The sequence below is a fragment of the Gymnodraco acuticeps genome, unplaced genomic scaffold (assembly GCF_902827175.1).
Source record: "Gymnodraco acuticeps unplaced genomic scaffold, fGymAcu1.1, whole genome shotgun sequence".
Classification (NCBI taxonomy): domain Eukaryota; kingdom Metazoa; phylum Chordata; class Actinopteri; order Perciformes; family Bathydraconidae; genus Gymnodraco; species Gymnodraco acuticeps.
Window position 1 is genome coordinate 5034 of NW_022990224.1, and position 72089 is coordinate 77122.

At 41.3% G+C, this 72089-nt stretch overlaps 4 protein-coding genes across 9 annotated transcripts; all 4 read right to left on the reverse strand.

Annotated features, from left to right (window-relative positions):
* Positions 1-11599: 11599 nt before the first annotated feature.
* Positions 11600-30516, reverse strand: slc6a13 (solute carrier family 6 member 13). Of its 2 annotated transcripts, none has more exons than XM_034218733.1 (15): positions 30383-30516; positions 26014-26223; positions 25317-25451; positions 21286-21426; positions 20419-20500; positions 19914-20046; positions 19392-19526; positions 16449-16552; positions 16109-16233; positions 15734-15846; positions 15354-15491; positions 14551-14653; positions 14117-14217; positions 13680-13850; positions 11600-12816 (listed from the first exon to the last, which is right to left on the reverse strand). In XM_034218733.1, the coding sequence occupies exons 1-15, from the start codon at positions 30387-30389 to the stop codon at positions 12652-12654; spliced, it is 1863 nt and encodes a 620-aa protein (XP_034074624.1). In that variant the 5' UTR covers positions 30390-30516; the 3' UTR covers positions 11600-12651. The 2 variants fall into 2 exon arrangements, with proteins under 2 accessions (XP_034074624.1, XP_034074625.1); XM_034218734.1 differs by having other exon boundaries at positions 26014-26213; positions 30382-30476.
* Positions 30517-33685: 3169 nt separating this feature from the next.
* LOC117547848 (aldo-keto reductase family 1 member D1-like) lies at positions 33686-48765 on the reverse strand. Of its 5 annotated transcripts, XM_034218730.1 has the most exons (12): positions 48702-48765; positions 48318-48404; positions 41287-41353; positions 38836-38962; positions 38464-38631; positions 38262-38378; positions 37617-37694; positions 37286-37408; positions 36019-36128; positions 35580-35745; positions 35355-35437; positions 33686-35250 (listed from the first exon to the last, which is right to left on the reverse strand). In XM_034218730.1, the coding sequence occupies exons 4-12, from the start codon at positions 38926-38928 to the stop codon at positions 35151-35153; spliced, it is 1038 nt and encodes a 345-aa protein (XP_034074621.1). In that variant the 5' UTR covers positions 38929-38962; positions 41287-41353; positions 48318-48404; positions 48702-48765; the 3' UTR covers positions 33686-35150. The 5 variants fall into 5 exon arrangements, with proteins under 5 accessions (XP_034074621.1, XP_034074620.1, XP_034074622.1 ...); XM_034218729.1 differs by lacking the exons at positions 48318-48404; positions 48702-48765 and adding an exon at positions 41571-42702; XM_034218731.1 differs by lacking the exons at positions 41287-41353; positions 48318-48404; positions 48702-48765 and adding an exon at positions 41026-41086 and having other exon boundaries at positions 36019-36101; positions 38836-38965.
* Positions 40995-48175, reverse strand: LOC117547847. The gene is made up of 2 exons (XM_034218727.1): positions 46112-48175; positions 40995-41350 (listed from the first exon to the last, which is right to left on the reverse strand). Exon 1 carries the CDS (start codon positions 48131-48133, stop codon positions 46769-46771), a length of 1365 nt encoding a protein of 454 aa, XP_034074618.1. The 5' UTR covers positions 48134-48175; the 3' UTR covers positions 40995-41350; positions 46112-46768.
* A 15494-nt stretch (positions 48766-64259) lies between the features above and the next one.
* On the reverse strand, positions 64260-67339 carry LOC117547806. Its single transcript, XM_034218639.1, has 2 exons — positions 65076-67339; positions 64260-64932 (listed from the first exon to the last, which is right to left on the reverse strand). The coding sequence occupies exon 1, from the start codon at positions 67105-67107 to the stop codon at positions 66160-66162; it is 948 nt and encodes a 315-aa protein (XP_034074530.1). The 5' UTR covers positions 67108-67339; the 3' UTR covers positions 64260-64932; positions 65076-66159.
* Positions 67340-72089: the final 4750 nt, after the last annotated feature.

Below are 72089 nucleotides of genomic sequence, written 5' to 3' on the forward strand. Positions count from 1 at the left end.
CAAGCTGTCACATTTCACTGTGAGCCACATGCGTCTGACAGCACCCGACTCACACTCAGCGAGAGGAGAGCTGGATGCTTGGTTTTTTGCACCTCGACGAAAGCAATCAGAACACAACAAACAGCAATTCCTTGGCGGGTTTCACTGACTGCTTCTCAATGAAAGAAAGTCTTAAAGTGTGAGATGCTACAATGTAGAAAAATGTATGGGGACTCTTCTTGACTCCTCTTAACCCAGATAAAGCCCCGGCTGTGGCACAATGTCTCTGTGGGACATGGATTGGGAAATAGGGGGAGGAACTGGAATGAAGAAGGCCTGGGAAATGAGGACAGACATTTCTCATTTCCAAACAAACAGGTCAAGAATTCATTTACAATGTCAAAGCAGCTAAATTAATGAAAAGTGGTAAGAGCTGAAAATGTGAAATAAACTACAAATATTTAAAATAATAATAGGATTACATTTGTGTGCTATAACAGGCACACGAACGATTAGCTTGTTTGTGGAACACCCGAGCAAATAAAACCATGACGGCTTTAAATTGGAAAAGGTTGTTTCAATCACAACTCTCTGAAGCAGTGAGCTCAGGTTGAGAACATCAAAGCTGCTCCCTGAGGGGAAGATGTTGATGGTAGCCGTGAGTGGTGATAAATCAATATTAAAGGAGATGCTTCATAAAGCCCCTCTGGGCAAGGGCCAGCAAGCAGCTGAGAGACCAGATGTGTGCAGTGACAAAAGCACCTTGATAAACTGTGTCTCTTTCTTATTGTAATCTTTAAACAAGGTGATACGTGAGGGGAAACAAACTAAACAAGTGTAGCTTGATATGTTGACCCGTTGAGCTGGCTAGCAAACATTTCCATGGCCTCAAAGCCCCCTACAGCGCAGCATTTCTTCGTAAGATCTGTGTGACCAGACCACTGTTGCGTAACATGAAAGCTAACAGTGAGTTCACTATACCTGGGAGTTACAGGGAAATAAGGTGAAGACGTGGTGAGATGGTGTGAGTTGAATCAACATAGGCAAACACAGTGTGTGCATATCAATGACAAGCAATTGATAGAAAAGATAGGATTTTCTCATTGCATTTACATTTTAATTTGAATCAAGGGGCATCTTGCACACTTGTATAACGTATGCTTTTTATATACAGTATATTTTCTTTACTAACAGGTTGATCTGTTACATTCAATTATATTCTATATATTTAAAAGTTGTGTATTCTATAGATATTCTGTAGCTATATATTATTATTCTGTTGAAATGTATATATTTACTGTTTATTTAATTATATTTGTAACTCATGTGCGATGCCTTACAACACGTTTTCTTATTTAGGAGCAACAAAATATATCTAATAGCATCTCTGTGTCCACACTCTTATAAAATGCTACGTGGAGACAGTGGCGGTTCTAGACCAATTTGACTGGGGGGGCCACTGGGGGGCCAGTTATTTTCTGAGGGGGGGCACAATAAATGCAGGACGAAAAAGAGAACTAGACAGTATGAAGTAATTGCGCATAAGAAAACAATTCAATACAGTTATTGGTATTTGTTTCAGTACACTTATTTATTTCAGATAGATAGTTAGCTTCAGCTTAACAGTGCAATGTTTACACTAACACCATATTTATATAAAAATAAAGGCAATGAACAGTTACATCTCTACTTTACATAAGGGTGTCTGCACAATCTCACATTACAGCAACAAAATCCTGCGGTTTTTGGCAAACCGAGTACCAGAAAATACACATTTAAAAAAAAACAAAAAACTTTTCATTGTTAGGGGGGCCACAGGGGGGTCAGAGGTCAGTGTTAGGGGGGCACTGGCCCCCCCTAGAACCGCCCCTGCGTGGAGAGTGAATGGATGTTTTGTTTATCCAGTATTGTATGACACCAGCCTCTGAATTATTTGTTGATCTTTTAGTCATGTTGTTAACGGTGAAAAAGGCATTCAATAACAGATGTAAGTTAACGTTGACCTGTGGACCGCTGAAGGCCAGGGTTGTGTTCTTTAAGGCAAGTTGAAGTCATGAACGGTTGACTGTTGTCGAATCTGACAGTAAACTGTAGAAAGCCCTCACATTGCACCTCCTTGTACTATTCGGTTCTTAAACTAAGCCATGATGTCACAGTGCTACACAAGGAAGCCAGTCAGCAGCCGTAAACAGTAATTCAATCCAAGGAATATAAAAAACAAAACGCAGCTTGAAATCGCCTTTGGCTGTGTCAATACTGGCCAGCTTGTTGTGAAGCCAATTTAAGATGAGATCTTAGACTGACTATTTACGCCTAACAGTAGTCTCCAGTGACACATTTAAAAAACAAAACAATTTGCTGAAAATATAAAACCTACTGTGTGTCTACTGCAGTGCTGTCTTAGTATTCAAATAAAACCAGGTGGTCCTGACTTGGGGTATTTATCTGGCAAAGCTAAATGTTTTGGTTTTAGTCTGAGGGTATACATTCCTGTTTGTGAGCATATACTTTCAGGGTAATGTGCACTTGACTTAACTTCTTAAGTCATCCCTTTACAACAGGTTTGCATGGAAATGGAAATGTGTAAGGTGGTCAAAACATTGGAATATGAGTAACATATGGTATTTAGGATAATTGAAAGACCCTGATGCCAATGCGTGGAAATATATGTGTGTAATTTGGATTATTTGACACTTTAACAAGATAATATATGGTGGATATAATCTGTAATAACTGAACAGTAATGTGCCTACTGCAATATAGGAGAATGACAAACGTAACTATCTTTTACCACCATTTTATTTATATTCTGTTTCTTTTTGTCCTATGTTATTGTTTAATTGTTTGAACATATATTCATGTTGCATTGTTGAAGGAGCCTGGGATAATCCATTGCCATAACTACACTGTTGCTAACTAATATAACACACCTTTAATCTTGAATCTATAACTCCTAAAAGTTCAGATATTCAACAACCTTCACGGTAGGAATAATTCATATTAGGCCTAACGAAAATAAGTGAAACGTGTCAACTTAAACACCTGTATGTCCCTTTAAATTGGACGCCTGGTTGACAGGAAGGCCCAGCAGCTGACTCTTTTCATTTCCCCACCACAGTATGAGGATAACCCAGTGTCCACGTCCTGAAGAGGCCCAGTGTTTGGTGGGGAAACGTGCTCAAACATGCATTATAGCAAACACAAAATCATATACACACACGAGACAAGCTGCTAAACAGTAAGGTAGCGGCTCAGTGAAGCTAACTAGCCTCACCTCTTTGACTGGGGGGAATTTCTTCTTGCACTCCATGGACAGAGAGCGCAGGTCCGTCTGCATGTTCTCCAGCAATTTCTTCACCGCTTCGGGGCTGCTGGTCGACATCTTTGACGGCGTCTTCGACAAATATAATCAGGAAACTTCAAAGGGTAATGAATGCAGGAGAGCAGTCGCCCCCCTACCCATCCACAGCGGGAGTATAATCCGTCGCTACTTTATTCTGCTGCCTTGGAAAATAAAATAAAGACCATTGACTTAGTATCCTCAGCTTTACGCGCCTGTGCGCACGAGAGCAGCGATGACACCGGCATATGTTCCTGCTCTTCAAAGCCCGGTGACATTAGGTTCGGTACGTAGCATTGTCTTCCTCTTTATCTCCGTTTAAGGGTGCTCATTAATCGAGGATATTGGGCGAATTGAGCAGTCTGCCATCAGCGGCCGACAGCTCCACTTTCCTTCCCACAATGCTCCGGTGGACAGTGACACGTCACTTGGACTTCCGTAAACAGTGAGCGATTCAGAATAATGGCGACAGCGACCCCTGCTGGGGAACCATGATACAGACAGACAAGCCACGTCTGGGCACTTTTACAGATTATTTAGCAAGCAATTTAGACATAAATGCAAATATCTAAAGGTTAAGCACCCCTCCTCTGGATGGAAGAACGAACAATAGTTTGAATTATGAAAGCCTCAGTCAGATTTTTTTACCAAGTGTTATTATTGCTATTGGTGCATGAAAAACAAGATTTGAACTTTTTTTTTTTAATCTATTTTTTTCAAAGAGATGTTTATATGTCCACTCAGGTGGACAGTATGCGTTCAGGGTTTGAACTGAAGAGATGTACATTTTGAAAAAATGATAAATAAAGATGTGCAAATTTAAAATTACATTATAATAACATAAGTATATTGATTTACGGCCCAAATAGATATTGCAGATGAAGTATTTTCAAGAATAACCAGGGCCAGGGGCCAATTTGAGGCCCCACGCACAGTTATTTGATGAGTGGAGCCTCGCAGCAGCGAAACCGTGCCGCGCCACCCTAATTGCGCCACATAAGCACATAGGTGCGCCTCAGATGAGGCCTCCCTCCGCAAGGTGTGGCCCCCTCCACAAGGTGAGGCCCCACACAGTCTGCATGATCTGCCTGTAGGGAGGGACGGCCCTGGGAACAACAGCAGCAGTACCAGTATGAATTGTAGTTGAAATATAGCCAGTGATGCATGACGTCCACTGTAGTGGACAGGTGGTTAATCATGATTTCCTGCAAACATAACATCAATACTTTGATAATTTATTAATTATATAATTCCTTAGTTGTTACTTGATGTCACCACCTTTTTTATACCTGCAGGGGACGCTTTCCATAAAAGGATTGGCAGGATATAGATGGGTGACTTGGTCCATGTGGCTTTCTGTCGTCCATCTTGGTTTAGAGACATGTATTATGCACTTACGCTGACTTGGTACTGAGTGGCAGTGTATGGGATGATGCAATAGGGTGTAGTGGCTGATGGTGCAACTATGCAACAAAAAATAATGCATATACAAGAAAACACCTTTTGAATAGCTGTCCACTGTAGTGACCTCTATGCATGAAAGGGTTAATATTGATTAGTGCACAATAGAAATAAAATAATTGAGAGAAGAAAAAGAGATATGTTATCTATCAAAACCCAGTTAGATTAACATTCATTGGATTGCACACTTTGTTTGTGTGGATATGTAGCAAATTAACATTTTAAATAGTTGATGCAGTTTGGCAGCTGAATTAACAGGTAATCAGGTCAGTGACAAACTACCAGCTGAAACCCATGAAGGTAATTTAGGAAGAAGGTACCAGGCCTATATAAGTATCGGATAGAAGGAGGTTCAACCTTACCGAACGCAAGATGTCTGATGCCATTTCGTGCATTACTGCAGTAGGCCTACATAATGCAGGAGCAGTCGGGCACGCTTACAACAGGCTATTAGTTTAATAGAGGTAAGCATCACACTATAGTCTGGTGCAGTATGAATGGTTTCACCAACAACAGCAATTTAATGTAAGATCAATGAATTGTCGGAGTTAAAGCTATAGGTGCGGAAGCTAACAGGTATCTTTATTTTGCAGATGGATGTCGATCCCATCCAAGCCATTTTAAACCCTTGTGAGTCCTTGCTGTGTTCTTTGATGGCCAGAAGGACCTCATGCAGCAGGACTACTGGGACGCCAGTCACTGGAGGCCCTGCTGAGGATCTTGCCATCAAATAACACAAGGCTGGTCACGTGAGGTCAATATTTTAATTATCATGTATTGGTTGGCACACGGCTTGTCGTAGTGTGGTGTCCCGGGCCTTTGATGTCCCCAAGTCTACCGTCTGCAGAGATTGCAGCCCTTCGCCAGGAGGCCATCATCACCCTAAAGAACCACTGCAAGGGAGGGTGCAGAGCCGCTTCAACCAGCATCATGCCAGGGCTCGCTCCATCATAGAGCGGGCCTTTGTCATGATGAAAACTAGGTTGAGATTGCTGTTCTTCAAGGCTCTGGAGGTCCACCACACCTTTGTCCCCTCACTCACCACCGCCTGTGTAGTCCTGCACAATATCTGCCTCAGAGCGGGGGACATCCTGGAGCCTGCAGAGGATGTTGGGGACATTGGTGTGGCTCCACCACATCCGGTGAGGGACCAGCGAGACTGACTGGCAGGGCTGCTCTCAGCTCCACGTGTGCACCCAGTTGAACTTCAAGACCATGAGGACACGAAGGCCTTGGGCACCACACTGTGTTAAAAGCTGTGTGCCTTCATTCGTGGTTTATTGTGTTGTGACAACATGTTAACAAATAAATGAAAACTGGTTTGACAAACAAAGTGTATGAAAATGGAACGATAAAAACGTTGCAAAAACTTAGAAACAAAATCATTTATTTATAAATTGAATAAATAAATCTAACAGCTTTGTGCCGTTAGCCTGAGTGGCCTCAAAACGTTCCTGCCCGTGTTCTTCTTGGCAGGCGGGGGACTGGGAGAGGTGGACGGCTCTTCATCAAGTGTAGTGGTGCTGCTACTTGTGCCAGGATCCTCCTCTTCCTCAATTGCCTGGCCACAAGGAGTGGCCCCAGCTCCACTGGATGAAGAGCCAATTCCACTGGGGGCCACGTCAGCCGTAGGCTCATTTTCCCTGACCCATGAGTCCATCAGGACTGGAGGCTCCATGGAGGGCCGACTCCCGAAGGCCTCATGCATCAGGGGAAACCACGACCATGTGGCTGCCGTGGCCTCCCCCTCCTCTGTCCCCGTCCCTGTAGGGAGGGTTTTCAGCTCCTGGGGAGAACAAGGAATGTATCAGTCAGATGAAGACACAATAGAAATAGCTGCATTGTATGTATCTAGAAATACAATATCTCACCTTATATTGTCTTTTGAGGTTGTCCCACTTGTTTGAGAGTTGGGTGGAACTGAGCAACTCCTCCAACCCCATCTTCTGCAGAACCTCTCTGTGGAGTAAACAATATGTAAACTTAAAGCATCCCGGCATGCAAAGTGTGATTACTCCTGACAATATGCTTCATGCATAATAATTCCATGACACACTCAGGTTCATTCACAGTAGTGGTTACATTGATTATCATACCATGCAGCAAAACTATTGTCAAAAAACTGTAGCTCACCCCCAGGCCTTCTTGGCAGTGTATCTCTTTCCTGTGTATGTGCTCATTCTCATTCCTGTGTTTAACGAGGGCTCTGGTTTGGGCCTCCGTCCCTGTTTAAGGAGAAATATTTTATATACATCAGCAAAAGGAAACCTTAAGCCATTAACATTTCACTCACATAATGCCGCATAGAAATGACAGCTTCATTGTTGAATTGAATATTGAATTATTTATTACAAATAGATTGTGACTGCCAAATGAATGATGGTACCTTAGTTACGTCTTTATGTGGTGGGGCTCAATCTCCGCGGCGGTCGCCACCATGTCCCGATTGCCGGCCGGCGAACCAACGGACCTGAAGGAGTCCCGTCCCGACAGGCTAGCTTGGCGCGCTAGCCGTCGGCGGAGGCTCTTGATGGTGAAGCGGGCACAATGCCCGCACGAACCAGGGGTATCGATAGCTTCCTGGGCGTGTTCCAGCCCAAGGCAGGACGAGCAGACCTGGTGTGAGTCCGTGCCCGAGATCTTAAACCCGCAGCCGCAGAGCCGAGCCTCCGACTCCTCTGGTGTGAGGGAGAGAAGGGTCCATCCTCGTTTGCTGGGGTGTCGGCGCGGAGGGACAAGCTAGTAACAGTTATGTTACCGGAAGAAAAAAATCCAACCTTATCGTTATTCCGAAAGGAAAAATCGACGGGGTAGATTTTTCTTTAAAAAAGATTAACTGGTGTGTTAATAACTTTCTTATCTCCGTCTCCTCTGGTGTGAGGGAGAGAAGAGTCCGTCCCCGCTCGCCGTGGTGTCGGCGCGGAGGGATAAACTAGCAACAGGTATGTTACTGTTTGAAGAAAATCAAACCTTACCGTTATTTCGAAAGAAAAACAGCGGGGTAGATTACAATATTAACTGGTGTGTTAATATTTGTTCAATTCTTCTGCAAAGCAAAAAAAGTAACCGGCAAGCGCCCGTCGACCGAATGTTAGCTTGGGTTCAGTCTGTGGACCGTTAAGCTAGCCCGGCTACTGATATTCGAGATGTGCTCTGAAGCGAGAAGAGGTGTTTGAATGACGCTGCGCAAGCTACTTAAAGGGTGGGTGGATTCCCTGACGCAGACGTCAAGATCACCAGCCAATCAGGATTGGCGTAATGAGATTGATGCTTCTGTTTGCATACGCGTTGAGGCCACAGTCTATGGTTGAGGCGCATCCCATCGAACGGAGTGTTATGAATGAGAACACGTGGTTTCTAACCGAACTATGTCCGATAAATAACGAATGCTATGTGTGTACTAGTAGGCCTATACGCACGTTGCAAATCTTGCCTTTAGTTGGGCATTTCACATGAACATTGTTGAGAAAATATAAAGCGTTCAATAACAGAAATATGAGTTGTGGGTTAAATAAATGTGAACAGATGTTGCATTATCGTAACGGTATCGTTGTAGGCATACCAATAACATTAAGTAAGGCACTTACACGTGTGTTGTTTTTCTTCCGCCGTGTCTTTCAAATGTGCCAGCTGCAGGCTCGAGGCAGGGATTTTAAACCGAGTGAAATCAAAGAATTCATGCCTCAGCTGTGGCTGAATGGAAATGACAAATGAAAATGTAAAACGATAAAAGCGATGATGAAAATGTTTCCAATACATGAATAAAATGATTTTTGTCCACTTTTTTGTTCAGATATATCACATGTTTGTAATTAAATGATACATTAATTGAAACAAAACACTGATTATACTAAGGAATGACTCCCGTGAGGTTCATGCGTTTTCTTCACTCCACTGGTAAACTGCTCTCATGTCAAGAAGCATCAGATCAGTGTATGCGCTGCGACGTCCAATCAGTGAGCGATACACAGGTTTCTCATTTCTCTTATCTCGACTCCTCGGTCCGCCGGTAGTGACCCGAGAACAGCTGTGAGGTCCGTGCAGAAAGCAGAGCAGTGTGTATAATATATCACTCCGTATAACAGGCCTACATTACTCTCTTTATTTGTATGCTTAGTTTAGTAGATATCTACAAACAAAGAGTCGATATTTTTCTAAAACCATTTAGTGCTTCACATAATAAAATACACATGGCTGTAGCCTGATATATATTATATGCTGTAGGCGTGTGTGGTACAGACTGTGTGTGTGTGTGTGTGTGTGTGTGTGTGTGTGTGTGTGTGTGTGTGTGTGTGTGTGTGTGTGTGTGTGTGTGTGTGTGTGTTCCTTCCTGATTCTTTTTATGGCGCGGTTCGGATGTCTGTCCTTTTTTACTGCAGCGTTTTCAGAAAAAGACAAGTTGTGGTCATTCTTCTTGTTTGTAATCTAAAAACAGCCAAGAAACAATTCAATATAACAGTATTCAACTTTTCGGAGCTGCTCATCCCACAAGAGGCCCTCCCACGTTGCCTTTTGTTTTTGAGGCTGCTGTATTGTTGTCATCTTGCTGAAGAAATCTTGTCCTCAGGGAGTTGCAGCACAAATATCCACACCTCCTTAAATCCTTTTGTATTGTGGTGAAAGGGAAAACATCAAACAGCACCGAGATTTGCATAGCTTTTCATACCATGTTTACTTTCTAAATAGTTTACTTTCTTGAAGGAAATATGTATTAATTAGTCCTTAATATACTTCCTAATTATCAAAATGTGTAACTTAAACTTAATAGAGTTTAATGTTGATGAAAGTCTGGTAATATCTTGTAGTTGCTGCGGCTTTTGAATCTTAAATTCAATAGTGCACAAAGTCATTAACTTTTAATATTTTAGTTTAGCAACAGTCTTGCCTGTTATTACATCAAATAATTGATTCTCAGAAGCACGGTGTTTCACTCCAGAATTCGGCTTATAATACTTCACTAAATGTTAAATTGAGAGATACATTCTGTTTTATCGCCACTACTGAAACTTGTCAGAAGATTAAAAGAGAATACCCCGAGCAATTCACAATCTTTCCAGAGATTTCCACACCTTGAGATGTGAAAACACGACAGCTCAAAGCTGACTTCCCAGCACCACTGGATATAAATAACCTCTTTAAACGCAACAGATTTGTTTTGTCTTGGAAAACATTTGTCCTACTTTATTCAAGAACCCTGCTAATGACACACAGCCTGCCGATGAATATATGACTAACAAGTTTACATCAACATTTCAAATGAAAATACTCATTTAGAAACAAAAAGCAAGTCCAGACATACATCATTGTGTGTACAGCATAGTTTTGTCTATACATTTTGTGTTATACATGTCTACCATAATCATTGAAAGTATGTCATTATGGAACATACATTACACTAAGATGGCAAAACTCACAATACTTAAAATCCTTTTTTTAATGGAATAAAGGCTCTAAGAAACATTAGACTTTTAAATGTTGTTCAATCACCACAACTGCCTAAAGTGAAAATATATATCTATTTTATACATGGTGCAAATTAGTAATGCGTTTAATGCAGGGGTGGGGAACTTCCGGCCCCCGGGCCGTATACGGCCCGCGAGACCATTTGGTACGGCCCTCGAGGTAATTTATAAACACACGCAAAAAAGAAAAAAATGAAAGAAATCTAGACCGCAACAAAATTAAACAAGCGAGTGCCTGTTTTTCCTGGCCACGGTCAGGGTCCTTGAACACAACACGAGCCTAACGTGTCATCACGTGGTATGTGTCTCGTCTGACAGGGGTGTAGTTCTGACGGAGAGCACCAGAACGCGGCTCCGGCACTTCCAAAAATTACAGTAGCCTACCCATAAGGAGCCGTACACATGCCGCAGTTTTTGCGTGTCTGTGTCTTTAGTTGTAAGCCCAGTGGCGATCTGTTCATGACTGTCATTCTGATCATACAGTCAATAACTTTGTTGTTATTAGCATCTGGTTAGCTAGCTATGCTAACGAATATAAGAAGCTTTTTCTCCAACCAGTTCTCCAACTAAAGGCACATCTTTATATGATCATTATTATAAAAAAAATAAGATAATAAAGTAAACAGGTATAAAATACTATATGACAATAAAAAGTTGTTATTAATAAACAAGAATACAGTTTGAAAGGGGAGTGATTTGTAAAATGTCCATAAAGAAAAAGTAAATCTGCTTTCAGTTCTGTGTCATATGGGTGTTGAGAGATGTATCCATAGATCTCCTAATGTTGCTCTCAAAGTGCACCAGATTGATGCTTTTAACTTCAACATTTAAAACAAATCTTCCCGGGGGAGCATGCCCCCCGGACCCCCCTAGAGGAGGTTAGGTCCCCCCCACTTAAATCATGTCCACATGGATAGGAAACTAAATACATTTGCACACATCTTGTGTCCATATCTTTCTGTTTTGGTGTTCATGCCACAACCGTGCACGTGCATGCATCATCATGGTAATATATCTAGATTAAGAGGTTGCTTTTTCTTTGCACAGCATGAAAGAAAGGCCAAATGAATGGGCTGTGATTTTAGTTTTTTTAAGCAGAGGTCAATAATTTGTACGGCCCTTGGAGGATGTTGAAACATTTTAAATGGCCCTTGAGAGGAAAAAGGTTCCCCACCCCTGGTTTAATGTGTTGTGCATTAAATCAAAAGTTTGTAAAACAATACATTTTCTTAAACAAGAGTATCAACGGTATCCTAAAACCCCCTAATACTTTAAAATATTACCTGATAGCAAGTGAGGATTTAAGATCATGCATGAATTGAATATCAAACTCCATGTCCCAAAAAATACATACATATATTGAAATGTATATTTTAATTAAAGTGTTTTATATTCATTCATAAAAAATCATTTATCATAGTATATAAAAGTTATATATGTAAAAGTAGTCCCTATTGGCAACACATGATCATATACTCATTCCAATATCTAAAAAAACACATGCAGAGGTTCATTGCTATCCAGCAGGAAAAGAGAAGACAAGAGAGATTTTGGAATACAACCCTCCTCTCAGCGTGCTTTGTTCATATTATTAGCAGCACAGCTGTCAACTCCAGGCACTTCACATTTTAAGTTCAAACAATTCAATGCATTAGAGATAAGGCAAAAGTGACTAAATTAAAATGTCAAAAATCTGAATATTGAAAAAAAGCATGTAACATTCATGCAAATCTGCATTGTTCTGCACCAGAAATATAAACATATTGAACAGCAAAAATTAGTTGAATTCTACTAAATATACATTTCAAATCCTTGCTTTCTCAAGCATTGGTTATTATTAGTATGATTTTGTTTTTTAATTAAAATATGTAACATCCTGAGATGATAACAATCTTTTTATAGAGTAAAAACAGAGCTGTCAGCGTTATTTAATCTATGGATGAAACACACTTGCACTCTACATGCAGAAGTTCATTCAAACACACAGCTTTTATTCGTGTGACACCTCCGCAACAGATAGCTGGTATAATCAATAAAGTAACTGGAATGTCAAACAAGCTAAACATAAAAAAGGCTTCCTCAGAAAGCAAACACAATCAATGTAAATTCTTAGCCACTGTGAAACAACAATGGCTGCCATTTTCAAGTGTAAATATGACTCTGCTACTGGCAACAAGATGGTACCCAAATAATTGTTACTCTTTAAGTAAGAACGCTGACGCCGTCATGCTGTTAACAAAGGAGAAAAGCTCCAGCAGCAGATCAGCAGTAACAGGTCAGGTGACTCTTAAAGTCTGCGCTGTGTCTGGTGAGGTATTGAAGGGAAGTTGGGATGGGGCCAGACAGAGTGTCAAGGCTAAGGAATGACCTTTGACCCCATTCAAGGTTCTGAAACCAAACCTCATGTCTCTAGCAGTTCGACTCCTTTTCATCAACGGGGAAGTATCCTTCCTTGGTGGGAGGTGATTTCTGATGGAGGCTGTCGCCGTCCGCTGCGAAGATGGCCAGCAGCCTCGCCTGCTCCTGCTTCGACTTCGGTAAGTCGATGGAAGGAGTTGTCAAGAAAACGAGGCGCTGTGAACAGAAGATGTATAAAATGTAGGAAAACTTACTTTATGTCAGTGATGCGTTTGAAAAAAACAACGAATATTCATTTTAAAACCACATATTAACTGCAATATATAGTAACCAACATCAATCATTCTCATTAAACTGTTATTATTTACAATATCGAAGAGATTATTCAAGATCAGTTATGCAATACATGGAAGCATACACACTTTTAACCAGGAGCATTATGGCACTTTGGCAAAGTCCCTGATCACTAGACTAATAACTGTTGCTTAAAAAACAAACAGTTCATGACTCTAATTGACTTGTATTTATCAAAAGGGAAACTGGCTCCAAGCACAATATTGACACAGTATAACCTTTATAAAGTTGTTCAGGTTAATGGGAGCAAACAGTTACATATTTGCTTATCCAGGAAGTACCAATCTTTGTCCTTCCAACAAAAGTGCGATATTCCCCCTGCGTTGATCTCTGTTAGGGTCTCCACCAGCAGGGAGACATGTCTTTAGCTCCTATACAGTAGGTTACAGTATGTTCAGCTTTGTGCTGGGCTGGTCGTGTTTACAGTGAAAAAAAGAGAGCAGTGAGACTGAACCCGACCGTAAAGCTATGAAAGCAAATCAATAAGCTACGATGATGAAATGCTCCTTGGAAGAGCTGCAGTATTGGGTGATCATCTCTGTGGATTTGATACTAAGAGCAACCCATTTTACAAACACATAATCATGTGATCCATTACCAATACAGAAACTAAATTATGCGAGCAGCTTTAACACAATCCCAATTATCTGTAATCCTATTTTTCGTTTCTGTTTACTCTTTTTTTTTATTTGCACCAAGGAAATGGAGTTTTTAGAAAAACGTACCTCTCTCAGGGTTCCAGGGGTTTTGTACAGTTTCACTGCAATCCACACGGGAATACACAGCATGGAGGATAGAGCCAGGACCCAGCCTATCCCATTGCCCCACCATGGGTATACGTATTCATTGTTGTACTTCAGAGGTGAGTACTTGATCAAGGCGAAAGCAAAGGTTCCCTGAACACAGAAAGAGAGAGATTTCACGCTTCTGTATGGATGCACGTTGATACAACACTACTGATATTTAAAATACTACTAAATAAATACAAAATCACTGATAATATCCATTAATCTTAACTTCAATGCCTTTTCTGATAGCTTTATCAAATCATTTGGGATATTTTGCTAATTCAAATGGTATTTTCCACGATGGCCAGCAGAGGCTGCTCATGCTTTAAGAGAGAAGTGTGAAAGCATGCATATTGAAAATGAATGAGACCCACAAAGCAAGTTGCAGGGGTGAAATAAAGCCAGCAGTATTTAATGACAGGGCTGGGCCGGTAACCAATCATGTCCTCAATGTTGTCGTAGAAACGGTCAGCACCTGTGATCAGGGAGAGATAAAGCAAACGCATACAATTACATCAATATCAAACAATCATCTGCAGCAGAAAGGTCATAAGACAATACATTTCATGACTGTTTAATAAAGAAGTCTACTTAATTGGGATTCTTATTATCCCCCAAATAAACCAGCTAACAAAAGATAACATGTGAAATACTCTCAGGCTCCAATGTGAGGAAAAAAGTAGATTGGTGGTGATTGGCTGAATGTACTGAACTGTTTACCGGGATGAATAGAGCCTTGTGAGAATAAAGCCTTTGTCTTTCAAATTCCCCTTTATGCATTCCCAAATAGCCTGCCTAACACTCTCACCATAAATCCAAGCAATGCAAACAGTCTCGAATATAGCCACGAAGAGCAGGCACATCCCACTGGCTGCGTAGTAGTCAAAGAGCTGGAAGATGTACATGCCACCCTGTGGAGACAGACATGGGTTAATAACCAAGTATACAAGAAAAACTGAGACTCTTTATACTATGCAGGCCAATCATCCATTTTGTACTTGAAGACATTTCTGCAAAGCATAAATTGGCAGTTCTATTGTTATGATGAAAATACTGAAACAATACACACTTATAGTAACACTTGGTTTGACAGGAGGAAAGGCTCTGCTTTAAAAGTGAGGGTTTAAAGGAAATTGCAATAAGTAGAAATAGGCAGTTTCGTTTTTAAAATGAATTTGGTTTGTTTTATGAATTGCAAAGACAAGAAAGTCTTTACCTAAGTGTAAACAAAAGGCCCTAAGATGCCACCAGTGCAACCGAGTCAGCATTTATTATCTTATAGCATTTATTTTTTTATGTATCTTTACTATGATTGCCCAATATTACTTTGAAAAATACAGATTGTGGTGCAACTGCCCTCGGCCTAACTGCACTGGAGGCTCCCCACTGTTCTGCTTATTATCCCTAAATACAACCCGGGAGAGGAAGAATGAAGTGAAGCGTCATGCAGAAACACTAAATGTCTGAATGCTTATTCTGAAATCCGGTTTGAAATAAATTGGTTTTGCACACAAACTAGGGGTTTCTACCTTCTCTTGTCTCCTTGTGGCAAGATTACAAGCTTAATGTGTAATCTTGTTATGTTAAAATAATAACACTAAAGTCCCAAACCTCTGTCAGCATGATGAGCCCAAGGAGGAAGGACACCACAGCCACTGCCAGGATGAAGAGCTCCCTGCGGTTCTTACGCCGGAAGGTGGAGGGATACATGTCCACCATGGCTGTCACCAGGCTCTCCACACACACAAACTGATCAGGAAAGACACAAGAAGTAGATATTTGTATATGAGTCTATATATGTTTGTTTTTACATGTGTGTTGCTGACTTACCCAACACATGTAGAAGAAAACAACATTTAAAGAGATCTGTGCAAATTGGCCTTTATAAATATTCAATGCTGTTTTGCAAGAATTATGTTTACAATAGAAATAGTGAAATGTAGCAATCTCTGTTATCTCTGTTGTGTGTGAGGAGCATATGTCGGACTCACTTGACTGTCCAGTCCCAGAAAGACAATCATAATGAAGAAGCAGCAGGCCCACAGAGGAGGATAAGGCATCATGGACACAGCACGAGGATAGGCTATGAAGGCCAAACCTGGACCTGAGTTAGACAGATTTGAAATGTAAAAGATGAGATTTAAATAACTATAATTGGTCATACATGCTCAATGGAATGCTATGAAAGTATATCATCAATATCACTAAACCATAGAGGCCATTGACAGGCTGAGGAAAATGAATTATGACTCATATCTTTTAAAAATAATTTAGGCACAGTAAATCAGTAGAACAATAAGTCTCAGACAGTCTGTAGGATATCATACATAACAGTAGTACCTAATACGGTACAAATAATAACCAACCAGATTCAGCAACTTCTGAGATTGGCACGTTCTGCTCATAGGACATAAAGCCCAGGATGGAGAAGATGGCAAACCCTGCTATAAAACTGGTGCCACTGTTCAGGAAACAGAGGGACAGGCAATCCCTGCACATAACACACAGAGGGACATGTTATGATTAGAAACTGCATGTGGTGAAGGGTTAAGAATGGTACCAAAATTGTACCAATCATATTGTCAACTGTGCAATAATGGCAGTATAAGGATGAAAAACAGGTTACATTTCACTGTGATGACAGAATAGAGAAGTATTGTTGGGCAGTTGATAGAATTGTTAGTGCATTATGATTTCAGTCCTTACCTGTAGCAGTTGTTGTTGTATTTGTTGTAGCTTCCCAGGGCAGTGAGACAACCCAGGCAGATGGCATACGAGAAGAAGATCTGAGTTCCAGCATCCATCCATACCTAATGACAGAAGAGAAACAAGATAAATGAAACGGTGAAAAAAGGGGAAGTATCCACACTTTATGACAATTCAATGCCTGGCAAAACCCTTAAAAAACATTTAACGTTTTAGTTTTGTGGCTTTGTTGACTTTGAAATGTCCCTTAGATAACATTTAATGCTGAAAGTATAAGAGCCAACTTGTAAATGTTTATTTTTAAAAAACACTGTACATGTATTCAGACTGACTGTATTCATGTCTCTGTTACCAAACCAGCTTTCTTATAAATGAGTTGTCACGGCTTTATGAGCTCAGACAAACAGAATAATAAGGAATGGAGAAAAAATGACAGGGCGATTTTTATTAGCAATATAAAGGAGAAAAGATTCAAAACAACGACTACATAAAGTGTTATCTCAGACAGCCTCCATGTACTTGTCATATTTTAAGAGTTATCTCCAATCATACCTTCTCATCTTGTAGAAAACTCACAAAGCATCTATCAAATGTCAAAACTCTTTACCCACATCCACACAGCACCGTTTTTATCCATCTCCGTCGCCCCGAGGCATAAAGTGAAGCACTTTCCACCCTCTTTTAACACTTACTCTCACTTCAAAATTCAAATGAGGTTTTTCTTTATGCTTGCAATTCTGGCAGAGTGCTCCCGGGGCACTGGGGCATGTTTTAGATAGTTAGCAGCCAGAACTGAAGATCCGATTGACTGGTGGTCCAACCAACAACACAAGCTCTGGACACAACACGACACAAAGGCAGGTAGTCCCAAAGCACAAACTGCACCAGCCTAGATTGTCTTGGCCTGCACACACAGAACTTGTATTCATCCCCGAGTCCTGAGAGGGACTTAAGAGGGCCCCTCTTTTAAATGTTCGCACTGGTTGCAATCTCGCGGCAAGGAAAGAAGAAATTGTAAAGTCCCTGTTAGCAGCCCATTTCTAAATCCTTTCTCTTTCCCTCAGCAGTGATAAGTCCTTGGCAATCTGCTGGACACATTATTAAATGACATTGTCCGCTCTAGACAAATTGGCGGCGGTGTTGTTTGTTAACCTGCTTAAAGTAAGCTTGGTTTGTGTTCAGTGCGAGAGCAGTAAGTAAGACGTCCGAGATTCACACATCCTGTGTCAATAAACCTGCAATATCTGATTTTGTTCCCCCTGGGAAGAAGCTTCGAAACAAGCTATGAACCCAACACTAATGTTGTTTGGACAATTTAGGTTGATATTGCAATCCTGATAGCAGAGCGTAATCTTTAGGGAGTGTGGGATGACGAGTTAGTTTGTCTTTCTCTGAAACATTTTAGTAACTCAAGTTCGTAAAAATGCGATGTCTAGAATTGATATGTAGAGCTGTTTTTCTCAAGGCAATACTCTAACGGCCCGTCCACACACAGGCATGAAATTAACTTGAATGGGGTGACGTAGAAGATTTTGAATCTTCGCCGAACTGCATTGTGGGGAGCGGAGCATGGCTTTGCAAGCATCGTGAGCATCAAAAGTTGAGCAATGTTCAACTTTTGATGCTCCCGATGCTTTCGAAGCTGGCATCAGCCAATCAAATCCCGTTTATGCAAATCCCGCCAGTACAAGCGCTAGCCAATCAAACCGCGTGCAAGCTGGGAGAGCCAGACCGCAGTTCATTTCCTCATATTCCAAACGAGAAATTACGGTAGCAAATCACCCGGTTCTTTACGACCAGAACTATTTACCGGGATACAAACCTGAGGAACAAGGCATGGAGGGAGGTGGCAGAGACAGTGGGTGAAACTGGTAGGTTTTCGCCTGTTTGGGGAGTTTATATCCAGTTTACTTCGTTTTAACATTGCTATTGCTTTGTATGTCGGGGGCGGGAGATTCATGTGATTGGTTGTTGGTCGCAAAAAATCGCCAAGCTTCAGACACGCCCAGCATCAAGATATTTCAAGATTTTTTTCATGCCTGTGTGTGGATGGGCCGTAACAGTTTTTACCAATTTTAAGATTAGGGCATACACTTATTTCGGAAAGCATTGAAATGCTGATTTACGATACGATACGATACGATATACTTTATTGTCCCCGTAAGGAAATTCGTTCTGGGCTCCGTCCAGCAGTTCCGCATACATGTACATAATATACAAACATAGTGGACATTTAAGAGACATACACATATCATCAATCATACACCGTTTGAACAAACACAATACACGCAGACGCACATACTGACAATGGCGACCTATTGCACAACCCTCATGGCCAACATTTAAAAAAAGTACATTTCATTACATTTGACTTCGACTACATTTCATTTCCTGTCAATGTTAAGAAGTTTGACGGACATTGGTAGGAATGAGTGCTTATAGCGGTTCAGCCTGCTCTTGGGAACCCTGAATCTTCTACCAGAAGGTAGGAGCTGGAATTCTGGGTGGAGTATGTGGGTGGGATCAGACGCTATTTTGTTTGCCTGTCTGATAATGGACTGCTCATATATGTTTTGGAGAGATGGGTGTTTTTTAACCCCCATAATTTTCATAGCCGTCTGTACCAGGCGAGCGATCTGTGACTTTGACTGCACTGTCAAGTTACCGTACCAGGCAGTGATACCATACCTAATGATGCTCTCCAACACTGCATGATAAAACAGTAACATGAACTTCTGGTCGACTCCGAAAGCCCGGAGTCGACGCAGAAAGTACAATCGCTGTTGAAGTCTAGAGCACAGACCTTGAACATGCGCCTTCCAGCTGAGTGTATTATCTAGATGGACACCAAGGTACTTATAGGAGATCATCGTCTTTTTCAGTCAGATCTGCATGTGTTAGAGTGAACGTTCATTTATGTATGTCTGAAATGACATTCCCTACCTGTGGGTCAGACAGACGTTCCAGGTCGGGGTAGAGGTAGTAGGAGATTCCTATGGAAGCTCCTGGCAGCGTGACCCCTCTGATCAGCAGGACCACCAGCATGGCATAAGGGAAAGTGGCTGTGAAGTAAACCACCTGCCGGGACATAGCAACATGTTTTATTCAGACATGCCTACAAGACGTATACAAAACGACATTCTTCCTTCTCAGATAATGTTTTATGCTAAATGTAAATGATGTTTACAAGTGACAATGTTTAAAAAGTGTTTGCACAAGTTGAAGCTTTACTATTTATGTTTGGTATGTTGGATTTTTAGTTGTTAAGGGTGTGTCTTAAACTGATAACTCTAGCTGCCCAATTGGTGCATTATTAATTCCTTCTGCAACTTTAATCAACCCAACACTTCCTGCATAAAAAGCTGATTTAAATAAGGATCCTACCATGGAATAAGCTATTGTCTACTAATACTCTCTTTTTCCTATGTGAATATTTAGCTATTATATATGGATGAGAGGTTTTACCTTGCCAGTAGACTTGACTCCCTTCCAGATGCAGAAGTAGCAGATGACCCACGCTACGGCCAGACAGATAACCAGGTCCCCATTCAGAGAGCCAATATCATGAATACCTGAGGAAATTCTCAGCACCCTTCGCCTGTCACACACACACACACACACACACACACCACACACACACACACACACACACACACACACACACACACACACACACACACACACACACACACACACACACACACACACACACACACACACACACACACACACACACACACACACACACTAAGTATTTTCCTCTTGTCCTAGAAATTAGCAATTCAAAAGACCTTGTAGTAAAAATTACAATACTTTGGAACCAGTTGTTATTGTTGTATCTAGTCTAACAGTCATACATTTAAAAAACAGGATGTAATTCAAGAATAAATTGCTAAAGTTAAATACTTGTGAACTCCTTGGCACCATAAGGCCATTTGAGGACAAGACCAACAAAAAAAGAGGCACTTACTCCCAGAACTCAATGACAGGAGAGGTGGTGTTCTCATGGTGATTGATGGAGCCATTCCCCCTCTGAAATTCCATACAAGAATCTTGAATGAAAAGAAAGACAGAAAGACATTCAATGCTGTGAAGAAATCCAAGCTTGTCTGTTTCCAAGTTACACACAGGCAACCGAAACAATGCCACCTCAGAGGCGAAGGAGCGAAATGGTGCAAGAACAGTAACTCCATATAAGATGAAATTAAACTATGCATTAATTGAATGGTGAAGGGGAACGCCAGGGGAAAAGGTTTTAGGTAGTTTAGAAACAAACACCACTAAAAATGTATAGCCATATTGACGTGCTGTAATTTATCGACTGTGTTTACAATCTTAGCTTGAGGTGTTATCATGCTAACATATGCTAGCTTGCACTACAAAAAGTAAAGCTGGATTTGATGGAATAGCCAATCGCTTTTAAGGTAGTACAGTATTTGTTCATAATCCAACGTATTGGGCAAATACAAAATTTGACCTGAAATATTGCACTAGATGAAAAGTCAGGAAATCATCAAAGTTATTACAATTAATCCTGAAAGGGAATTAAAGGTCCTCCTGACAATCCATCCAATAACATTTAAAAACATCAACTTTTTGATGGCTCAAGAGCAAAAGACAAGGAATTAGTATTCATTATTTTAATGTCATGGCAATCCATTGTTGTTAAGATATAGTCTGTTAGTTAGTCTATGTGTTGGAAAGACAGATCACCGATCCATCACATATGGTTAGAATATGTATTCAACCCTCCATAAAGCATGCACAGATGGAGACACCTGATTAATGTGTGTGTCACAGTATGTCTAGCAGGAGCAGGTGTTTTCCTGTGGCTCACCTGTGTTCCAGGTGTTGTTGCAGGAGGCCCAGGGCAGATCCCAGGTGAAGGAATTGGACAGGTAAAAGAGGGCCCAGGCTAACACCACAATGTAGTAGATGTTAAGCAGGCCAACAATCACCTGGGTGGCATAACCCACACCTGGAACAAACAAAGCATCAAGTTTATGAATCAACTTTTCAAGTAAACTGAAAAAAGATGTTCAGCGATTACAGCATTTAGTCAAGCAAAATAACACACTTTTACAAGAAGTCTAACATACAACCAACCTGAACCAGGCCTGAATATGATAAATAAATGGCTGTGTGGGACATTCATTTATATAAAATAAGTAAACAATATTTGTATATGTAGTTTAGATGTCCAATACCGCTTTCTGGCATGCAATTGGTGAACACAAAAATAGGATAGGCCTACAGGGTAATTATTGATAGCCAAAATGGTTGAGCGTTCATTATTATAAAAACACATTGGTGGTCCAGAGGTCTATGGATTGGCTTTTCATGCAGGTGCTCGAGGTTCAATATCCAGGGGAGGGGCGTCTTTTGTCTTCTGCTATGCTGATGTTAAATCTCTAGAGATTGTCCCCACCACATTGTCTGACAAAGTGACGCCCATACTACAACAAATATATCACCTCAACTACTAATTTCCCCCCTCTCATGTTTAACCCTTGTGCAGAGTTGGGTGTTTTACCGACAAAAGTAATATTATTACAGTAACGCGTTACTGTAATAATATTACCTTTGTCGGTAACGGAGTAGTGTAACGCGCTACTTTTATAATTCAGTAATCACACTACAGTTACTAACATTGCCTCGACACGCGTTACTTCGTTACTTACTAAAAATCAGTCATAATCACACTGACAGACAAGAGGGGTTTCCGCCGCAGGTTTATATGTACGTAATCTGCGCGTCCACATCTCCACCATGGCTGCATGGCTGAGTCAGCGATAACTTTCGAGGGGTGGAAGTATGCCCATTATTTTGAGTTTGTCCGAATAGACAGGAATGTGACGGTGAGGTGCAAACTGTGTCCAGGCCAGTAGCTGTTATCCACTGCTGTAACACCACGTCAAACCTCAACAAACACCTGCAAAGAACACATGCTAAGGTGAAGCTAACGCACACGCTATTTGTTGTTTGTTTATATCACGTAGTCTGTTCTTCTTCTCTGTCTTCCGGTCGTTGCCTGTTTTGAATGACGAATACACACTACCGCTGCCTGCTGGTAAGGAGAGTTATTGCCACTCACGCATGCGCAGTTCGTACGTGCTCGGCGAGTAAAGTAACGAGTAAAGTAACGAGTTACTTTATGTAGAGAGTAACGAAGTAGTGTAATATATTACTTTTTTTTAAAAAGTAATATGTAATATGTAATACATTAAAAAAAATAGTAACGACCCCATCTCTGCCCTTGTGGTATGTTCACATTTCGCACCCTTTGGTAATGTTCGGGTCAAATTGACCCGGGACATATTTCAGGGTTTAAAAAAAATACAGAACTAAATTCAACATGCACAATTCCTTATATATATTGTTTTTAACTCATTCCCCAACAATATAAATGAAATATATGATTCGTTTTTGAAAATACTCTTTGCTAGATCAAATGTAACAATGGAAGTGTCCATCGTTTTTTGTGATAAAAATGTAATTTATGTTAACAAAAATACACTGTAATAAAAACTAGGTTTACATTTTGCTCATGCATGCTCACGCATTTTGCTATGACTAATGTAAATGAATTTTTTTTTAATTAATGTTTATTATTTTTAATCTGTCTATATAATAATCATAATAATAATAATAATAAGCCCTGAAGGAAATAAAGCAATTTAACAGCAATTGAAACACAAGAACCACATCCAAAAGTATTTGGCTGTGAAATATAGAGATAATGAAACATCCATATAAATGACATAGAACAGATATAACCACAAAGCAAATAAAAACAATTAACAGTCACTATTAATAAAATACAGTATATCCGAAAAATATATTGATGAAGTGACGCTGCAGAACATCATGTGAGTCAATGGGCAAGTCCGTTTAGGAAACACATGATGTACAGAACTTCTTCGTGTGTATAGCACAGATGTACTTGTTGCAGTTGCTGCATGTAGTCTGTGTCTTGGAATCCTTTGAGGGTCCACAGACCTCACAGCTGACTGTGGGGGTCCTTCAGCGGCTGGCTGTGGGGGTCTTCTTGCGGCTGGCTGTGGGGGTCCTTCAGCAGCTGGCTGTGGGGGTCTTCCAGCAGCTGGCTCTGAGTCAAGTTCATCTTCCAATTCGCTGTCAAATTCTGAGTTTACCTCCACATTATACTCATCTTCAGAAATGTCTTCCTGTTCCACTTCACCGTGTTCTTCTAATGCATTCCACTTACTCTCATCCATTATTAGCTCCAAGGCTCTCTGAGCAGAATATATTTTGCCCATTTTGCTGGTAGAAAATGGTAGTTCTGCACTACACTGTAATGTGAGGTTATGTCTATGTTTGGTCCCTCCTCCGGCGTGCAGGTGCGAGGGGGACAGTGCGATAAAATGTAAAATGTTTTTACATTTCTGGAAGATCTAACATTTTTATAATGTTCTAGGATAGTTTTGTGTACACACTACAAAGGGTAAAGATCAAGGGAAAACAGGATCAAATAGCTTCTCTATGCATACAATGTTGTGTGTGCGTGTGTGTGTGTGTGTGTGTATGTCTTTAGTTTGTGTGTTTCTGTGTTTTTCTCTGTCTGTCTGTCCTGGTATTGTATCCGGGTCAGATTGACCCGAACCTCTTATGAAGGACATAAATGCGGGTGGGCAGTGAAAAAAAACAAAAACAATTCCACATGTCCTTCACAATAAATAAGCCCCGGCCATTGAGTTTCAGGTTGAACGAAAATATCCTTATTTCTTTTTTTATTCATTGAAAATGGAAATCGGGTCAATTTGACCCGAACACCACACAAGGGTCAATCTTTTGGTCCCTCCCGGAACGTTTATCTTTGTTTTCGTCACTGAACGGGACTCTTTTCGGCCGAACACCCAGGAGTGGGCAGATATTTGTTTATGCAAAACAACTCACGCAATGTTCGCCAAACTAAAACAAAGTGATGTCGAAGTGAACGTTTAGAAGCTTTTTTAGCAAACGAGTGTGCAAAGAGTTCATTTGTCGAGGCTTCATGCACACACACAAAGAGTGTCAAACAGGCTGATATGACCTGTCAACAATGTGATAGTTGATAAAGCCTGCTAAATTCCCCATCATTGGAGCAGCTCAATAATGAAAGAAATCCATGTAATCCATTTATATTATGAGTCTATTTCACCAGTTAATAGGATTGCATAAAACAACTGTATACTACATTGGCTTGTGAGTTATGCATCCAATGTTTGCAAATCAATTATTTGTGCATTAAATGCCTCATAAACCATGTCAGGTTTGCAGGAAAAGGTGAATTGGTTACAATTGTGTGTGGTTTTATTTTCTTACAAGACTATGTCCATAAATGAAACTGCAATGTCCTCAGAAAGGCTGAACAATAACTACATAAGGCTACTTTTCCATATCAAAGAAAACATGTATTATTCAGAGCAGTCACATAAATGGTGCTGATCAACAAATATTGCTACCAAAATGTGGTATTATTGATGTGCGTAGTTAAGCTGTTTGTTAAAAGGGCAAGAAATACAAGAAAACCAGCTATGAGACGCTAAAGCCAACCGTAACGCACTACATGCACACTGAAAAGGATATGAGCACACAGATCCTAACATATCGGAAATTCCTCTCCAATCCCACATTGTTGTGAACATGTATAGATGTTGTCACAAGTGTGGTGCACAAAAAACGAACTGTTTCAGAATAAAATGCATACTGGGATCATTAGATCATTACATTTTAACGTTCTAATCATCATGAAGATGGATACTTCCGCCAAGTAAAATAATTGTTGGAAGTGCATGCTGTCAAGCTATAAAGTGTTTCGACAACATTAAACATCCATTTAATTCTATTTCTTAATAAAATGGGTACCTTCAAATAACGGGCAGATTTTCCTCCAGCAGGTGACTCCTCCCTCACTGGTGAACTGACCCAGAGACGTCTCCAGGAAGAAGACCGGGATCCCACAAGCAAACAGGAAGATGAGGTATGGGATGAAGAAGGCCCCTGTATAAGTACATAGATTAAAGGAACAGTTCACTAGTCTAATACCTTTAATATGCTCTCAAACCATGTAGAGTAGAAGATACTGATGCATTCATTTAAGGTATTGTAAAGAGAATATTTAAAGATATAAATGGTCAAAATCTTATGCTGGTCGAATAATCTGAAATCATTCATGTGGTTAACAAGAGAATGACACACTTTTACTGCCTGTCGGACATAACCGATACAATGTTTTTATTGTTTATTTGTTGTCAGTGAGCTCTCTCTTATCAGCCATTAGCCACACCTAAACTAGCTTCCCAAATGAGTCTGGCTCTTTTCTGTGAACTATGACCCTCAATGGATCTCCTTGGAATAGATTATATATTAGCGTGTGTATTATCTCCTCCTAATTTAAATATATTATTTTTAATTGGAAGCTTAATTGTGATGCTTTACAATTTCAATCAGTGCAAAGTTGGAACTTCTGGAAGACTTGTGTTTGGAGTAAATCAAGATATGTATGACTGAATACAAAAGCTTTTGTGTTAAACATGCCAGAGAGAAGTATTTGAGCACTCACCTCCTCCATTCTTGTAACATAGATAGGGGAAACGCCAGACATTCCCCAGGCCAATAATTTCTCCGGCCACTGACAGAACAAACTCGATCTTGTTGCTCCACTGACCCCTCTCTATCAACTTATCCTCTGTGCTGGGCACGATGTCCAGGGGCCTGCTGAGCCCATTGGAGGGCTCCACTTTGGACATGTCCTCCGTGTCCTCCGTGTCCCCTGTGGGAATAAAGGGAAAGAGTGGAAAAGAAAATGTCAAAGAAGTAATGTTGCAAATGGCATTATCAGTATTTCATATATCTCAAGAGGCATAACTAATTCCTTGTTTTCAATTGAAATTCCTTTGACAAATAATTAAGGACACAATCTCACAGTAGAAGTTCTAAAGCGCTGTTTGTAATTTATTTATTTCAAAAAGTTACTATTTATCTGAATAGCAAATAATTGAATTCCATAACTGGTGATGATGTCATCTGAAGACATCTTTAAATATGGTAAATGTGAGCAACATCTGAAAAACCAGAATCAAAATGATGACCGTTCAGTGTCATCACTAATCACATCAGTTAAAGCTCTATACTTGTGTAAAACAAGAACTTAAGTAACTCATTTTGTTTGTTTGTAATGCAAAATTGCTTTTGATACCTTTGTCAAAGGATAATGTGATCTGACCATATCATCCCAATATGATTCAGCTGACATGTTCGTTTTAGAATACCTCTTTTGTCACAGTTCACACAAAGCAAGTCATGAAAAAGTAGGCAATGGGTTATGGAAAAAAAAGTTGATGACATGTTTTTTTAGACTTCATCATCCAAAATAATTTGAATAAGCTCAATTTGCTCAGTGAGCCTAAATGTGCATCCTATTATAAGGCTCCAGATAATTTAAAATGAAGCTACCAGTCATGCATACTCTCAAAACTGAAAAACATAAAACCCAAGAAATAAAATCCCCTTATTTACTAATATAGGAAAACAGAACCAGCTTCAAATGTCACAATAGTCCTCGAGAAGCTTTACATTTTTCTTTAATTGGTCCTTCCGGCTCAATAAATATAAATAGGGACCTATTTGAAGATTAAGTGAAAGACCTGGAGTGAGAAGGAGGATATTCAGGACCTTGGCTAGTTCTTAAGGAGAATTCCCATCGTGTATGAAATGTGCCAAATATGCCTGTTTTTGTTTACAAGATCTAATGTTTTATTTATGTCACTACTCTTCCTGTCACTACTCTTCCTGTGTTGGATGAGGTCAGTAATGGCTTGATGTTACGTGACAACGTTAGACGTTAGTCGAGCCCTCGGCCAGACCCTGTTTTGGGGCCAGTGTTGCTGAAATAATTTCTCTCTGTGGAGGAAACAGACAACTCACTGACTGTGCTCACTCCTGTCAGCTTGCATTAACAGGCCCCTCACCAGCCCCTCTGTCACCCTTTTAGCTCTCTCACAGGCATGATGGCTGTTGCAGTCTCAATTCAAATGGATTGGTTGTCAGTCTGCAGGAAACATGCTCAAACTTATTCATTTACAAGAATACGTATGGGCATGAACCTTTCTTTATCTTTCAGACATGCACACAAACTAATGCGTTGCATATGTTGCGTGACCTTTGTCTCACGGGACCAATAAAGCTGTCTTCTTTTTTGGAGTTTAGTTCTGAAGACAACAGCCTTGTTTGAAGCCACCTTAAGGAATGTGATCCTCCTGGCAAAGAGCAGAGGTGGAGCACAAGTGTGACTCTGTGTGTGCTGTGTGCATTAGGTTGGAGGTTGGAGGTTGGACCCCTCTTAAGAGCCAAAAATCTCCAGCACTGAAGCCAAATTGTGGCCGGAGGTAAAAATAGAGCCCCTTGTTTTCTGGAGGTACTTGGTGGGAATGAAGTCTTGGGGCAACAAAAGCCCAAGGAGCCCCACCGCTCTCCGCTCTGTGCTGGCAAATGAGAATCCTCACTGGTGTCGCAGCCAGATCACAGTTTACCTCACTTTTTCACACTTTCTTTGTGAATGCTGGGAAGCTCAACACACGGGCCAAATGCCTCACTTCAAACAGTCCTTTTTAAATAGGTGAGACTTAATATTAGCACTATTTATAGTAACATAGTCAGGCTGAAATAATGTTCATACATATATGCTAATAGAATAGTCACAGAAGAGGCACCGTGTGAGAAAATATGCAAAGATTAAGAATGACCTCATCAAGAAACAGAAGAGCTTTATCCCAGGAAACAGTGCCAACGTAACCTCTCTCTGAGGAGCTGTGGACTGACTGAGCAAGTGACTGGCAGAGTGAGTGACTGACAGACTGACCTATTGAAGGATTGAATGAATGTGTGGCTGACTTAACTGGACATTGAGTGCTCAGTTTTTATTCTAATAAACCAATGGCCCTTAAAACACAGATTTAGCCTTAAACTTCTTTAACATTGCCCGGCGCACAATGGACAGTCTTTCTTTATTCCATGCCATTTTCTTCCTGCCAAAACCTGGTGCCTCCATTACCCATCATGCCCCATGGCTGCTGACAGTTTTGTTAGAGATTTTGATGTGTTATCCTGTTAGTAGCCTCCAGTTTCTAGCCTCAAGCAGAGATGAGGACTTTACTATTTGCCACTTAAGGCAATTTAGCACTCCTGTGGAGTCACACAAGGCCTATATACCACTTATTCCACATATGTAGTACCCTCCAAAACCTGTTAACAGATTACCATTTGGTAGAGATCCTCTCAAAGGTTCAACATGACTTCAAAAATAAACTCAAAAAAGTATTTAGGTTAATCTCTAATGAAAAAGCCGGTCATGCCGCTCTTAAGCTGCCAAATGGTGCACTATTTGCACGACTGGTGCATGAACAGATAGAGAATTGTGAGTTCATTCGATTTCTTTGTTTGCTCATCAACAACTGTCTTTGGTGTCTTTAAAACAAAGGTAATAAGAGTTGTGACAGTGAACCAGAACAGTACAAATGTGGACCGCAAAAACAAAGCAATTGGGCTGAAAGAGCCTCTGACACTTTGTAGAGCTGCAGGGAACTAATGAGGTTGGTGATGATTACAATCACCAAGGAGGTTATATTTTTTTGTTTGGTTTGTTTGTCAGCAAGATTACAGAAAAGCAACCAGCTCAAAGGAAAGTAGTGGAAGCATGGGACAAGAGAGACCAATCACAGAGAAGTGCCTTTATCGTTCTCTGTGGGTTCGTCATTGCAAGCGACTTATTTTTCTCTTATAGCCAGTTGATTAATTGTCAAAAAAAATGTAAACTACTTGTGATACTGTCTTTTGTTCTTATTGGTAGTAATCCAAATATATGTACATCTCTAGTTCACCAGCGTGAGTGAGATAAGTAGAGTCCACACTGATATTGAGGTGAAAGTGGAAAGCCACAAAAGATGAAACGGATAGACTAGTTAGACATTAAAAGAGCAGAAGACAAAGGTCTTTGGGGTTAGAAATAATGGCTCCTCTTGTAATCATGTGCAGCTCAGAGTTACACATTCACAATATCCCGTATCCTGAGGCTACGAGAGTTGGATAAAACAGGCTAATGCATAACTCAATCAGTTACAGTTGGTTGGGTTCAATGTCTCATGTCTACCTGTACGCAACAAAGACTGCAGCATTTTATGTTGAATCTACATAAGGGTTTAAAATGATACATTTGGTTGGTGAAAAAACACACAAAACAAGGGGAATGGCATACATTGTGAAGAAAATGTCATGCATATTGTCTTAAATGTTGATTTAATGTTGATATAGACCTTTTCTTTAATTATCCGTTTGAATTTCCTGCCGAAAATATTGTCACGTGTCTAAATTGGTGAGCTATTGATGTTCAAGCAAACATTTCGATTGCAAAACAACATCCACGCTTCACGTGATAAAGCTCAGTAGAAGCCATATTCTCTGATATGTAATTAATCTGAATGCAACAATGCAAAATGAGCAGCAATGGCTTATTATGTTATCTGTGCCTGAGGATGCAACAACAAGCAACTCTTGTCTTGGATCAACAACACATTTAATCTGCTTTCTAATAACAGCACTGGACACCATGATCTCAGCATGGAATGGACTGTGCTGCATACCCATTTGCTCAATATGAAAACAAAGTTATGAAAGTGTTGATTCTCGTGCATACAGTTCCTGCTCTGGAGAACATCGTTCTGTTTTAATACATGCCTTTCCTTAGCAGGACAACATTATGCATTGTTTTTTTCTCAGGAAAACTCAAAATGACAAGTTTCAAACAACAAATTCCATTGAGCCAATAAATACACAATTAAATAACAATGTAGGATGTCTATGAATATATCCATTGTATCTCAAACGTAGTTTTAACTTCTATCTATGTCACATAATTGATATTCAAATGCACTCACCTTTCATAATGACAGCCTCAGGAAAAGAGTGGGCCACCAAATACGGGCCTGCTGGCGTTTTAGGTTTCACTATATAACATTCAAGGAGGGGCGGAGATCTGAGAAACTAGTGCAGCCCGTGCAGTGAGATTTTCCCTCTCCGAAACCCCCCCCCCCTTCCTCTATCCAATTCCATTCAGACACCCCCCACACACACACACACTCACTCCCCACAGCACACTAGAGGTCTGTGCTGTCTCAGCATGGTGGGCTGATTGCGTAACCTTTTGACACACACATTCTCCCAGGGCCTTTCTGCCCAGAGAGCAACCCGGGAGAATGGAGGGGAGGCTGGTCACACTTGTGTTTAGGTGGCCCCTTAGATTATATATCAGGCATGCACATGTGTATGCACATGTGCGATGATCTAATCTGTTTCTGAGACATACAGAAAAGCATCATTTGCAAAGCATGTAAACTAAAATGTGTGTACCAAAATTGCTAAAAATGTCTCCCAAATGTCAGTGATCTTTCCTGCCTGAGTGTAATTAAAACATCACTCCTGCTTCATGAAGCCCCTGCTCCAAAAACATCCTTAATTCAGCCCCCGGAAAGGAGTCTTTATTCCCCCCACAGACCCAGGAGCCCATTCAGAACATTTTCCCACAGCAGGGGTCCAGAGTGGCCCGGTTCATGGCGTTTCTTAGAAGGTCACAATCCAGAGGGTCTTTATGGAGGTGGGGGAGTGATGTGCTTCTGCTTTTCCTGTCTGAAATATTTCAGGGTGAGGCCTTTTTTTTGTAAAATCCCCATCCCCCACCTCAAGTCAAATTATAATTCAAGACACGGTCACGTTAGCTTTCTATAAAAAGAAAGCTGTCGGCTTGACATTAGATTTGTGGCAGTTTAGACTGAACACATCTGTTTATTCAGTTACTGAGGAATTACAAAAATAAGTGTCTTCAAATATTTAGTCCCTTTTTTCTATAAAGTAACTTATTCAAATTTAAAATCTTGTGTGTTGTTGAAGATCGTGTGTGAGCAAGAGCTCAACAATCCAAATGTTCATTTTGTTAAATAAATTAATAACCTCAGTGCTACAATTTCATTTGTCACATTTATGAAACTATCTTTCCCGTTTAGCACTTTCTTGCATTTATTTGAGAAGAATAACACCTATCTTCTTAACCCTTGTAACTTATCGCAAGAAAGTGATTAACTCACTTCAAAATGTAAATCTTCCTTTAAGATTGAGTATGGTAACTCAGATGTACCAAATGGATAACTACACTGAATAAAAAATATAAACGCAACACTTTTGTTTTTGCTCCCATTTTTCATGAGATGAACTCAAAGATCTAAAACATTTTCTATATTCACAAAATAACCATTTCTCTCAAATATTGTTCACAAATCTGAAAAAATCTGTGATAGTGAGCCGAGATAATCCATCCCACCTCACAGGTTTGGCATATCAAGATGCTGATTAGACAGCATGATTATTGCACAGGTGTGCCTTAGAATGGCCACAATAAAAGGCCACTCTGAAACGTGCAGTTTTGCTTTATTGGGGGGGTCTGGGGGGGTCCGAAAACCAGTCAGTATCTGGTGTGAGGGGTAGGGGTAGGGTTAGGGTAATGTTGTGAATCGAGTGGCCTGTGTTCGTCATCCATACCATAACCTCCCCACCACCACCATGGGCCACTCGATTCACAACATTACCCTAACCCTACCCCTACCCCTCACACCAGATACTGACTGGTTTTCGGACCCCCCCAATAAAGCAAAACTGCACGTTTCAGAGTGGCCTTTTATTGTGGCCATTCTAAGGCACACCTGTGCAATAATCATGCTGTCTAATCAGCATCTTGATATGCCACACCTGTGAGGTGGGATGGATTATCTCGGCTCACTATCACAGATTTTTTCAGATTTGTGAACAATATTTGAGAGAAATGGTTATTTTGTGTTTATAGAAAATGTTTTAGATCTTTGAGTTCATCTCATGAAAAATGGGAGCAAAAACAAAAGTGTTGCGTTTATATTTTTGTTCAGTGTATCTATAAAAATGATTGGTTCAGTTGTAATTTAAGAAAACAACTGTTCTGGATGTACAAAAAAGGAGGTACAACAAAAAACATTCAGTGGTCCTTTAATTAACAGTTAAAGGTCTCCTATCATGCAAAATGCACTTTTTGATGTCTTTTGTACATAAATATGTGTCCCCTGTGAGTACTGTAAGGGAACTCACAAAGTGTCAGAAAATAAAACCTGATCTGTTTGGTATTTTGAGCAAAACACTTAATTGACATGTTTTTTATATGTCTGAGACCTATACTATATGCCTAAAAATAGTATAATAGGAGACCTTTAAAGTCTCATTGTACAACTGTTTCTTTCTTAGAAATCGGAAGCTAGTAGCTCATCCAGATCAATCGTCATGCTTGCAAAAGTCCAAGGATGTACAAAATAAGATAAAGGAAGACAAAACAACCAACTCAAGGCGGCTCATTATTGACCTGTAATTCTTCATTCTCTCCTCTGCTTCCTGCTGTTCTATGACTCTCTACGGACACAGTTCACTGCTCAGATTGTACTCTTAATGGTACATCTCTTCTGATCAAACTCAAATGTGCCGGTTAAATTAAATGTGTAAAATCATCTGTTTTAGAGTCTGCAGGAATGGGAAGTTAAAATTAGCAGCAGTGCAGGACCTCATTCACGGAGCTTGTTAATGATTAATATTAGACCAGATTGCATGCAATACAATTGGTTTACCTGTGGTCAGTGGAAAAAAACAGCGTCAGATATTTTGATTTGACTGCATGTTTGTAAAACCAAAATGTTGGATGGCTGACGAGATGAATAGACCGTCCACTTTAAAGTTTCTGCAAAATCAAATGACCAACTGTGCACATACAAATATTTACTCAAACCCTTTTCAAACGAGGCCTGGTCAAATAAGTGGTTTACTGATAAGTGAAAGGTTCTTACATCACTGCTCATAGGGGACATGAGAGATTGATGCTCTAAACATATGCATAAAGCCACTAACTACAAAGTACACAGCTTTTGGCTGCTTAGAAAAACCCTCTTTTTTTGAATGCCAGCGTTGGAGAGAACTGGCCATGATAGTTAAAGTAGGTAAAAGGTGTGTACACAAAGATTACAGTGTGCTTTTAAAGAAGAACACCGGCAGACGGGTTGCTGTTTTTACTTATGCACAAGAAGAATATAACACTACACAAAAATGGTTAAGCTGCTTTTATATTTTGCACGATTCTTTGTTCTGGTGTGTGTAATCTTCAAAAAATCTTACTATAATTAAACATTAAAAAGATTCAGTTTAATGCATAGGAGTCATAAACATGGTGAATAATTATTTTTAACAAGATGCATTAATTTAGTTATGGCTCTTCTATATTTACTCTTACTTCTTCTGCATACATAAGTATCAAGTTTGTCGAAATTAGCCTAATACAGGTCAGTGAGAGAATGTCATTTTTTACAGTCTTCTCAATGTTGACACCCTCAGTTCATCATTCTGTTCAATCTTTGTATAATATGAGGTTTATCTTTCTAATTAGAATAGATGTTTTAGAATGGTGGATAGGATACAAATAAACAACACCCACCCCTCTGCTTCGTTACCACACAGATGTCTTTCAGCAACATTCTTTAACCTAAATTCCTCCGGGGCTGAAGTGTTTGGACAGCAAGACAACACAGGTTTTAAACTCCGGACACTTAAAAAGTAAATACCTGCAACCCCCATTAATCACATTTCTTGACAGGGTGTTAGGGTTAGATTTAGCTTAAACAGTGCAACAATGGAGCCTTCAATTTAAATATTTGCTAATTGCATCTGGAAGACAGAAACTGCGGCTCAAACAAATGAGAATGCTACGCCCAGTAAATGTTCTTCCTTTAGAGGATGTTTATTTTGAGAATGTATATCATGCGTCCATAAATATGAACTGGCATGGTCCTTTTGTCTAATTGTACTCTCTTATTTAATTGTTTAGTCATTTTGAAAATATAATACTAAAACAAATTGGAATCCATCCTGCACAATCCTCAATATTCACAAATGTTTCCCCTTTCCAGTTACACTATATCTAAGAAATCAATAATCATTCATTGTCACAGGGTTGCACAACAAAACAAACAGATTTGAATTTGTTACAACTACTGATGTTCTTTATTTTGGAGATTCGGCACAGATGAAATCTTTGTTCCCCTACAGTAAATAGCTTTTTTTCTACTTTCTCTACTCTTCGACTAACATAACTACCTGTTCTATATCTGTGTTGTTTGCTCTAACACAGCATTACCTTGAACAAGGTACAGGACTTTGGTCAACTTGGATTGTTTTGAAATGTTCCTGTAAACTGGTATAGTGATCATTCGGCCATTTGTAGCCAACTGTTGTAAAGACAAACCTCTATCAATATTTCAGCAAACCAGTTCAACATTCTTTCCACATAGTCTTATTTTTTAACCAAACCTTATTAAAAGCAGACGCTGCGTCTATTTCAATTCAGCTGTAAGTGACAATACATGTTTTTTGGTTTTTATATTATGTAAACCCTAAGCAAATTCTGCATGAGATAACTTGACCTCATCAAACATCTGAGCTAAATGTTATCCTATGTTGTGCTTTTCATTTACTGTGAGCTAGAGCCCTCTAGTGTTCACTGTTGACATGTACCAGACTTTAATGGTGAAATAAAGATGCTGAAAATCAAAATCAGTCAATACTTTGTTTTATAAAGAGTCATTCATCATATTAATAATCATCATGAAATGGGTACTCTGGATGGTCGCTCCACCTGTGTTGAAACAACGAAAAAGTTGCTTTCCGAGCATAATGATGTGGACTTGTTTGTCTTTTTGAAAACAGTATTTAGACAGAAAAACACAATATATAATATAGTTAGTTTTAGGTTCAACTCGCACTTAAATATATACTTCTTTTAAAGCTTATACTTACATCAGCAGCTCCACAAAGCGGATATTTTTGTTCAGCGCCTCAATGGCTTTAATTTCCTCCGCAGTGAGTGAAAAGTCAAATATCTAGAAAAATAAATGATTTTTTTTACTGAAATAATATAAATACATTTAAGATTACTATATAAAATAAATATAATAACTTGTCGTACTGACAAAAACTTATATATAAATATGTATATATGAAAAGGTATTTATTTAAACCCACCTGGAAGTTGTGTTTGATCCTCTCGGGGCTGAAGCTCTTGGGGATCACGACCACTCCTCTCTGGGCGTTGAAGCGCAGAGCCACCTGAGCCGTGCTCTTCTTGTATTTTTTCCCAATGGATACAAGCAGCTCGTCCTCCAGCAGGGGAGGACATTTCACATTCACCCTAAACCAGAGAAGGAGGAAAATACAAAAGCAGGAGAGAGACGTTTATCAAAGTGTTTAGGTGTCGCATCGCTGTGTTAATGGTTTGGTAACAGAAATAATGTTGTTGGTTTAAACGATGCTGACGCGTGGCAGAGATATTTTGTTGTATTACTTACATTTTACGATTGTGTTGTTGAACTCAAATGTTATCCATATACTGTATGAATACAGTACCAGAAGGAACAACACATGACAAAACACCAGTTTTCAGTGAAAAGTGCATATATCTTACCAGGAGGCATCTCTGGAGGAGCCAATTGGGCAGTAGCCAACAATCACTATGTCATTCTGACGACAGTACTCCAGAAGCTTGGGCTGTGTGAAATATGGATGACATTCAACCTACAGGTAAGTGAGAAGAAAATATATAATTTAGGAAGAAAACTGTTACATTACATCAGCACCCTTTGCGCTACAAGCCAGAATAATAGTGGGCATAGAGGGGAAATATTAACTAATTTTAACACCATAAAGCTAAAGAAATATGAATTATGATATAGTCTTTGACTATTGTGACAAGATCTAGGTTTGTTGAGTTCAAAACAAACTATACAAGTAACCCAAAGAATACACACAGCTCTACCAGCTACTTACACTTGGTCCAATTTGGGATCTTTCGCGTATATCTAAAATATAGCTTCCCTCTTGTTTATGGTCTACAGTGGTTCCCAACCTTTTTTCCCAAGAGCCCTCCCAAATGACTCCTGTTGGAAGTTGCGCCCCCCCCCACCACACACACACACACTAGGGGGGGGGCTTGGCGCAACAGCGGTAATTCAAGTTTAAAAGTCTCGAAAATGCTACAACTACTGTCTCAAACTGGATGAATGTGAAGTATTTTGTTAAAGGAGGATGAAAGCGTAATTAAGGAGCACTATTGGAGTGATGGTTATTGGACTCAGGATTAATTAATTTGGATTCCCGCTGTATGAAGAAATTAAAGGACGGCGCAAGTGGAAACAATTCACAAAGGGATTAAACTGTTTAAAACACATGCTCAAAGTAAGCCGGATTTTGCCGATGTGTTTATGTGGATTCAAAAGTCGTAAATAATCTACAAAATGGAGGAGACCGATCTGATTGGAGCAACTGTGACAAATAATCCAACTGAAACCGGCATGGACAATGACTATGTTTTAAAAATGCGCTTATCTAGACAAGCCTGGTTTGGACACTTTATGGGCAGAAGAAACATTTATATTAAAGAAAGAATTATACATTTCTGTCTTTTTATGCCTTTAATACTAACTTGAATTTTTATTAAAATTAATTAGTCAATTCTTTTTTATATTTTATTGTAATGTAGAGACAAGACTTTTAGTGACAATCATGTATTGCCTTACAATTATATGTAAAAAAAAAAAAAAGGAAAAAAAAAAAAACCTGGGGGGCGCGCCCCCCAGGTTGGGAACCACTGGTCTATAATACATACTGATTTACTACTGTAATACTATGCTTTCTGTGATGTCAGTGGGGGTCTGAACACTAGTGTGGATCACCTGGTTGGATACAGGTCTGTGTTTGAGGCCAGGTTTGTTGAGCAGCAGCTCCAACTGTCTGCGGTTGAAGTTGGAGACTCCCAGAGATTTCACCAGCCCTGCGTCTTTGCAAGCCTCTAAAGCCTGTTGAGGAGAAAAAGATTTACATCCTCTGACTGATAGTGATTATCTTTACAGACGTACTGAGAGAGTTGAATCGCATATGAAGCACAGCCGAGCTGAAAAAACAGATCTTTGAATGAAGCTTGGCTTGTCATGAAACTACCATATCCAGACATTTCAATGCAGGATGTGAAAGCATTTTAGAAATTGGGAATTGAATGGAACTCACCTCCCATGTTGCACAGAGGTCTGTGTGGTGGTAGATGTGTTTTCCATCCTGGTCTTCTGGATAGAACTCTTTTCCAGGCTAATATTTAAGCAAAATTCATTATTTTTGCATTAACATACAATGCATAAACAATAGTGCTTTGGTCTATATTTGTGCATATTCAGTACAATGTTGGAGTGTGGTGGTGCAGTTGGCTTCAGCTTTGGTTAAGTTCACATCTCAACACATATCTGATTTATACCAACTATAAACTGGGCCAGATAGTTTGAGTTCATGAGCAAACATACTCGACATGGCTGTCTTATCTTTTCTGTAACCTTAAACTAATCATGAGCCACATTTGACACGTGTTATGTAGCTACAATGCATAAATATAACAGTTTGATACAATTGTGTTGGCATCTTATCTAGTGCATATAACTAAAAATAAACATTAAATTGTGCATGCAGCTGTGTGTGTTGCCATACTTTCTAGATCTATTATCTTTTATTTCAAATAGTTATAATATTAATATTATCTTCTTCAAACCTGACAGAGTAAATCAGAGTATTATCTAAACTAAACACTACCAGTGTGACCATCTTAGGTCAATGTTCAGACACTAAAGGGCTGGTTGTTAAAAGAACTGAGATCAAATGGTGTACCTTGAAGGCCATAGGGAGTTCAACAATGTAGAGATCCACATAGTCTAGTTTTAAGGCTTTCAGTGTCCTCTCCAAAGCTGGTCTCACCAACTCTGGTGGATGAAATGTATTCCAGAGCTGAGAAAAGTAACATGGAACTAGTTATACAAGATTGAAATATAGTTAACACCACTGAAGAATGAAGAATGACAAATCGTATTACCTTCCCACAGTAAAATATGTCCTTTCTTTGAACGGTTCCATCAGCAATCTTCTCTCTAATGGCTTGACCAACTTCATGCTCATTGAAATACACCAATGCTCCATCGAAGTGCCTGTAACCCACATCTATGGCCAGCTTGACACACTCAAGTGCTGTGCCTCTGGGTGTCTATTGTAAATCAAAATAAAATGAATACATTATTTGACCCGACTCATTATTCGATTGATTCGCGCTGCACTTTGTGTTGACATTTCTCTGTTAAACATGATCTAATCATTACAAGAAAAAAACTCCTGCATTATAGAGAGTCCTTTTGGTGAAGCTGTCATTAGTAAAATAGATCTAGAAACACACATATCATATCCTTCTTACCGTTCGAGGGTCTCCATAGGTGCCCAATCCCAGCAGTGGGATATGGTTCCCGTCACTGAGAGGGACACTGTGGCGTTCTGCTGTCAGATCCATGTGTGTGGATAAACTGTGCTGTTATCTAGCCTGACTGGACCATGGATGTATACCAAGTTATTTATTTCTTAAAGAGCATGAACTTTGAACCCTGACGTTTTACTTATGTTATTAACTTCATACTGAGAGGTTTTGCCGAGTCAAACCCAAACAAATCTATGCAAATACGACTATAATGTTGGACTTAATTCAAACATTTTAAGCCCTCCTATAATGTAAATGTTATCCAGCTTTTTAACACACCAGGCCCGGTTCTACAGGGTTGCATAAGGGTGCAGTGCACCCTCAGTTGAGTCGTTATGCACCCTCATTTGAAAAATGAAAAGTGAAAAAAGTGAAAGATATTACATATATAATAATAATAGTAGTAATAAGAAGAAGAAGAAGAAGAAGAAGAAGAATATTGTAGTGGAGCAGGGGTGGCCAACCCGCGGCTCTCGAGCCGCATGCGGCTCTTTGCCTAGTTTCATGCGGCTCTTCAGTTCATATCGAATTTTATATGTGTGAATTTGGGGGAGAGACACTGACTCCTGACTAGTGTTGCACGGTGTACCGATACTTGAAAGGTACCGCGATACCCTGCCGTTAAAAACGTTACGATTCCTCCGTTTCATTAGTATCGGTACTTTAAGAATGACGGGGGAAAGTACTCCGGTGAGAAAGCGCCGTTTTAATAAGAGCCGTGTGTGTTCAGCGCTCTGCTTCCACTCCCTGCACCGTGCCTGCAGTCCCGCCCCTCTCAAGCACGCTCTAAGTCCCTCCCCTCTCAAGCACGCTCTACGTGCCTCCCCTCTCTCGTGCACGCGCTAGCTGCCAGAGCATGTGAGAAAACGAGAAGCATGGTTGCAAGTGGGAGTGCAACTGCCGCTGCGCCTCGGCTTGTTGACAAAAAAGACGCCAGAAGCGAAATTTGGAAGTATTTGAGCTATATCTCTGACAGTGAGGGCAAGCCTACGGACACCACGAGGCCTGTCTGTAAGACATTTATTAATTTTATTTAATACGAATTCTTGTCATTTATTTTATTTATTGTTCTCATTGTTTAAAAGTTTGTGTTATGGTTATGGTTCTGGTGTGAAATAAAGCACAATAATTACATTTAAGACTGTTTCCCTTTTTTTAAGAAAAGTATCGAAAAAGAATCGGAATCGCAATTCTTGACTTGGTATCGAAACCAAAATGTTGGTATCGTCACAACACTAGCTACTCCTGACAGTTAAACCTGATATTTAGTAGGTCTGTTAAGTATTGAATGCTGATAATTCTGACGTAATTTGGCCGGTCAAAGTTGTTTAGGCTCGGATAAAATCGCTCCGTTACTTTCGTCCCGTGTTATGTATGTTGTGTATGTGTGGTGTCAGTATGAGAGGATGACAGCGCGTATAATTTTGATGTGGCCCAAGAGCCAATCACAATAATACCTGCGATGCAGTGAACCAATCACCTTTGAGGGGGGGGAAACCTATCGTTGATTAAACATTATCTAGTGTTTCCCCTACCATTGTCTTGGAGGGGCGCTGCGCCCCGCCAATGGAGCCCCGCCTCCCCGCCTCCCCCCCTGATATTCAAGGTGTTTTAAAAAATATATATATATCATTTTATTTTTAAATATATATATAGCACCAAATTGCAAATAATCTATAACTACTGTCACTTTTCACATTGAACATGTGCTCTTTTATTAAATAAACTAAACGCTTTCATTTTAAGTTGTGAGTTTAGTGTTTTTGACCCTAAGAAACACTGATGCATTAATCAATAACAATAAGCTCCTCTCTCTGCTCCAGAGGATTTAAAAAATATATATCCCAATGCCACAAAAACGCATCAGTGACGTGGTTGAAATCTTGTCTCCAGAAAACAAAAAACGGAAACAAGCAGTATCAGTGACTGTGTGTTTGATGTGGCTCTTTGTAGTAACATAGAAAAAATGTGGCTCTTAACCTCTGACTGGTTGGCCACCCCTGTAGTGGAGAGTTAGAGATAACTCAGTGTTGGTGTAACCGGTCTGGTTTGACGCCACATGTGATCTCTGCGTTGTGTTATGTTGTGTAAATGAGAACGACTTCTTTCTTGCCAACCAGGATTTATTCTCTGTGCAAAACAGAATATAATAATTAAAGCAGGAAATGGCTTCATCAGCTTTCTAACTTCACACTTCTCCTCAGTGGGGCCTGAAGCTAACTCAGGAAAGTATACAGAGTTCTAAATAATACAATTAACAGATATACATCTATCCATGGTGGCAAACCAGTTTTTCCTTGTAAACCAATATACACAAATATAACCATTAATTTACACTTACATAACAAACAATACAATTTACAGTTACAAAATACAAAAAGAATACCCACATACCTGTGCAAAACAGAATATAATAATTAAAGCAGGAAATGGCTTCATCAGCTTTCTAACTTCACACCTTCTGTGGAAGAAAACACGCACATGTTAGGTTAGCATATAGCTAAACTTTAGAAAGCTCCCAAACACTGTTTGAAGCGCTGCACATTATATACACTACAGTCACACACGGCAAAATATAGATATTAACTGCAAATAGGTTTGGCTTGTGTGAAGTGTAACATTAAACAATCTATTAACATATAAAATACAACATTTATGACACCACTCGTTCCACTTACTTCTCCTCAGTGGGGCCTGAAGCTAACTGAGGAAAGTAGCGCGAGTCTGCAGAAATGTGCCGGTGCCATGAGTACCAAAATAAAACGTACTTTTCAAAATAAAAGCATCTAAAAAATAAAGTGACAGTGACAAGTTTTACAAATAAAGTATGGACAATGATTTTACTGAAATATAAACAAGTGAAGTTATACATTGGTTACATACACCCCTCCTATATTTCGCAAAAATCCAGACCATAGTGTACCTCTGAATAAACCATTCTGACCTCCAAGACAACTGACATCAAACTTGTGCAGGGTTAACTGAAAAACTCTTAGCTTTACCATCGGCTGTAAAAGCCACCTACTATATAGGTTCAGAGAAAACATAAGGGAGATCAAGCCTTAGTCCCTCCTAGATTAATATGATGCCTTGTACACCATACAACTCCCTGCTACTCTCAAACATGTAACATATTACACAAAACACATACATTAGACATTGTCCCTTAAAAAGGCATATTTACCAGATCAGAGGTACAAACAAAAACAAAAAACTACAAGCTTGTCACTTTAAAACAGTGTAAGTAGTGACTGAGATCTCTTGTTAACTGAACTCACAAAACCCCTTAAATCAAAAGGCTTTTGGACCATGGACTCAATGAGTCGATTGATTCTTTTGCTAACCCTGCCTGCCCTTGTCCTGACTACAGGTTCAGTTTCTACTGTCGATTGTACCTGTGTAACTGTGACATGACCTGTGTCTGCAGGATGTGACTGAGTGTTTAGGTGTCCTGAATGTACATGTGACATGAATGATGAGTCTGAGTCAGCCCCTGCAACTAAACTGTCGAAGTTAGTGTCTCTGCTGGACCGGTTCTGGTCATTTGGGAAGCACTGAATTGGACCATCTGCAGACCAGTCCACTTCTGGAATGCCCTGACTTGACTGATCCACCTCAGACGATCGTTCACTCATAATCATTTGACTCCGGGTTTCCTCTGATCCACTCATTATCCACGTACTGGTCCTGCCTCTTGAATCCTCCTCCTCCTCCAAAGAGTCCAGGGAATCAGTCGTATACGACCTTTCCTCCACTTCAGTATCACACAATTCTTCTCCAGTTGTCACCACAGGCAAAAAGCTGATGTCTAAGACCAGGGTTTCGATGAACTATCTTAGTGTTTCCACTACTGTCCACCAGCTTGTATGTGTGTGTCTGCAGGTTTCTGTCTTTAACTGTGTACACAATTGCACTCCATTTGTCAGCCAGTTTCTTCTTTCCTCTCTCACCTTTGTTTGCAATGAGCACTCTGTCCCCTAAGTTCAGGTGAATGCCTCTCACTTTTCTGTTGTAACCACTTGCTTGTTTGTCCTGTTCTTTGATGCTGTGTTCTTGGGCAATTCTTACTGCTTCATGAAGATGTGACATGAGCGTTTTGGCATAGCTTTTGTAATCAACAACCACTGGATCATGCAACACTTGCTTGAACATCACATCCACAGGGAGCCTCGGGGTTCTGCCGAACATAAGCTGGAACGGTGCATATCCTGTTGTTTCATGTACTGTTGCATTATATGCAAAAGTCAGAGCTTGTATCTGTTGAGGCCACTTGTGTTTCTCTTTTAGAGAGAGAGACCGCAGCATATTCCCAAGTGTTCGATTGAATCTTTCTGTTCCTCCATTTCCCATTGGATGGTATGCAGTAGTGTGTGATTTGGAGACTCCGGAAAGTTTGAGCAATTCTGCTATGAGCTCACTCTCAAAATTAGCTCCCTGATCGGAGTGAACACGCTCTGGAAAGCCATACACACAAAACACGTGATCCCACAGCTTCTTGGCGACCTGTTTTGCAGTCTGATTAGTGCATGGAAAAGCGTGGGCTAGCTTTGTGAAGTGGTCTGTCAAGACAAGAACATCCACTGAGTGCTGCTTACTATCCTCCGCACTCCAGAAGTCTATGCACACTAACTCCATGGGGGCAGACGTCCTGATGCTTTCAAGTGGGGCTCGAGCCGAGGGTTCTGGTGTCTTCGCCAGAATGCACCTTTGACAGCATTTGACATACTCTTTGACATCAGACTCCATCTTCGGCCAAAAGAACCGCTGTCTTGCTAGATGCAAGGTCCTAGCCTGTCCCTGATGCCCAGCAACATCATGAATGCCATGTAATGCTTTTTCTTTAAGACTGTCAGGCAGAACATACTGATGCCTCTTTTGTTTACTGAAATTATCCTTGGTGACCCGATAGAGGACACCATTCTGAACCTTCAGTCTCTCCCATTGTTTGATGAGAACCATAACTTTGGCATCTAGTCCTGATCGTTCACGTCTGGAAGGACGGCGGTTGCGAAGCACAAATGGTAGGAGTTTTGAAATAATGAGATCAAATTCCTGACTGTGCTTGAGTTCCTCTAACGAGAACACAGGAAGGGAGTCTTGGCCCGGCAGCAACAGATCCTGGACAGTCTGAGCCAACTCCACAGCTCTCGTCTCGGCAGCAATCTCCCACTGAGCATGAACATCTAAAAGAGCCTTGACAGCTACAGAATCACTGTGACACATGAGGGGGTCAGATTGAGACTTAATGCTGCCACCAGGTAACTTCTTCATCTGCTGACACTGGACTTTGAGTCGGAAAGTGTCTTGAATGCCGTCGTGACTAACACCCTCGGCTTCAGCAAGAAGGTGACTGTACTGCTCTGTGATGAGCCTGTGGCTTACTGATCTTGCGAAATGATCTCTGCTGAGAGCATCAGCCACTATGTTCTTGGTGCCAGGTATATGTCTCAGGTCGAATGTGTAAGGAGCGAGCCTAGACACCCAGCGCTGTTCGCACGCATCAAGCTTCGGTTTCGTCAGGATGTAGGTAAGAGGGTTATTATCAGTCCATACTGTAAATTCATGGCCTTTTAACCAATGGCTAAATTTTTCACACACACTCCATTTCAGGGCCAGAAACTCAAGCCTATGGGCGGGATATCTCTTCTGAAAGCCACTGAGAGTCTTACTTGCAAATGCAATGGGACGTGCTTTCTCTTCACCAGCTGGTATCTGTGATAGCACGGCCCCTAGCCCGTCCAGAGAGGCATCAATAGATAGAATCAGAGGGCGAGAGAAATCTGGGTGTGAGAGGACGACGTAGCTCAAGAGACTGTCTTTCAGATTACAAAGAGCCGCATCACATTCCTCTGTCCAATCAGAGGGTTTCAGTTTCCTGAAGGAGCCGGTATTGGAGTTTAGTTTGACTCTCCCTCGTCTCTTTTGGCCTGCAGTAAGAGCAAACAGTGGCTTGGCCATAGCAGAACAGTTAGAGATAAAATGTTGATAGTAGAACACCATCCCCAGAAAAGACTTTATCCTCTTTACTGATGGTGTGCAACCATCGTCTTCCATCAGGTCCAACTTTGACATTTTTGATATGACCTCAACTTTTGCTGGATCCATAGCCACTCCATTACCATCTATAATGTGACCTAGGAACTTGACTGAAGATCTCATCAGGTGGCATTTCTTTGGACTCAGTTTAAGGTTGTGAAGCCTGAGCCGCTGAAAAACAACCTCCAGCCTCTCCAACGCCTCTTCTTCAGTTGCAGCAAACACAAGCAGATCATCAAGATAACACAGCAAACTGCTGAAGTTCAGGTCTCCAAATATGCTGAGCATCATGCGCATGAATGAGGCAGGACTGTTGCACAAACCTTGGGGCATCCTGTTGAATTCATACAGTCCCATTGGAGTAGTGAATGCAGTGTATTTCTTGTCCTCCTCTGCCATTGGGATGTTATAGAAGCCAGAGGTCAGATCCATTGTGCTGAGGTGTTCCCACCCAGGGAAGCCAAGCAGTCTGACTGGTGTGGTAATGGGTGCGCATCCTTGAGCGTCCTTGCATTCAGCCACCTGAAGTCTGTGCAGAGTCTCAAACTGCCATCTTTTTTCCACACAAGTACAAGGGGAGAGGCATAATCACTTACTGACTTCCTGATGATCTCCTGTTCTTCCATTTCTGAAAGGACCTGTCGCAGTTTCTGGTAATGGGCTGGTGGCACCCGCCGGTAAGGGAGACGGAATGGTCTCTCATCAGTGAGCCTGATGCGGTGCATGAAGCCCTCTGCCTCACCGCAGTCCAGAGCATGTTTGGAGAAAATGTCATTGTACTTTTCAAGCAGCGCGACCAACCTCTTCTTTCCTCCTTGGCCAGCCTGGCACTGATCGATATCAACCTCAGTCAGTCCAACCTGTTGTAGTCGCTGCTTGAAATCTGTAGGTTTAGCCTTGCCATGACTTTCCTCCTCCTTAACGTTGTTGAGTTGGCTGGTACCTTGAAAAACCTCAAACTCTTCAACAGCTAGACAGGGGAACACGTCGGCCAACTTGCTGTTTCTTTTCAGGGTGATAGGCTTGTCTGACACGTTTGTGACTTTCATTGGGATCCATCTGTCACCCCACAATGGTGTAATAACACGACCGATCATGATGTTACGAGGCATGCACTTGGATGAGGTGGGCTCAACTATTACTGTGCTGCCTGGAGACATGGGAGCGTTATTTGGCAACTTACCCCAAACAAGATGTTCTTTCTTAGCCAACAGCGTAACCGCATGCTGGAGTTTAACGGTCCCGATTCTGTCTGGAAGCTCCTCGCCTCTCCACCTGGATGAGTTTGCCATGAGATCAAGGAACTGTTCACACTCTGGGAGAAGATTTCCACTGGAAACCAGGCGCCAATAGTCACTGGTTATTTTCAGCTGATGCATGATAAATCTGATGACATTTGTGCCTATGATTAAGTCATCTCGTTGGCCAGGCACCACAAGGACAGGTACGATACAGCTCTCCCCATACAGTTTCATTTCCACTTCGTACATACACTTGGGTTTGCTAAGTGTCCCTCCACAGCCTATTAGCACAATCTCTTGAGTCAAAGGAATGGATTCTGAGAGTATATTCTCACTCAACATCTTCTGCTCTGCCTGCTCGCTGAGAGTACAAGCCATGGAACCAGAGTCAAGCATCCCCTGCACCTGAAATGTGTTGTTAATGCTAACAGGGGTGTAAAACAACTCATCAAAAGGGCCCACTCTCTGTGTATTTTGCACTATTACCTTAGCATCGGCTGGTGCTGCTGCGCATGCTTTTATATAATGAGTTTCAATATCACCACTGTTAAGGGTTTCTTCTCTGTTTCCCACACATTCCCTCACTAAATGCGGGCCAGTTAGTTTAAAGGTTGAGAATTCTGTGGCGGGAAAGCCGGAGAACCTCGGCCAGCCTGACGGTTAGGACAGTTCTTCTTGATGTGGTTTGGCTCGAAGCACACTAAGCAGAGGCGTTTCTGCCTGCAGTGTGCAAGGGTGGAATGATCTAGAGACTGGCAGACCCTGCAGGCTTTCGGTTGAAATGGATCAGAGGGGAGTGGTTTGTGTGTAACCTGGTTGTTCTGTGACAATGCTCTGTCAAATAAACTGACTAACATTTTCATACAGTCATCATTACAAGAGGGCTTGGATGCTGTGCTGTCCTCACCTTGCATAGATGGCTCCCGTGGGTGACATACTATCTCTGAAACGTCAGGTGCGGAAACCTGGACATGAACTGTCACTGGTTTAACTCTCTTTGATTTGGAAAGCACCTGTTCTTTCATTTCAGTGTGGTAGCGATCAATATGCTCTTGGATTTCACTAGCTGTCCACTTATCTGGTGCCTTAAACTTGAAAACAGCAGCAAGGGTGGGATCTGGGCAGTATTTGACAAACATCATCGCTACTTCCTGACAAGAATCCTCCATCTTCCGCCCTAGCCTCTTCAAGCCCTCCTCCGCTGCATCAACTGCCTTGTTTAGCCGAAGCCAGTACTCTACGGGGGACTCTCCTGCCACTGGAACTGTACTGTAGAAATCAGCCATGGGCATACATGAATAGGTCACATCACTAAAGTGTTGTCTGAGGATGTCATAGATCAATTGTGGGTTATCTTGAGGCTTCATGGATGGGCAGCTCCTCAGAGTTATCCTCACTATGTCTTTAGCCTTGCCCATTAACTTAGACATTATCTCAATGTGCTGTTCTCTCAGAGGTGTGGCTCGTTTCCTGAAATACACTCCCATTAACTCTTCCCACTCACAGACTGTATTCTTGTCAGATCCATCTCCTCTGAAGACTGGAGGCTCTCTCACATCTGACTGCAACACTAACTTTGCACCAGTCAAGTTGAGGTAAGTGTGGTCACTGGGTAACTGGCCAACACCACTCTGAGCTGGTGTGGCTCCAACACCCCTCTCTTCACATTCCCCCCTTAACTGATCTCTTATAGTCTGTCCTACCTGCTGAGCAATGTGTGTTATCAGGTTATTTAAAGCTGCATCATTTGTATCTGGAAGGCTTGAATGTGAATCCTCCACACTCTGAGGAGATGCTACATGACCTGGCAAGCGAGTAGAACAAAAAGCTGGCGAATCTACATTAGCTGTACCTCTGACTGGTATAAAAGGGTACCCGCTGATGGGTTTCCCTCTTCCAAAACCGAAACTAAAACTGTCAGTTAGAACATTGTCCTCATCCATTTTACCAGTAACATATGTCATTTTTAACCCTGTATACCAAACTTCAAAATTCAGTATACAATAAAATACAGAAAAGACAAATGTACTCTCTAAACAATGAATGTAAAAATAATTACAGAGAGAAAAAAAAAAAAAAAAAAAACAGTTTCCTCTATCTAATTCCTTCTCTTCAATACATGAAAGTAAGTGTGTGGCGTGTAGCAACCTCTGGTGACCAAGCTGGTGTTGATCCACAGCCTCAGGAACGACGATGGAACAGTCTGAAGCACTGTGAATCCGGGTGACGGCACCACTGTAACCGGTCTGGTTTGACGCCACATGTGATCTCTGCGTTGTGTTATGTTGTGTAAATGAGAACGACTTCTTTCTTGCCAACCAGGATTTATTCTTTCTCCTCAGTGGGGCCTGAAGCTAACTCAGGAAAGTATACAGAGTTCTAAATAATACAATTAACAGATATACATCTATCCATGGTGGCAAACCAGTTTTTCCTTGTAAACCAATATACACAAATATAACCATTAATTTACACTTACATAACAAACAATACAATTTACAGTTACAAAATACAAAAAGAATACCCACATACCTGTGCAAAACAGAATATAATAATTAAAGCAGGAAATGGCTTCATCAGCTTTCTAACTTCACACCTTCAGTGGAAGAAAACACGCACATGTTAGGTTAGCATATAGCTAAACTTTCGAAAGCTCCCAAACACTGTTTGAAGCGCTGCACATTATATAAACTACAGTCACACACGGCAAAATATAGATATTAACTGCAAATAGGTTTGGCTTGTGTGAAGTGTAACATTAAACAATCTATTAACATATAAAATACAACATTTATGACACCACTCGTTCCACTTACTTCTCCTCAGTGGGGCCTGAAGCTAACTGAGGAAAGTAGCACGAGTCTGCAGAAATGTGCCGGTGCCAAGAGTACCAAAATAAAACGTACTTTTCAAAATAAAAGCATCTAAAAAATAAAGTGACAGTGACAAGTTTTACAAATAAAGTATGGACAATGATTTTACTGAAATATAAACAAGTGAAGTTATACATTGGTTACATATATACACCTAACTTTGAGACAGGAGTGCCGACTCACTAGACGAGTGACTTCATGAGCAGCCATAATAAAAAATGTTTTGAACATGTCAGAAACAAAAACATACAACAATAATATATATATTAGTGCTGTCAAAATTATCGCGTTAACGGCGCTAATTATTTTTTTGAATTAATTGCGTTAAAATATTTAACGCATTTAACGCATGTGCAGAATGGCCCGCCCCATACGTGCCACCAGTGGCAGCGCCAGGGTATGGCTGGGGTAGGCTACACCCATACCAAGAAATAGCTTAGCCCCACCATGAAAAATTGTGTTAAAGTAAGCAAAATAAAGTCTGCCAACTCCCGCGGAGTAAATTGCACAGACAGCAGTTAGTAAGATTGATTTCAGTAGCCACGGTTTTGAATTTTGTTGTCACGTAGTGAACGTCTTCTCAATAGAACATCTTTGATAACGGCGTGGTGTTGTTGCAGGAAGTCCCGACGGAGAATACTTTAGGAAGAAACCTGGTACGCAGGTTATGTGCGTAATCTGAAATGCGTACCGTCACTTGTGTCACAAAGCGCTTTGCGTACCGACGTACTTGTGAAGCTTTTCCAGAAGGCGGTTAGATCACCGGACGACAGAGTCGGTCTCCGTGTGCACAGACAGGGCTGCTGTTAACGTCGGTCTGTACAACGGAATTGTGCCAAAACTACGCCAACCGGCTACGGAGGGAGAAATCAACACGTAATGAATTAAGACCCCACGGTTTGATGATTGATAGGTGTGTGGGTTGTCTTTCATTTTGACACGCAGAAAAATGTTATAATAAACATAGATAGCCTACTGTATGTTAAATGGATATATCCGCCTTCTTTCATTTATCTTTCCATTCCCACAACAATATACATAAATAAATGACATATTTTGGACATAGTTCGAATTAATCATGATTAATTAATTTTTAAGCTGTGATTAATCTGATTACAATTTGTAATCGTTTGACAGCCCTAATATATATATATATATATATATATATATATATATATATATATATATATACATGATATATATTCTCTTTTTTCCCTTTTTTTTTCTCACTCAAATTAATAATTATAACAAAGTACAAACAAATAAAAAATAACAACAAAAAAATAAAAAATAATGATCAGATAGTCTCTGTCATGTTCAACAGGGGCAAGAAGAAGCTTAAAAAAACTTTTCTGGTCCTACCCCCTCTAACATATATTTTTCTTATAAATAAAACATTAGGTCATCGTCATCAGCGACATGTTTGTCTTGTTAATTTGTTTTTTTACAAAACAATCAGAAATAAATTACTTTTACAATTACAAGAAATAACAACAAATGGGATTTTATAGGTCCTGTTCATAACCATTAATGATTTGGCTCCTAAATAATACTTTCAGTTTAGATAGACTTGTACAATATTTCAGTACATCGTCACAGTTATTCCACAGACTAACACCTTTTGATGAGATGCAATGAAGTTTGGCATTTGTTCGTACGGGTGGTTTTTTGAAAATGCAGTTTCCTCTCAACATGTGCATGCTTTCTCTCTGTGTGAAAAGTCCCTGGATATTATGAGGTAATTGTTGATTTGCGGCTTTGAACATAATTTGAATAGTTTTATAAGTTTTATAGTCAACCAGGTCTTGTAGTTTTAGTGTTTTTAGTTTGATGAACAATTTATTTGTTGGTTCTCTGTAGGTAGTTTTATGTATAACTTGTATGGCTCTTTTTTGCAGGATGAAGATAGGATGTGTATTTGTTTTATATGTGTTCCCCCAAACTTCCACACAATACATCATGTATGGAAGTATGAAGGAGCAGTACAGCATAAACAAAGAAGCTTGATTAATTAGGTATTTGGCTTTATTCAGAATTGCTATTGATTTGGACATTTTGGCTTTGATATAGCTTATATGTGGTTTCCAACTTAATTTATTGTCTATGATTACTCCAAGGAATTTTATTTCCGATACTCTTTCTAATTGGACGTCATTTATAGTGAGTTTCTTCTCTGTATTGGTCGATCGATTCCCAAATATTATGAGTTTGGTTTTGCTTGCGTTCAATGTTAATTTATTTTGGTCAAACCAGATCTTCATCCTGCTCAGTTCCTTCTCCATTGTGACCAATAGCTGTTCTAAATCGTCCCCACAGCAGAGTAGATTTGTGTCGTCTGCAAAAAGAATGGTTTTAATCATTTTTGATACTTCACATATATTGTTAATATACAGAATAAATAGTAATGGCCCCAAGACTGAGCCCTGAGGCACCCCATATGTAACCTGCAGTAGTTGTGATTTATGGCTTTGTAGTTCAACGTACTGTTCCCTGTTATAGGTAGCTGGATAGCCATGATAATGCAACACCTCTAATGCCATATCTCTGTAGTTTTTTAATTAATAATTCATGGTCAACCGTGTCAAATGCTTTTTTAAGGTCCAGAAATATCCCTACTGCATATTCTTTCTTTTCTATTGCCTTAGTAATGTGTTCCATAAATTCTATAACTGCAAATGATGTAGTTCTGTTTGCTCTGAAACCATATTGTTGTTCATAGAGTATGTTATGTTTGGTGATGAAGTCATTTAGTCTTGTATAGTAGATTTTTTCCAGTATTTTAGAAAACTGTGAGAGCAATAGTTTGACAGTACATGTTTATCTCCAGATTTATGTATTGGTATGACTTTAGCAGTTTTCATTTTATTTGGAAATACACCGGTTTGTATTGACTGATTACAGATGTGAGTTAGTGGTTTGGCTATACATTCAATAATGTTTTTAACTGTATACATGTCAATATCATGACAGTCTGTAGACCTTTTACTCTTAAGTTTTTAACTGTGTCAATAATTTCATTTTCATCAGTCCCTCTTAAGAATATAGTTTCCTTCACATATATATCTTTACTTTCAACACCATCACTACAACCAGTATTTGGAATTTCCCCAGCTAGACAAGGACCAACATTGACAAAGTACTTATTGAAATCTTCGGCAACTGAGGTCGTTTTTTGACAGAAAACTGTTCGGGTATTGTGCCTTTCCATTTCCTTTTTTAATAATGGTATTTAATATATTCCATGTATTTGTAATGTTATTTTTGTTATCCTCCAATAATTTGTTGTAATGATCCATTTTGCTACATCGTATTATCTTTGTTAGTTTGTTTTTGTATGTCTTGTATTTTTGTTCAGCCTCTACTGATCCATTCTTTAAGAAGTCTTTATATAATTCATTTTTCGTTTTACATCCATTTAATATTCCCTTAGTGATCCATGGTTTTTCAGCATATTTTTGTTTCACTATTTTCTTTACACGAGGACAATGTTTTTCATACAGCCCTGATAGAATATGTAGAAATGATTCATAGGCTTCATTTGCATCTGGTACATACACTTTGTTCCAGTCTTGTTTAGATAATTCTTCTTTAAAAGAATGAACAGACTCTGGTGTTTTGTGTCTTGTAATTGTGACTTTTCTGGTGTCTTTTTTGATCCTAGTACAGTTCTGTATTGTTGCAAAGACTGGCGGGTAATCACTTGTGTCATTGATTAATATTCCACTTATTACTTTCCAATCCATAACATTTGTGAATATGTTGTCAATGAGTCTAGCACTGTGTGATGTTATTCTGGTTGGTCGTGTGATTGTAGGATATAAACTGTTGCTATACATAGAATTAATAAATTCTGTAGTTGCATTGTCTTCTTGTGGGTTCAGCAAATCAATGTTAAAATCTCCACATACAAAGAGCATTTGCTTGCTGCTTGTGTAGTTATAAAGTTCAGCTTTTTCTCAAATGTGTCAATACATGATCCTGGTTTCTATACATGCAGCTTATCAGAAGGTTTTTAGATGTTTTCATTTCAATTTCTACTGTTATGCATTCCATAATGTTGTCTTCAGCGAAAGACATATTACTGACAGATCTACTTGTGTAACTTTTGTTAATATAAAGTGCAGTCCCCCCACCTTTAGAATGTGTCCCGTTAGTAAAAAAACATGTTGTATCCCTTGATTTCAACCATGTCAGCTTGCTCCTCACTAAGCCAGGTCTCTGATATTGCTAGGGCTGTAACTTGTTTCTCCAGTTGCCTTAAACAGTGTTTTGATCTTTGATACATTTGAAATGAGGCTTCTGCTATTAAAATGTTATATTGATATTGATCCATCCATCATTCAATTTCTTTTGAGTTGATCTTCTGTGTAGTATTCACATTGGTTATGGATGTTATTGTAGAAATTATTTTCAGGGTCAATATCCTTTTCAATGTCTTGTGATCTATGTTCCGTGTGTTTGAAACATTTCCAAGTCCAGTTTTTCATATTCAGCAGGTGAGTGATTTTTATCCAAGCTTATCATGGGTGTTCCGGAGCGTCCACACAGCAGCGTGCGTTGACGCTTGGAGGTGGGCGTGTCTGAAGCTTGGGGATTTTTTGCGAGCAACGCGACCAACAACCAATCACATGAATCTCCCGCCCCCGACATACAAAGCAATAGCAATGTTAAAACGAAGTAAACTGGATATAAAATCCCCAAACAGGCGAAACCCTACCAGTTTCACCCACTGTCTCTGCCACCTCCCTCCATGCCTGGTTCCTCCGGTTTGTATCCCGGTAGATCAACAGAGACTGATCATACAGCACCGGGTGATTCACTACCGCTATAATGAATTTTCCCTCCATTTTTTTGAATATGAGGTTATTTTCATTTATGTTGTTTTTTTTCTGCACAGTGTAGAGTGTTGTTGTGATGAGAGGGATGGAGGTATTTAATAAAAACCTTGCTCGCTGGAGAATAGCTAAAGAAGTCCTGTCACAAGTGAATCGGAGAGGATCACAGCTGGCCACGGATCTCGATGCTGCATTCGGGCTGTGAGTAAACAACTTGTGTCTTACTTTTAGGCTGTCTGGAGGTATGGACAGGCCAGCTATCAAAGCTACTAAACATCACATTAACAACGATGTACAAATGAAAGTCGGAGACAAATACATATTTGAAATGATTTATTCACGTTTGCAATGTTTTGAACAGACATCCCCAGTCACCTCATTGTCATTTTGTAGTCCTCGCTGTACGCGTCCGGATATCGGCATCGCAACCTCAACCTCACACACTGGTACTGAATGTGCATCAAAGTGTTCCTATGGAGCCAAATATACCAAAAGATAAATGTAAACAACAAAAGAAGCGATCGAAATGTGTATTTCCTGGTTATTCGACAATGGCTCCTCAAAGTACACGCCCCATTCCTACCGTTAACGTAACGTAACGAGTTCCCCGGTGTAACCAGTTAAACGGTAACACCGGCAGCGGTGTCCTCTGAGGCCGCTGCCGCCCTGGCATAGCTCCGGTGTTTGGTCTTCAGGCCGCTGATAATCAGATCCTTCATCCTGGTGTATTGTTCGAGGTTGGCCACTCGATTCTCCAGAAAAGTGATCTTTGTGTCCTTTTCAATGTTTTGTAATTTCAGAGATTGTATTTCTCCCATTAGCTCCATGATTTGATTTTTCTGGGCCACGACTGTTTTGATTTCGGCTGACAAGAAGTCGAGAGATTTCGTAATCTCCTCCACCTTGTCAGGGAGGTTTGCACTTTTCTTGGGTGCCATTTCTCCTGCGAGACTCACTTGTTGTAGGGCCTTACAATGTTTGTAATAGACCCAGCGCACATGCAGAGCTGCGTGTCTCCGTCAGACGCCTCTTGCTCTTGACGAGTGATGCCAAAGGGACATGCACGCAGCATGCACCGATCACATGAGCACGGAGACTCTGCATTAAGCCACATCGGCACAGAAGTTATCACAATAATAATAAAGTGTAGAACAACATAACAGGCAGCACTGTGGACAAACACGTTCATTTACGCACACAATACGAAACTTAAGACGGCCTAACTTTCCTGCAACTACTGACGCACATTACCCTCTGATGTGTGACGTCATCCAAACCACGTGGGTTAGCCCCTCCCCACTATGAAGGCACAACTTAACAGGTATCAACTCTGTATAATAAATTAATATATATATTATCAATAACTATAACTTTGGGGCCTTTTCTACAGCTGCCCCCAAATGTATATAATACATTTGCTCATCAATAAAGGCAACAAAGTCCTGAGGCTTGGATGTGATGGCAGGAGTAGAACTGTCCTCATCTTCTCCAGATGGAAGTGCAGGGAGGACCACCAGTCTGGCAACTGGTCGGGTGTAGACTCTCTCCTTGACCTCATGTCGGCAGACCTTATATGTCCGTCGCTGCTGGATGCGTCTTGACAACTGTCCCTATGGGCCATAGGGCTCTTGGAAGATGCGGATCAGCGATCATCACCACGGCGTCCTCTTTGATGTCGGCAGGTGTAGCTTGCCACTTCTGATGAGCTTGAAGACTCTGCAAGTAGAGCCTCATGAATCGAGCCCAGAAGTGGTCAGCAAGAACTTGGGAGTGTTTCCAACGGCGGCGACTTATGAGCTCGCTCTCCAGATAGACTACCTGGGGTAGTGAACCATCTGGCCGCCCCATCAGAAGAACATTAGGAGTCACTGGATCTGGGTCGCTGGCATCTGAAGACACATAACCCAAGGGCTTACTGTTGAGGATCAGAAGCTTAGTCATCCAATGACCTGGGTCTAGGATGATAGGGTGAAGAGCTGTCAGTTCCAGGTCTTCTGCCCGACGTGGTCTTCCTCCAACATGGATGAGTTCTCCACTCTCATCTAACTCCGGAGACAGAGTGAGGAGTCGACTTCTTCGAAGAACTGGCTTACCAGCTTTCAGTAGGCTGCACTCTTGTGGGAAGCTATCCCTCTGAACCCTCTGGAGGATCAACCGCTCAGCTTGACGGACATCTTCAGCAGTAGGGGGGTCGTTGGATTTGGCAGCCCCATGCAGCTCTTGATGTAGCAGCGGGGTCATCCCATCCACAATGTTTATCCCATAGGTGCCTGACGAGTATTTTTGCCCTGGTTGTGTAGGGTAAGATGAACCCTAGGGCAGTGGTTCTCAAACTTTTTATGGCATTCCCCACTTTGAACAGGTGGGGCTTTTCAAGCCCCACCTGTTCCTCGCCGCTCCAATAAAATGGTAGGCCAAGCTTAAAATGGTCAAATGTATCGTCCTATAACAGGGGTCTCCAACCTTTTTTAGGATGAGAGCTACTTTCAAAAAAATTAAACAAGTTGTGAGCTACTTTTACTCCTCTTTTTTTGTTTTTTTGCAGTGTATATATTTAGCACATTTTAACATTATTATATGCTTACCTTTAACCTTTGTGTGCTGTTTGGGTCTGTGGGACCCGTTTTCAGTGAAAAGAAAATGTATGATTTTTTTTAATGTTGAAGTTAAAAGCATCAATCTGGTGCACTTTGAGCACAACATGAATTTATGGATACATCTCTCAACACTCTATGAAAGGGAGCAGTACACTTTTCAATAATCCAAACATCTCTAGAATATGATCACAACCAATAACAAATCATTTAAACTTGTGTATTCTTATTTTATGTTACCTAGTTAGCATTCTTTCTTTTTATTTATGCATATTTTACTAATCACTCCCCTTTTAAACTGTTTACTGTCCTATAGTACACATTGGAATGATTTTTTACTTTATTTTGTACAACTAGGCTATATTAAATAGATAAAGGTGTGTTTTCTCTCTCTCTCTCTCTCTCTCTCTCTCTCTCTCTCTCTCTCTCTCTCTCTCTCTCTCTCTCTCTCTCTCTCCCTCTGTCTCGCTCACTCACAGAGGCTGTGTGCTTCTCCGTGGCGATGATGGCTTTCGTTAAAAGATAATAATCAGGGGTGCACATAACTTTTTTGCCCTGGTTCTCAAAGGAGCACCTGGAGATGTTGCTTGGTGCTCATCCTTAAAATGAAATAAATAAACCGGTCTTTATTTGCCAGACACACGGCACTGAACACACAGAGGTGAACACTGAACACACATGCAGAGGTGAACACAGAACACACATGCAGAGGTGAACACAGAACACACATGCAGAGGTGAACACTGAACACACATGCAGAGGCGAACACAAGACAACATTAGCACGACCAGTAATCCTACAAGCTGTCATCACTACCCTCCTGACTGTTCTCCTCACTGTCTTCCTCTCTGTCAGACATGGTAGCTGATGATGTAGGCCTACTTCTTTCTCTCTGGTTGAGTCTGCGATTACTTGCTTGCATCCACAAGTCAACAGCTGGGTTTGGGTCGAAAGTCCCGTTTTAAAAGGATATGTTTGGTTACTGTCCTATAGTATACATTGGAATGATTTCAAACCTGTTTATCCCAATAATTATAAAGGAGTGCCTTGAAAATATGTGTTTGCATAAATTGTGACCAAACCGTTTGAACTTAGACTAAAGTGAACTATCTAAACACTCCTTTACCCTCACTGAGCTGTAGTTATCAGTCTCTCGGTCTGACTGGAGAGGACTCTCCCTCCACATTATTGTAGAAACATCTTCTTCTTATATCCGCAGCTAGCACCAGATTCTAATAACAACAGCGCCGGTACCGGGCGGTGCGCCCTCCCTTTCTCCCTCGCTCACTCGCATTTTGGCTGTGAGCTGCGGGCACCAGATAAGCCAACATCCCCCATTTTCATCACTTACAACGCCCATCATACAGGGCAAATGAAACGTGTAACCGGGGTGAAAAAGGTGTTACATTTACTTAATTGTGAATATTGTTACATCAAGGCCAAAAATTAGGATGAGCACCAACGGTCAAAAATGTTTTTTCCCTCCCAGAACTACCAGCGCAGCGCCTCCCCAGATCTGGCGCCCTAGGCGAAAATCAACGCCAGGCGATGGGCCGGCCCTGAGTTCATATGCAACTCGCAAATATCTTTCTCTCTCTCTTCTCTCTCCTCTCTTCTCTCTTCTCTCTTTTCTCTTCTCCCTTCTCTCTCCCTCTCTCTCAATGTTGGTACGCAAATGCGCCTTTTTTCAAATGACCCGGTGCTCTTTTTTTGGCCGAGGTGCGCATGCGCACCTGCGCACCAGTTATGTGCAGCCCTGATAATAATAAACATACAGTAGGCCTATTTGTAAAATGGGGGGACACAAACGGGATTTCGAAAAGTGTCACGGTTAAACTCCTTATGAAGTGGTGAGGTGCCGCTCCACATTGCTTTTCTTCCCAACTGCGTGTGTGTGTGAGAGAGCGTTTCACATGTGTGTATGAGAGATTTATACATATGTCTGCAAATGACTTGGTTTCAGTTGTGTGTGTGTGATGTAGGAGCAGACACAATAGTGGTGTCTCAAAGCCCACCTGTGCTCCGCGCCGTCCGTTAGATGAGCCTGGTCAGATTTAATAAAAGAGGGAGTTCAACACACTGGCATAAAAGTTATAACAATAATCTGATTTTAATACAGTAAAAAACACAATACGAAATACAGAGTGCCCTGAAACAGAACACTCCGGGCTCCCCGCTCTACTGCCGTGCGATACAGATTTCGGGACCAGCCAGTCAGAAACAGGGGGCATTTTGCATGAAGAAACAACAGTATATATGGACATATTTGGAGGTGGAGATGTGTCGGCTCTTCCGTCCCATTTTACTCCTAAACGAATTAGAGTTCTGGGAAAAAGTATCTTTCTTCTGAACAGAGCGTGACAGCATCGGAACTATACAAGGTCAGAATCACTTTGTATCATATACCTGGGTTAACTCCTTTAATTTCCCAGGGAAGATTTCACACCAACTATTCTTTTATAACAATCAAACATTGTACACAGAAATATTGGTGCTTCGGATTATTCCCAGCAAGGAACCTTGAAAAAGAACATGTGTGTGTGTTAGTGAGGGAAAGTGTATGTGTGTGTGTGTGTGCATGCTGATAAGCAGAGGCATATGTGTGTGTGTTGCTGACATCTGGGTTGAGGAGTTTATGTGTGTGTGCTGCATGAAGACAGGAAGAGGTGTATGTGTGTGTGTCAGGGTCTCTGGGTCATGGAGTGTAGGTAAGAAGGTTTATATATATATAGGATTACTTTAAACAGTCCCAAATAATACATGTTCACTTCAATACAGTTCAAGATAATACCTGTTTACTTTAATACAGTTTAGAACAATATCTGTTTGCTTTAATCCCTCTTTTGATCTCACCTTCAGAGATCAATTTATACACAGTATTTGAAACTTAACCTACTGTCATTCTTTTCTACTGTCTGTTCCCCAACATTTATATAAATCCATCAGAAGCTGGGATTTAGAGCACTTTTAAACCTTTAGAAACAGTCCATCATAACAACTTTTAATGACAGTGGAGGGAGACCAAAATATGTTAAAAATTGTCCTTGTCGGCTGAGTCATCGTGCTCGTCCTCCTCCGACGCGTAAGCCAGCAAGGGCATTTGGTACGAAGGGGAAGGGGCAGCTTCTCCCTAAAAAAATGGGATATTAAAACAAAGTTCCTCAAAAAATGGGATATTAAAACAAAGTTCCTCAAAAAATGGGATAGTGAAACAGAGTTCCTCAAAAATGGGATAGTGAAACAGAGTTCTTCAAAAAATGGGATATTAGAACAAAGTCCACACCGGCTATATCCACCTGTTTCAGCGGAGAGTGGAGTCCCCTGTGCCGTCTTGGCTTGCCGTGTCTTTGTCCCCCCCCGATCCGCTGACGGCGGCTTCTGGGCTGCCTGCTAGAGAGATGTCTTCCTCCTCCTCCGGCCCGCTGATGGCGGCTTCCGGGTCGATGCTGGAGAGATGTCTTCCCGATGCTCCTTCTCCGGCCCGCTGATGATGTCCTCCCAATGCTCCGGCCCGCTGATGATGTCCTCCCGATGCTCTGGCCCGCTGACGACGCCTCGAGGTCCTTCTCCTCCAGTCTGCTGATGACAGCTTCCGAGTCGACCTCCTTGACGAGAGCCAGATCCGTCCTGATGTCGTCCCCTGGTCCTAGCAGGTGGTTTCCCCGCCGCACACTGGCTCCAGCTGTCCCCCTTTCCTCCTAGACGGACGGCAGAGATCCGCTGGGTCACTCGGTCAGGGCCGGAGAGCCTGGGGTTGAGCCACTTTGTCCTGATGACCTTCAGCCAGACGAACTCCGCTGTGTCGGCCTCCTGGGTCCCTCTTTTGGCGCCAGCAACCTGTGTGGAGAAATCTGATACAAATCCCTCAAGCCTACGCTCAAGGCTCCGGGGCCCTCAGCTGTTTGACCCACCACTGCGTAGGCCGCTTGGAGCCTGTTGGTGGAGTGTCTTAAAACAACAGCCGTCTGGGAACAGGTTTTCTAAATTAATTGTAGACCTCCTATCTGCCAGTGCAGCTTCAGAATCTTAATACTTGGACTGTGCCAACTAAATAAAACATCTTTAGGTAAACTAAATAACATATTTCAATAGCTCTGAATTTCTGACAAGCATCTGTGTTTATTCTTAAATGAAATCCTTGAGATCCTATTTAAAATCTAAATACAATATGAACTGCTAATGTTTCTGGTAAAGAAACACACTAATGTTATGGATTCAAAAGCAACCAAAATCACGATACTAACAAAGTGAATGATTTCCTGGTGATACTGCTTTTACCTGTCAGTGCTTAGATATTATCACGCTGAAAAATGAATACAGAATTCCAACAAACTGTCATCAAATGTCATTCTATTATGAATTTAGATGAAATGTATATCCCCATAATGACCTAAACAATAAAGTCTATGGCTTTTACTCCTTTACCAGGCTAGTTACATGATGTTGTCTAAATTAAATTATGTCTCATTACATTACTATGTTTTAGCTTTAACTGCAATATGTTCTTTCTACATTTCAAACCTCAGTTACTTTTATACCTGTTGAAACATTACTCACAGGTCAACTTCTTCAGTATTCCATTCTGGAATTACATCTCACACAGTAGCCCCTTGGCCACTGATTCTGCATCTGTGTTACCTGCTATAACTCAACCAATATTAGAGACATGTCAACATTCACCAAACAGTATCTTATCCCCAGATATGGAGCAGGTCAATTCTAAAACTGTCAATCAATGGTCAGACACTCCCCCTTTTTTACACATGAACCCATGTGTAACAAAATCCTGTATGGGAAGAAAACCTTCAGGTAATAATTGATTATAAGAAAATACCAAACACTTTTCCCAAATGTACATCCATCATTTCCACAGTAAACACTTCAGTGAAATGAAGTGTTTCTCTCCATCTTTCAGTCCTAAAAGAAACAGAATCTTCATGTGTTAGTTTGAGGTTCACATTCTGCAAACAGCCACTGCCTGTGGGAGTGAAATATCAAGTAGATTAGAAACGGGTCACACATTTTAGGAAACCTCTCATTTCCCACAGAGCCTTAGAATAATGTGTTAGGCCAAAAGCATGCTTGATTAGTCATTGTTTTAAATCATGCAGTTGCACTGATCACATGCAGACATACACTCACTCACACTGTCAGGTTGTAAAGTCAAGTTTGGTCAGGTTCACCCCAGAGTCAGTCATTGACAGTGCCTTCTCAAGTCACACTGTCAGTCAGGGTCAAAGGTCATTTGGTCTCAGTCTTTTTGGCCATGTGTCGTGCTCTGCAGAGACTTTGATATTTCAGCATAGGCCAGTATCCTTTGTCTACAAAAATCTGTCATATATGGAGCGCCATCATTTATTAATTCACGATTACAACTATAATGTTCAAGATATCTCTAACTTTTCATTGGGACAGCTGTTTCCCACACTTCCTGCAACTTGGTACAAAACTCACTTCCTTATAGTTCTACTACTGCAGTTCATTAACACCTAATCTATATTAAAATGTCTAATAGATCAGAAACTTGTGCATATAATTATTTTCTTGAGTCAAAACATTATTAGGATCTGTAAAGCTCTGCTATGTATTTCATAACTCATTTTATTAATTTATCTTCAATTCTGGTGCACTTAAAGAACAATGTTACCCTCTTTAACAGTGCGTGGAACCTTGGGTGTCCGAACATGCAACAATTACTCCTTCCTTTATCATGGATTTAAAAACAGAAGTCATTTCGTATGTCCATCCGAAAGCCCTCCTATGGTAATAACTATGCCACAATGGTGAAATCAGTACCTCAAATTGAAATACTATATTTTGTTTAGAACTAGCTTTCCCTTCAACATGACCTATATAAATAAATGTTTGTCTGATCTTATAGAGATGTTACTAAAACTCTCCCTTTGAACTGATCCATACTGTAACAAATTAAAACACTACCAAATTCACACATGAATAAAAACTCTAAAAGAATAATTTGTAAATATGATGAAAAGATTGAAGAATATGGTTCTACACTGTACTCCTAACTCCCAAACACCCACTACTTAAAGTCTAGTGCATACTTCCATCATGCCCCCCCCCCCCTTTTCCATCAGTGTGTTTTAGGATGATTTTTCACTTCACTTTAATAGTTTTCCTCTTTACCGCTATTTTTAATTTACCAATTGAATAATTCATGGTTAATACATCTTCTTATCTTCACTTATTTATCAAGTCAATTCAAGTTCTTTAAATTTGGTTCTTTAAAATACATTAGTAGATACCTTGTGGAGTATTCACAATAACTAATCCTCTTTATGAAATCCGTTCATCTTTAAGCAGATACTTTTTCCTTATTTATCTTTTGTTCATGATAACAATGGTATAACAACCACACGTTTTACACATAGCTAGTTTCTATAACAAGATTATTATGTGTGACATAATAATCAGATGTCTTGTTTGCTAACCAAGAATATTAAACTTTAATCTTTTCAGTATTCCAGACCATCATTTAAACAAGCAGCCTCTTATCTAAACATTAAGCATTAAGGTTTCTACACCACCCCCCGGGAAACTCTTGCACAATTATGCTGTAAAATCATTGCATCACTCCTTCAGAGTCTGAACAATCTGAGACAAGCATGTCTCAGGATATTGTCATAATGAGCACAGTCAGTGATGCAGCTGTGGTCAGTGGCAGGGTCCCCAAAAAAGCTAGGACCGGCCCTGGTCAGTGGGCTCCAAGGAAACTCTCCCTGGCATTGGGATGAGGGAAGGAATCACTTGGCAGACACACGTTGTCCTCTGTACAGCAGAAATCCCCCAAAACCGCAGTACCTCTTCACACCACTGTTGCCTTGACAACGAAAAATGTCAATATCTCCTCAGAGATGCGTTCTTTGCAAACTTCTTCTGTTTGCAGTGAGCAATTCTTCACCAACACACTGATTCAGAGAACCCAAAAGGTGGTGCAGGAATATCCAATGCTGCTGTAATCACATTCAGCTACTGAGAAAAACTCAATTTAAATCTCTCTCCCAACGGGTTACAAAATAAAACGGCTGAGGTCAGGAATGCTGAAACATGTGAATGTTAAAACAAACTAATGGTAGTAGTCTGCCTATTCTTTATTACTTCAGTTCTAAGTTAATAGGCAAAACAAGGACACCCTCCTTAACCACTAAACTAATCTTTTATCTACTTGGTTAATGCTATTCATTTTCAAATTGTTTATCTAAGTTGTGTTACAAGCATGGTGAGGTTGTAACAGAATACACAAATAACTGTATTCAATCCGCGCCGTATTTGAAAACTGTAATGAATTAAAATCAATGTTTAAGGACGTAATATAAGTTAAATATATTGTTAAGCTAATCACTGTTTTATTGTGAAGGCATCTCTGGTGCACAGCGGCCTGTGGCTTTTATTTTTAAAGGCCGTTCCGGAAATATACTCCGTAATGTGAACAGTGAGTTTGACTTCCAGAAACACGGAAAGTTACGATAACAATCGTTCTAATGCATTAAATAAAGTCATGAAAGAGACAAGGAGGGGAAAAGGCGTGTGGAAGTAAGCAATGAACTGAAAATGCCACCAATCCTCTGTTTTAACGTGATGGCGGACATTGAAAACCGAAGAGGGCATAAGCACCCCTGTCTTACACATTAATAGATTCCTTCTGACTGACAAGCGTTCAAAAACCCTTCTGCTTATCACTTAGGCTACTTCTTTTTGTTTTATTCATAACATAAAAATACAATTGTGATGAATAGCTTGCTCTTTTTCTGGTTGAAACAAAGGGTCTACTCTTCTTCCATAATTGACTTCGTATCTATTATCTGACTAAATTACTTGTATTTATTAATACACTGGACAAATCTTGTCGTCCTATATTCTATTCTGAATTCAGAGTTCCAATCCCAGAATATTGTTACACCCTGTTCGGAGCTCTCAGCTCTGCAATTGTCTTGTGTATCTCCTGCTATGCTCTATTTTCTCAATTATTACACCGATTCGACGTAAAAAGATCACACAGAGTTTATTCCCTTATACATTCTGTCCGGCTTTTTTTGTGCGATGTATATTTCAACAGATAATTCTGGTCTTTGCCGGTGCTTCGACACCCCTATATAGAGATGCGACCGACACAAGGAGATTAACCCAAACCAAAAAAATCCTTTATCGTCACGTTTAGCCGTTCAGATCACCCCCACAGCAAGAGTTTGCGAGATCCGGTCGTTTCAAATTGATTTTGAAAGTTGCGTATCTCCTCTTGAAAACCCACATATAATATTCAGTCTATAGTCTACAGAATTTTCCCAGCGAGTCAGCCGTGCCGGACTAAACTACCTCACGCTCTCGCTGGTTCACTTTTCTTTTTTTTCTTTTTTTCTTTTTAGTGAATTAAGGTACGGGACTTATAGCTATTTACCCGACTCTTACAAACACTCAGTGCCTTAGCTGCAGGACTCTATACCTGACTAAGCACTTTAACTCGGTGCCTTAGGTCCGGACTGTTCTACCTGACTCTAAGCCCCTTCTTACTTTAGTGAGTTAAAGGTACTGGACTCTATACCAGACTCTTCAAACACTCAGTGCCTTAGCTGCAGGACTCTATACCTGACTAAGCACTTTAACTCGGTGCCTTAGGTCCGGACTGTTCTACCTGACTCTAAGCCCCTTCTTACTTTAGTGAGTTAAAGGTACTGGACTCTATACCAGACTCTTCAAACACTCAGTGCCTTAGGTACAGGACTCATCTACCTGACTCTACAAACACTTTGTTCAGTATTGTATTTTTTACCATGACTAAGGACACTGAGAACGCCGCTGACAACTCTAAAATGTTTGTAGTATAGCCAATCACAGACATTGACAATCAACAGGTGTCTGATCACCTTTGTATCTGGACGTCCTGATTTAGTTGTCAACGGTGTGCAGGTGTCCTTCCCTGGACTGAAATTCGTCCGCTGGCTGTCGGTGGTACTCCTAGAGACCAGCACTCATCACGTCGGGGTCACCAGATTGTAGGAGCAGACACAATAGTGGTGGCTCAAAGCCCAACACCCCCCCAAAACACCCGCCGTTGCGAGGCTCTGGCGGCTCCGGCAGGTCCGGTGCAGCGGTGCTGTGAAAGGACCCAGGTTCGATTCCGGCCTGAGGTCCAAAACATTTATTTTTTTAAATAAAAATAAAAAATCTCCCGTTCATCACGTCCATTCGCGACCCACCTATCACATCTCTGCACCCCACCAGTGGGGCGCGCCCCACACTTTGAGAAACGCTGCCCTAGGGGGTCGTACTGACTTGCCAGCACTTTGTAGATGTTGCCCATCGTGATTTCACCATAATCCACGGGACGATGCTTGTAGCCCAGGATATCCTTTTGGAAGAGCCAGCTCAGTCCTAGAGTGGATTCTGGGACATCTGTCTTGTTCTGAGCTCAACACTGGTAGAGCGACTCTCTTCTGGTAGGTGACTGATGACCTCTGGTTGATTGCTGGCCCATTGACGCAGCTCGAAGCCTGCAGATGCTAGGATGGCTCGTAACTTGTCGACCAGGTGCCTCGCCTCAGCAATGGTGGGGACGCTCTGTAGGCAGTTGTCTACATAAAACCACTTCTCGACTGAGCTCCTCACCTCTTCATCTGTCTGACTATGGTCGATGACGTGGCGCTGAAGGGCAAACGTAGCACAGCAGGGGCTACACGTCGTTCCAAAAGGTAACACTTGCCATTCGTACACCGCAGCAGGATCTTGACTGCTGTCTCGCCAAACACATCTGAGCAGGTCTCGATCTCCTGGGAGGAGTCGAACCTGGTGGAACATGCCCTTGATATCTCCACTGATTGCTACTGCATGCTCTCGGAACTGCATGCTCTCGGAAGCGTAGCAGGACTCCAAGGAGAGATGCTCCTAAGGTCGGCCAAGGCAACAGATAGTCATTGAGATTTTGCCCTCGATACTGAAATGAGCAGTTGAACACCAGTTTGTTCTTGCCATTATGGCTTACCATGTGGTGAGGAATGTACCACGACTCACGACCTTCCTCTACTGATACTTCAGGGTCACACTTGATGACAGAGCCTGCCTTGATCAGCTTTTCCATCTCCACTTTGTAGGCTTCAGCCTGCATAGGGTTCTTGGCCAATCTCCTTTCTATATTCCGTAGACTGTGCATGACGGCTTCTTTAGTAGCTTGAAGGAGTGGCATGTCTTTCCGGCGTAACAGCGGGGTGGCATAACGGAGTATGTCGTTAACCTGTACTCCGATGGTTTTGGTCTCCAGGGTACCGATGGCCTCTTGGTCCTCCCTTGAACGTGTGACTAGTTTCTCGCTTCTGAAAGGAAGAGTGTCGACCTGCCACATCTCGACATGCTTCGTCAGCTCATTCACTTGTGGTGATACTGATGTGAAAAAACACTGCTGTGGTTGTGCGAGATGATAGACAACACTGGCTGGGCCTTGCAGCATCCAGCCTAGCCTTGTGTGAATGGCAGCCGGTCCCCCTTTTGGGCCTAACCTGACTCGTTCAATGGGGGTGACGAGATGTGGGTGGTCACTTCCAATGAGAAGCAGAGGCTTCACATTTGTGAGGGTCCGGATGGGAAGGCCAATGAGGTGCTTATACCTCTCCCGGAGTTGCTCCATAGGGTAGTTATGATCTGCTAGTCCAATGTGAGCAGTGGTGAAAGCACCTGTAATCTTGAACCTGGTCTTCGGCTTAGCAGGAGAGGAAATGGAGAAGGAGACTGATGCACCGCGAAGGGTCTGCACCAGAGTTCCCGTTAGCCGGTAATTACCGGACTACGACCGGTAAAATATGCTGAAGACCGGCAAATCTAAATCTCTCCGGTCAAAGTGTCCGTTCAAAATAATTTCTGTTTAGCTTAATACCGCATCAGTTGCGCAACTTGCGCCACTTATGTGACAGACAAAAGAGTATGTGACAGACATTAGAATGGACTATTCTTGTCTAACACTTAATGTGGAGAAAGAGATGTCCTGTATGGGTTGATTGTGCGTTGATCTGTTGGTAATGCCTCCGGGTTCCGGTGGGCATGTAAACAAATGCATAATGCTGCGCTATACTTTGTGGCCTCACCCAGTTGCATAGCGACGCTTATTGTTTAGGTGTCTTTTAATAAGCAGGTAGTCCTATCATTAGCTAGAACTAGCTAGATCTGATCGATATGGACATGAACGCGAGTAAAGTCTAATCTGGGGCGGGAGAGAGAGATCAGTTGCTGCTGACGAGTCGACAGGCAGCTCTGCATAATCACCTGCAGCGGTGAGCGGAACAAAGCACACACTTCAGGTTAGAATATCACACATAGCTATTTTAATGACCTCTCAAACTACCTAAACTAGTTATAGATATGTTTAGTTTTACTGTCGGGTCACTCATTACTGATCCGCGAGCTGCATGATACTGACGGGCTGTCAGGAGAGGGAGAGAGCGCTCCGTTTATTATTCCCGTGTTATTATAAATTACTGTACACTTTTGAATAGTTAATCTACTATAATTAGTTTGTTTAATATCGAATCATATCAATTTGTTTTAAAGCACAATAAATAACAAAGAAGGCCTTTGACCGGCACTTTTTTCATTTTGTCCAGAAGATTTAAACTTTAACGGACATGTTGACCGGCGAAAATATATTCTAACGGGAACTCTGGTCTGCACATCCTGTCTGATTGTGCGTAGTGGCAAGTCCTCTGGGGTCCCTTGCACACCAAACTTCTCTACAGCCTCTGGCAGCAGCATAGTTCTCTCTGAACCGTCATCCAGTATGGCATAGGTGTTGATGAATCGATCCTTATAATGGATGCGGACTTTGACGACTTTCAGAAGGACTTGACTGCCTTCAGCGGGTCTGTCCAGGTACAATACCTCAGTCGTGGCCCTCATGCCATGGTTCTGCGAGGTTGGTGCTGAGTCTGTCTCCTTTGGTGGCCTCAAGTTCACATCATGCAGCACCTGGAGATGTTTCCCTTGGCAGAGGCCACATATCTTCTTTAAGTTGCACTGCGCTGCCTGGTGTGGCCGTGCACAGCGCCAACACCTCTTATTGGTTCTTATCCATGCTGTCAGCTGTTCTTTGTTCAGCTTGGTTACTGCTGTACACTGACTGAGGTAGTGGTCCTCATTATTACAGTACGGACAGTATGGCTTACTCTTGTTCCCTTTGAAGGAGTTACCTGGAACTTGAGAGTCTGGTTTCTTCCAAGTGTCCTTGGCACCATGGAGCACAGTGGTGTGGTGCTTGCCCTGCCGTCCCTCAGGTCTGGATGATGACTCCCACGATCCCTTCACAGCTAACTGTCCTTCGGAGTCCTGGCACCAGGACTCATATTTCAGCCACTCTGCGAGATCTATAAGGTTGTGAGTTCTTGAGCCCTGACGGAACATGCAGCGGCGGAAATCTGCTCTCTGTTCAGGCGGCAGCTTACTCAGCAGACGAGCAACATGTGAACCACACTGTAGCTCCACTTCTCCCTCAGACCCTATGGTTCTCAGCATTCCCACTAATGACTTGATCTGAAGAGCAAACTTCTCGAAGGCAGCAACGTCTCCCCGCTTAATTTCCGGTGAGTCCATCACAGCAGCAATACGCTTCAGCGCTATCTGATGTGGTTGGCCAAACTTATCGTTCAGGGCAGCCATAGTGTCTGAGAAGGGCGTTGGAGAGTTGAGGTAAGCATCTGCTATTAACCTGGCTTCTTCTAGTTGCAGGTGATCCACCAACACCTGATACTTGAACAGCTCTGTTGCACTGGGCGGTAGGAGGTTCTCCAAGGAGATCTTGAGCCGTGCAAACTCACTTGGGTCTCGACTTGAGAAGTTGCGGATTGTTGGGCGTGGTCCATGGTAACCTGGCTCTGATATGAGGGCAGGTCTGGAGGGCAGTGGCTGTGTCCATGACCTATGTGGATGAGGCTGCGGTGGGGGAACTGGGTTACTGCTATGCTCACTCCTGTGACCACCATAAACTTGGTACTTGGGCTCATTTGTTGCCAAACTGGGTGGTCGCGGTGACAGCTTAGCAGGCTGGTACCAGGGAGTTGAATAATCAGCGTAGTTCTCCCATGACCGCGTAGCAGGAAGGGCACCATGTGCTGAGTGCTGTACATGTTGCTGACCCACAGACGGCTGAGTCACTGGGGCTGGAACTACTTCTTCCTTCGGTGGAAGCTCATCTGGTCTCCCGTTGGGGTGATGAGGCGTTATATAGTCGCCAGGCAGTAACTCTCCACTTACTGGGTCAGGCCATGGTGGTGGTGCAGGCCAATCATCCTCATCCTCACTATTGGGTTTGCCTACAAACGGTGCCGGTGGCTGCATCACCGTTAACTCTGGCTTGTTGCCATGTAGTGATGGGGTCTGAAGGTTACGGACAGTATCCACCAACTGTCTCATGTCTGCTCACTCACAGTGCTTTGAGCTCATCTATATCTGATGACATACGTTGCTGTGTCTGCTGAAGTAGAAACCTTTCTTGACGAATATTCTCCAGCTCTACTCAGTCATCCTCACGCGGAGGTCTGTAGTGCGGTGATGTAGGCAGGTGAGTAGAGTATTCTCGAAACCGATCCCTCGGCTCTCTCTCTGGAAACAGCTGCTGGCTGCCAGCCCCATAGCTAAAGTCCATCTCCTGGAAATTAGCATCACGCCTGTTGAGGTGCCTTGGTGGGGGAGAGTCATTGGGGGAGGTGAGGGGGGTCATCCTGGCCTTACCCTCCAGATGAGAAGTCTCTTCTTCCTGTCGGTATCTCTGACTAATGTATCCTAGATGATCCACATCATAGTCTGCATATCGCGTTGGAAGGCGGGTTTGCCTTCTAGGGCGTGCACCATAGGACTCATACCCTGGTAATTAGGGATGCACGATATTGGTTTTTTGAAACCGATACCAATAACTTCCTGCTTCTCAAGACCGATACCGATACCGATAACCGATAATAATATAATATATATATATATTAAATGTACCTGTAGTTTTTGCACACCTGGTGGTAAAAAAAAAGACTAGTAGTGAGCAAATGACATGAGCATTACTACTATGAACAAAACTAACCCTGGGGTCGTCTCTGGCAAACTTCTTGCCTTTTTCAAAAGCCTCGTCGATAGGTAAAAGCCCCGGTGCCTTTGCAGCTGGCTTTGGATTCGCCGCTAGTTTAGCAGCGCAGGCGTCTTCGTACGCTTTTAACACACCATCGTAGCGATGGCGATGTTTCAGGTGACTAATCAGGTTGGAAGTATTATAGCTCGTTGCCTTTTTCCCTCCTCGTGGAACTTCTGCATTGCATTTGTTAATACAAATAGCAAGCGAACTATCTAACTCTGAAACTTTGAAATAGTCCCATACTACCGACGACATGTTTGTTTACTGTCCTGGCTTCACGGCCGCACACCATTTACGTCACAGCCAGGCATGAGTTAGGGAGCGCTGGATTTGTGAAAAACTCCCCTCTTCCTAAACCACTAATACCACAGTACTGGCAAAACGGGAGGATCCGAGGGAAAAACAAGCGCCCCTCATCCCAATCCACCCGCACCGCAGTATTTTTTTCTTTTTTTTTACCAAAAAATATATTGTATATTATCGGGGCTATTAATACTTTTATCGGGTTTATCGGGATGACGTCATAATTCCTAATATCGGACCGATAATTATCGTGCACCACTACTGGTAATGGTTCCATCTCTGACGTAAACCTTGTGAAATCCGGCTCGAAGGACCATCAATGTAGTGGAGAGTTAGAGATAACTCAGTGTTGGCACTAGTTTTGTGTCTATCACTAGGTTCACCCAGGTGTGTGGGCCAGAACCACCACTTCAGGCCAAAGGTCCAGAATAGAGGAAATGAGGAGCTACGATGAGGTTTGACTTCTTTACTTATTTAGGCAGACATACAGATATTTGTCTGTGTGTGTGTGTGTGTGGTTTTTCCTCCAAGGGAAATAAACAAAATACAATCAATAAAGGGATGCTCCGATCGATCGATCGGTCACCGATCGAGATCGGCCGATACTCACTCTACCGATCGATCGGTGCTCTCTAAACATGCCGATCGCGAGAGCCGATCGCATGACGTAAAATACATGACACTTTTCTCTGTGTGAGCCAAAACAAGCTCGCCAAAATGGCTTCACCGGTCTGGCATTATTTTAAGGTGTCCGAAAAAGACAGTAAAATAGCGGTATGCAACGTGTGTGAAGCAGAAATCCTGCAGCTCCGCCCGCCGGACCGGTAAGCGCAGCAAAACACACACACAGGGAGAACCAGACCGCAGTTCATTTCCTCATATTCTAAACGAGAAATTACTGTAGCAAATCACCCGGTTCTTTACGACCAGAACTATTAACGGGATACAAACCGGAGGAACCAGGCATTGAGGGAGGTGGCAGAGACAGTGGGTGAAACTGGTAGGTTTTCGCCTGTTTGGGGAGTTTATACATATATATTGCTCGCATAAAATCCCCGGGGTTTTTGGCTTTGTATGTCGGGGGCGGGAGATTCATGTGATTGGTTGTTGGTCGCGTTGCTCGCAAAAAATCCCCAAGCTTTCAGACACGCCCAGCTCCAAGATTTTCAAGATTTTTGAAAAGCTGCTGTGTGGACGTACCG

Excerpts from the sequence above, each read along its gene's own strand:
- LOC117547847 (XM_034218727.1), bottom strand. The coding sequence starts at position 48,133 with ATGACATATGTTACTGGTAAAATGGATGAGGACAATGTTCTAACTGAC.
- LOC117547806 (XM_034218639.1), bottom strand. The coding sequence starts at position 67,107 with ATGGAGCAACTCCGGGAGAGGTATAAGCACCTCATTGGCCTTCCCATC.
- LOC117547848 (XM_034218730.1), bottom strand. The coding sequence starts at position 38,928 with ATGGATCTGACAGCAGAACGCCACAGTGTCCCTCTCAGTGACGGGAAC. Across the intron at positions 37,409-37,616 it reads ACCTCTGTGCAACATGGGAG|GCTTTAGAGGCTTGCAAAGA; the intron begins GTGAGTTCCATT and ends TCTCCTCAACAG. Across the intron at positions 35,746-36,018 it reads TCCTCCAGAGATGCCTCCTG|GGTGAATGTGAAATGTCCTC; the intron begins GTAAGATATATG and ends TCTCTGGTTTAG.
- slc6a13 (XM_034218733.1), bottom strand. Across the intron at positions 25,452-26,013 it reads ATGTTACAAGAATGGAGGAG|GGGCCTTCTTCATCCCATAC; the intron begins GTGAGTGCTCAA and ends GTACTTATACAG. Across the intron at positions 12,817-13,679 it reads CCCCTGGAACCCTGAGAGAG|CGCCTCGTTTTCTTGACAAC; the intron begins GTACGTTTTTCT and ends TTCTGTTCACAG.